Source organism: Phaseolus vulgaris, chromosome 11 (genome assembly GCF_051622355.1).
Source record: "Phaseolus vulgaris cultivar YP4 chromosome 11, ASM5162235v1, whole genome shotgun sequence".
Taxonomy (NCBI): Eukaryota; Viridiplantae; Streptophyta; class Magnoliopsida; order Fabales; family Fabaceae; genus Phaseolus; species Phaseolus vulgaris.
Genome location: NC_143508.1, coordinates 7,161,870 through 7,233,777, shown reverse-complemented (window position 1 = coordinate 7,233,777; position 71,908 = coordinate 7,161,870). Strand labels below are relative to the sequence as shown.

General features: G+C 31.6%; 7 protein-coding genes across 12 annotated transcripts; 2 read left to right on the top strand and 5 right to left on the bottom strand.

Annotated features, from left to right (window-relative positions):
- Positions 1-2,650: 2,650 nt before the first annotated feature.
- Positions 2,651-8,487, bottom strand: LOC137819208 (zinc finger (CCCH-type) family protein). Of its 4 annotated transcripts, none has more exons than XR_016517274.1 (14): positions 7,770-8,487; positions 7,556-7,648; positions 7,180-7,473; positions 7,017-7,089; positions 6,648-6,780; positions 6,421-6,574; positions 6,218-6,298; positions 5,778-5,903; positions 5,328-5,501; positions 5,113-5,247; positions 4,771-4,866; positions 4,077-4,592; positions 3,212-3,255; positions 2,651-3,127 (listed from the first exon to the last, which is right to left on the bottom strand). XR_016517274.1 is itself a non-coding variant. In XM_068622988.1 (14 exons), the coding sequence occupies exons 1-14, from the start codon at positions 8,280-8,282 to the stop codon at positions 2,881-2,883; spliced, it is 2,673 nt and encodes an 890-aa protein (XP_068479089.1). In that variant the 5' UTR covers positions 8,283-8,487; the 3' UTR covers positions 2,651-2,880. The 4 variants fall into 4 exon arrangements, 1 of the variants encoding a protein (XP_068479089.1); XR_016517276.1 differs by having other exon boundaries at positions 5,118-5,247; XR_016517275.1 differs by having other exon boundaries at positions 4,077-4,586; positions 5,118-5,247.
- A 10,278-nt stretch (positions 8,488-18,765) lies between these two features.
- LOC137809006 (putative F-box protein At1g57690) lies at positions 18,766-20,887 on the top strand. The gene is made up of 3 exons (XM_068610165.2): positions 18,766-19,686; positions 19,780-19,917; positions 20,455-20,887. The coding sequence occupies exons 1-3, from the start codon at positions 18,766-18,768 to the stop codon at positions 20,764-20,766; spliced, it is 1,371 nt and encodes a 456-aa protein (XP_068466266.2). The 3' UTR covers positions 20,767-20,887.
- Positions 20,888-22,412: 1,525 nt separating this feature from the next.
- LOC137808821 (F-box/kelch-repeat protein At5g60570) lies at positions 22,413-24,872 on the bottom strand. 2 transcript variants are annotated; one of them, XM_068610118.2, is made up of 3 exons: positions 24,463-24,872; positions 24,194-24,246; positions 22,413-24,111 (listed from the first exon to the last, which is right to left on the bottom strand). In XM_068610118.2, exon 3 carries the CDS (start codon positions 23,899-23,901, stop codon positions 22,708-22,710), a length of 1,194 nt encoding a protein of 397 aa, XP_068466219.1. In that variant the 5' UTR covers positions 23,902-24,111; positions 24,194-24,246; positions 24,463-24,872; the 3' UTR covers positions 22,413-22,707. The 2 variants fall into 2 exon arrangements, with proteins under 2 accessions (XP_068466219.1, XP_068466222.1); XM_068610121.2 differs by having other exon boundaries at positions 22,413-24,048; positions 24,463-24,672.
- A 10,413-nt stretch (positions 24,873-35,285) lies between these two features.
- LOC137818835 (serine/threonine-protein kinase GRIK1) lies at positions 35,286-41,353 on the bottom strand. Its single transcript, XM_068622465.2, has 13 exons — positions 40,911-41,353; positions 40,605-40,786; positions 40,120-40,497; positions 39,424-39,498; positions 39,293-39,337; positions 39,090-39,164; positions 38,616-38,703; positions 38,361-38,485; positions 38,046-38,141; positions 36,273-36,339; positions 36,064-36,179; positions 35,785-35,863; positions 35,286-35,702 (listed from the first exon to the last, which is right to left on the bottom strand). The coding sequence occupies exons 3-13, from the start codon at positions 40,447-40,449 to the stop codon at positions 35,560-35,562; spliced, it is 1,239 nt and encodes a 412-aa protein (XP_068478566.1). The 5' UTR covers positions 40,450-40,497; positions 40,605-40,786; positions 40,911-41,353; the 3' UTR covers positions 35,286-35,559.
- A 10,955-nt stretch (positions 41,354-52,308) lies between these two features.
- On the top strand, positions 52,309-53,911 carry LOC137832463 (uncharacterized). Its single transcript, XM_068640640.2, has 2 exons — positions 52,309-52,848; positions 52,992-53,911. The coding sequence occupies exons 1-2, from the start codon at positions 52,404-52,406 to the stop codon at positions 53,732-53,734; spliced, it is 1,188 nt and encodes a 395-aa protein (XP_068496741.2). The 5' UTR covers positions 52,309-52,403; the 3' UTR covers positions 53,735-53,911.
- A 3,252-nt stretch (positions 53,912-57,163) lies between these two features.
- On the bottom strand, positions 57,164-58,247 carry LOC137824380 (fasciclin-like arabinogalactan protein 11). The gene has a single exon (XM_068630052.2). It carries the CDS (start codon positions 58,245-58,247, stop codon positions 57,375-57,377), a length of 873 nt encoding a protein of 290 aa, XP_068486153.1. The 3' UTR covers positions 57,164-57,374.
- BGAL8 (beta-galactosidase 8) lies at positions 57,164-66,927 on the bottom strand. 2 transcript variants are annotated; one of them, XR_016517730.1, is made up of 20 exons: positions 66,171-66,922; positions 65,967-66,062; positions 65,539-65,651; positions 65,398-65,464; positions 65,225-65,317; positions 64,910-65,053; positions 64,659-64,747; positions 64,414-64,519; positions 64,233-64,320; positions 63,951-64,069; positions 63,337-63,495; positions 63,002-63,192; positions 62,821-62,915; positions 62,678-62,730; positions 61,954-62,063; positions 61,687-61,800; positions 61,418-61,519; positions 60,947-61,158; positions 60,508-60,832; positions 60,117-60,407 (listed from the first exon to the last, which is right to left on the bottom strand). XR_016517730.1 is itself a non-coding variant. In XM_068629933.2 (19 exons), the coding sequence occupies exons 1-19, from the start codon at positions 66,333-66,335 to the stop codon at positions 60,300-60,302; spliced, it is 2,496 nt and encodes an 831-aa protein (XP_068486034.1). In that variant the 5' UTR covers positions 66,336-66,927; the 3' UTR covers positions 57,164-60,299. The 2 variants fall into 2 exon arrangements, 1 of the variants encoding a protein (XP_068486034.1); XM_068629933.2 differs by lacking the exon at positions 62,678-62,730 and having other exon boundaries at positions 57,164-60,407; positions 66,171-66,927.
- Between the last annotated feature and the right edge of the window lie 4,981 nt (positions 66,928-71,908).

Sequence of the window (71,908 nt, the reverse complement as noted above, 5' to 3'; positions counted from 1 at the left end):
TCATTAATGGAAGCTAAATATGTATAAGATATTAGCAAAAAGTTTCTATTAGAAAATGATATTAATAGTTTTACTCTTGTTACGATTTCCTTTGCTTTATTAGAGTGATTTAAATAAAAATATTATTTATTGCATTATTTACTAATACTTTTAGGGCACTGCTATAAAATATAAGTATATTCTATATATTCAATTCAATTAAGTAAAGTCAACAATTGTAGTGGAGAAGGAGACATTATCTCCATTATCAAATTGCATACCAATTCAGACCAGTCAAAAAGAAACGCCAAAGAAGGGAAAATATTTCTAATAAAATAAGAAAATAATTAAATCACAGAAACTTGAATATATTTTAATATTTTTAATGAGAATGAATGTAGGCACGATACTATAGTATCCAACCCATGCATATAATAACTTACTTATGTAAATAAATATTTTATATAATTTTTTAAAATATTATATTAAAGAATTATATTTTTAATATTTTCAATTGTGACTTATACATCTTTTTTACAATATTATTTAGTTATGATTTGTGTTTAAATGATGAATAAAGAATATGTTTATTTGTTTATTATTTTAGGTTTAATAATTTTTTATGTTATGTTTAAATACTTTTTAATGTTATTTATAAATATTTGAAAGTAAAATTTCAATTTATTAAAGAATTTTATTTATTTATTTTAGTGCATTATCATATCTAAACCTAAGATTAGATCTTGACAAAGATATTTTTAATATAGAAATTAACATTTGACAAGTGATACACCAATTAATAGAAAAAAAATGTTGAATCTTATACGTCCTCATTATATCTAAAAAATATGTACTATATTTATACATCTATTTCTTTAAAATATAAGACAAACTATTATATATACATATTTTAATAGTTATTCTTCTATGTTTTTAATAATATTAAGCAACATAAAAAAATAATTGTATCTTGGCATATAAAAATGAAATTTATAATAATATTTTATTAAATTATTAAATATTGCCCATTATACAGAGTATATTTGCTTATAATTTATTAAATATTTCTCACAATTTTTTAAATTACTTTCTTATAATAAATGTATAAGATTTTTTAATTTATTTCATTGAGTATTTTATTTATTTTATTTTTATTAACTAAAATATACACAATAAATGATTTTTTTTATAAAGTCCTGTGAAACTAGTAGTATAGGATGTCAATTTCTCTTTGTCTTATTCTTCTTTCAAAAAGATTTCTTAAAAAGAATAATCTTTCTTCACATTTTTATGAAAAGTATTGATTTATCTTTCTTTTTTATTTTAAAGAGATTAAATTAGTCTTTTAAAAATAATGTTTTTTATAACTTTGTAAGATAGCTTAAAAAAATTCATTTCCAAAGATAGTGAAAAACCTACTCATACAATGCACGTGCAATGTTAGGGTAAACCTTCGTAAAATTGATTTGCATTGATTTATTCCAAAATAAATTAGTAATAAAAATCGGTATGATTGTTTATGCAATGCAAAAAAACTACGTTAACTCAATTCAAAATCAATAGTGTACCCAAAATTAATTTCTCAGTATAAAATAAAACAAAATAAAAAATGAAGTGAAAATTAAATTGATATTTTAACATAATTACAAATATTATAAGGAAACCAAATACGCACTGAAACGTTTAATTATTGAAAGTGGCCTCTTGTAAAATTAGTGAGTGAATAGGTATTGTGTTATGATGATGAGACAAAATTGATAGTGACACCACTAAACAGATCAAGAAGGAAATAATTAATGTAAGCATTTGGTATGCAACGTGGAAACCAAACATCTCAATTAATATTATCAGCATTTGTCCAACAGTTCTAGGACACTCTCAAAGGGGGAGGACCCTCAACCACTCTTTTTATCATCTTTTAACACATTAAATAAATGTTTCCCACTAATTGAAGTTGGGTTAAGCAACTACATGGCCTCATTTGTCTTCACAAACTATTATTCATGTTTCATGTTTTCCCTGCTTCTTTCTTAACCACTAGCTTTAGTCCTAACTCTTTCCTGCGTGAACTACCCATGCCCAACACACAAACTTTATGGAGTTATTAAACAATTCTTAGTTATGTGTTGTAGCCTAATGAACCTTTCCTCAACAAACGAAATTCAATATGAGTGAAAGTACACATCCTAAATTTTATAGTAGTGTCAATGGTCGCACAGTTTAGCTTTCCACATATCACACGTTACGCGTCAAAATTTGATTATAGGTAAGACTTTTTTACTCCCAAAAACCTATGCAGTTTTAATTATCATAAATTATGCTTAACAATTACACCACCAGAGATAGCATATTCATTCACAGAGCAATCTTATAAACAGAGTTGGTGTCTACGAACCAGTCCGTGTTTATCCAAGGAAAAGGCCCCTTTTTTATGCGAAATGGATAACTCAGCGAGTCTTCCTTAAAAACAACACCCTAAAAACTGAATTTTCAGCGCTTTTCTTTTTACGAAAAGAACTGTCTCCAATAATACTCACGCGTAAACAAAGTGAGTCCAACATGACTGCTAAAGAATTGGAGATCTTGGAGTGTTGCCGTTCAGTGATGCTCTAAGAGCATGCGATAATTTGTGACCACCAGGTACCACAATGAAATCAAAAGAATGGCCAAATGAAAAAGACAAGACACATAATGCTTCATGATAAATGCAACGAAAAAACATAACGTAACAGCTGAATATCCAAGGTCATGCCTGAACAGAATTTACTATTTTCAAGTCAGAATCAGCACTAATTCCACCGCCACTTCCAGCACCGCCAAAAAAAAGGTATATAAAATGAATTTGTGAGCCTAGAAAGTGAAAATTAAACGAGACTCTGGTGTCAGGTCCACACCTATGGTCTACCTCTCAAGAAGCATAACCAATTCACAGTGTGGAGTATGTGGAAAAAGATCAACAGCCATAGCCTTTACGGGATGGAAGGCCTCTGAGATGGGCATAGACTTGGCCCTGTGCCGTGCTAAGCCAGCACTGCTCATGTTTCTCCATCCTCTATTGTCTTTATTGCCTTTCTCAATTTTTAGGGGAGATGGCGTACAAAGCTCAATAGCATTTGCCACCAGACTTTCAGGATTGCAGGATATGTAACTGCATTTAACCGCGCAAAATTAGATAGAGTGCATAGAAAATAAAAATTGAAGAGTTATATTATAATAGTTCAGAACAACTAACACAAGCCTCCGCAAGCGTGGATGAGTTCTCAAAGCCTTGATCACCTGTGATTTCATAATTCAAAAATCAGATATTTAAATTTAAGAGAAAAAAACATTAAATAAGTCTTACTTAAAATTCAACACCAAGAAGACCAACATATATTCTACTGTATTCTGCAATCACATAGAATAAGAAAATTCACATAGAATAAGAAAAATATTGCAATAAAAAGACATGTTGGACCAGTGGCAAGTAAAGAAAGTTCCTATATAATGATAATCTACAGAACTGTGGAACAGGACCATACAAAACCAGATAGTGAATGACGGGTGGAATCACAATAATACATGGTCAAACGTGAACCTGATTTATTTTATTTTTTTTATTTTTGGTCCTAGAGAGGAAGGTCTTTTAGCACCGAATCGGGGGAATGGGCATGACGGGAACCATCATCACATAACCGTAATTTCAGCTGTGCTCAAATTGAACTTGACCTATGTGGATAAACTTATTTATGACCACTTACACTTAGAAAGAAAAAAAAATAATTTAGCTTCTCCAATAAAAATAATCTTTAACTTGTGCATAAACTACTTTTGTTTATGGAGTAAGTTAATTCACTTTTCTTTTTTTATTTTCTTATGGAGAAACCTATTTAAACATGACCTGATCTTAGAATCTTCTATTACTCCAACACCTTAGAAAGTACTTCAAACAAAGACAAATGACATTGTTCTCTACATAGTTTTTCAAAATGGGATATGTATCTACACAAGAGAACAAAACGAAAATTTCCTGGGAATTAATGCCATGTTTTGGACCCTATGTTATATTAGTTACAGTTGGAATCGCTTGCATAAAGTATATGGTTTTCAGTTCTTACAGTTGGATGAAGTCCAGCACGTGGAGGATCAACAATGGCAACAATATTTTTGAACTGTTGCATGGATGTGTTCCCATTTTCAGAAGAATTACCCTTCTGAACCTCACTTCCAACTTCTGCATTGTTATTTTCTGAACGAGATGTCATTTCACTGGTTTCAGGCCCTGGGCAGGTACTATCCCCAGGAATGTCATTGCCACTTCCACAGACATTTGGATCATCACTTTGTTCCTTAGGCACATTTACATCATCCCTTAACTGAGATCCTGTCACGTTCTCTGCCTGTTCAGATATCCCATCAACTTGTTCGGAAGTGCTATCCTTCTGAACCTCACTTCCAACTTCTGCATTGTTATTTTCTGGACAATGAGATGCCATTTCACCATTTTCAGCCTCTGGGCAGGCATTATCCTCAGGAATGTCATTGCCACTTTTAGGGGTGTTAGAATCATCTTCTTTCTTAGTCATATTGAGGTATTCCCTTAACAGAGATCCCATCACGTCCTCTGCCTGTTACTTCACGTAAGAGCATCCAAAAGTGCAATGTTACAAGTCAACAATTAAATTGAAAGGGAAATATTTTCACGAGATAAAATTCAGTTTCAAACATGTGACATCAACTAAAATTCCAGTAATCCAGTCTTTCTAGGAAGCAGCCATTAAATAATTCAACCAGAATATAAAATTATCTCACCTTTGAACATATAAACCTAATGTTTTTTATGCCATTAATCTCAGCATTCTTATGGGCATCAGATACTGCAGAAGCATTCATTTCAATTCCAATCACCTGGAGAAAACAAAACAAACATGTCTTAACCAACTTTTTTAAAATTCACAGGAATTTTAAAAAATAAACTCTTCATTGGCAGAGGAAATAAAGTGCAGTCTGAAAAGTCCATTTAACCTCTGCAAAAGTAATCATCACATCATATATTATTATTTTCCAAATGGACACATTAAAGAGTCAATGCCCCAGAGACAATTCCTAAACTGCAAACCAGAAAAAAGATGGATCGTAAATGATGATTATTACCATACCAACTCGATGTGCTAATGTCAGGCCAATTGTTCCTGTCCCACAGCATATATCAAAAAGTAGTGTATCAGGACCTAAGCATGCCCAATCTCCAGCAAGTGAGTATAACTTCTCAGCAGCAAGAGTGTTAACCTACAGCAGAAGTAGATTCAAAACTCCCATATACAAGGGAAAGAATGCCCTTGGGAATAGTTAAAAAAATGATTGTGAACCTGGAAAAATGCGGTTGGAGATATAGAGAACTGGAGATTGTTGATATAATCATGGATTCTTACATCCATGGCATTATTGTTTTCACCGATCTCAGGATCCCCACCTGCTTTAGGAAGTGTAAGCAAATGCAGTGGTGCATCAGCGGGTGCCACATTGGATATTCCTTGGTGATCCTAAATTAAAACCAGCTACCAAATCAGAAATTGTTTTTAGAAAATTAAATAAAATCATATCACTCTATTAAATTTGATATACGTTAAGCAAAATGAAGATATTTTATATACATGGGAATGTTACAGATTTTTCTTAAAGGAACCTAACCTATTGATGCTGGGAGAGGGAGAGAGATAATAACATAGCTACTATCTAGCAAACAATGGAACTGAAACATCATTATCCTTCCAATTTATATTTAAACAGATATGCTTAAGTATAACAGCTGCTGCTACCTGAACAATCAGAGCCGTTAGGGGTAATGTTGGACACTGCGAAGTAGCTCCACCAGCAACAAATGCCTGAGCAAGCCTCTTAAATTCAGCAGCTACTAATGCATCATCAAAGTTTGCAGTAGAAACCTACAATCAAGACCAAAGGCAAGGCATTATAAACAACATTAATCAAAGAAGTTATACAAATCATATGCTTCAAGTAATCATGAATCTTGTCTTGTCTCCCTCTATAAATCATACAAGTTTACAATGTTTGAACGATAATACAAATACAAATTAATTTGGCTTGTCAGAGAATTCACTCTAAATGTTCACAGTCACAGTGAGCCTTAAAGATTACAGACAAAGAAACCATCAAAGCTTTCACCACCCTGAAGGATGTTACCAACACCATTTTTTAACCTGTACATTTAGCAAGTATTTCTTTTTATAAAAATTACCTGCACAATAAGCATGACCTCTGCAATGCCACCAAAAGTTACAGCAGGATCAGTATTCCCACTTGTTCTCCCTTCTCGGACCTTACAAGAGAAATATAAATTTCTTCAAAAAGGGTAAGAAGTATACAATAAAATGAAAATAATCAGCTAACATACTCAAATGTAATCTAGATTTTCAACACCAAGTCCAGCAAAAATTATACCGTCAATTGACGCCAAAATCCAGTATTTTTAAATCGGTTCCAAACTGGTAAGTCACTGTCCTGCAGAAATTCCTGAAAGATTGTAGCATATTTGCAAGCAATATTTGAAACATTTGGGCATTCGATTGGTTCCCCAACTGCTGTTACACCTTCCCTGCAATAATGTTTTAGTATACAACTAAAACTTACAAGAAATGCATTCTAGAAACCGAGAAGATGCAGACTACCTGAAGTTTCCCATCATGAAACCTACAGTCACTTTGCCTTCCAGAGAATATCCAACAGAGAATTCGCACTTGTTACGGTATCCATTTACAATAGGAGATGCAATAATACCTTCTAATTTGCACGGAAGACCACCTGCAGAAGTATGAGAAAGAAATAGTAAAAGAACTGCATAGGCCATTAAAAATCTTATTATGTTTCCACGTAAACAAGCTCTCGATAAGAGAACATACGGGGTACACTAAATCATGAAGACAACTGAATGAGTTATTTCCAAGATAACACCTTCAACCAGTGCTAAAACTCAGAACTACAAATAAAACCATTCTTGAAGATTTGAAGGAGTTTGCAGATATAAAACAACACACTACCTATTTCCCTGGACTTGAGAATCCAGTCAGGAAGAGAAACGCCATTTGGACAAGCTTTGCGAGCATTTCTAGTCTGCCAGAAAAAAAAATCAATTTTCTTTATAAAAGGAACGTGTATAATAGACAAAACTACAATGACTATTTAGAAACAATCATGACTGACAAGCTTTTTGAGAATCTGCATGAGAGAGGTTTTTTTCTGCTCCAACTGATCAGCATAGGGAATGTGAGCCAGAGGAGTCACTACATCACGCAAACTTCTTGACTTAGACACAGAACCATCAACAGCCAACTTATCATTATTTTCAGCATCCAAAGCTCCACTCGAAGGAACATCAACCCCCTCATCCAATTCTTGATGGGAAGCAACACTGGGGTTACTTTTCTTTTCAAATGACCGAGGAATGACATCAGCAACCTTTACCGTTTTGTTGCCAATTGTTTTTCCCTCTAAATCCTATAAATTGGAAACTATAAACCATCAATTGCCAATTTCCAGTGAAAACACGAAGTAAATGGATCACAGTCATAGAAAATACCTTTGATGAACTCTTCAATTGTTCTTCATCTTCAAAAGTAACAAAACCAATCATCATACCTTTCTTTTTCTTAGCATGCTTAAAAGCTATACCCTGCAAAAGGGGGGAAAACACAAGTATTAAATTGAAAATGTCAACTGAAGTGAATTAAGAATGTCAACTTAAGTGAACTGGAGATGAAAAACTCCAAAACAAAATAACCAAACAGGCTTGCCTGTTCGTTGAGAAAATTCCTCAAATTCTCGGAACTCCACTTCCGCGGCAAATGCACCAAGCATTTGCTAAGCGCGTGATTGGAACCGTAATCGTCATCGTCGACAACAGCCTCCGTCATCATCACGTCCTCCGATACGGCGCACTTTTCGCCCGTCTCGGTCTTCAATGCCTTCTTCGCGCGCTCGGAGGTCGGGTCCCACGTGTTATCGGGGCGAGGGCGGAGTTCCTCCTCGCCATGCGCGTAGCGGCACGTGTCGCCGTGGTTGCATGTGTTGTTGTGGCTCCTGTAGAAGGAGCAGAGGCTGGTCTTCCACATGGGATGAAGCGAACTTTCCTCGCCGTCGTTGTCTTCCCTATTCCGTTTCCCGGTCGGAACGACGACGTCGTTTTCTTGATTGAGTTGAGCATCTTGTGAAAGCGTTTGATTCGGTTCAACAATAGAATCATGACCGTTGATTGAACCTAGGGTTTTAGAGGGAGAGAGTTGGATGTTGGTGACAGGTTCCGCCATAACACACTGCACTGTCTTTGCTGCGATAACTGCTTGTTCTCGAATTACAACTACCTGCGTTTTCGTAACACGTATCTATTGGGCCGGTTCGTATATTGGCCCAAAGTATATCCTCTGGCCCATCAACTTTCAACCGCAATCAGAGGTTGGGTGTTTCTTCCTTCATCCCCTACAGTTTTTTCCTGCACCCCTACACTACTGTGTCAGGTAACCCTCCAAGATTAACTTTACAAAATTTAAAACTACAGATAGTTTTAAACTGTTTCCAAAATTCGTTTTAGTTCAGGATCATTTGTTTAAAAAAATTCTGGCATGTTAAATTTTTTAAAAATATATATAGTAATGATAAGATGAATGATAATAAACTTAACCAGAATAATAATGATAACTGACAGTTCTAATTATAGCAATAATCACAATCAAGTAAAATTAATAGTAATATTAATGATGATAATAGTAGTAATAATTATAATAATATTGTTAGTAATTTTAGTAATAATAAAAAATTATTAACTAAAATATATTGGTGTCCAAGATCGAACAAACAAATAAAATATTTCATTTCAATTTTTTTAACAAGTTCTAATATATTTTTATCAAGTTTATTGTAACCTTACTAATAGCGGTATAAGAATAGTTATTAAGAATACAATCTAATAACTTTCTTTGCGTTCCTTAACGTTCAAACTGTTTTGGTTGCTGAATTTTATGGAGTTATATATGTTTTGGAAGAAGCTCAAAAGTTGGGTTTTACTAAATGTCTGGCTGAAATGTGACTCTGCCTTGATTTGTGCTGCGTTTACTGTTAGGACAAATGTTCCTTCGATGCTTCGTAATCGATGGAATGCTTGTGTCTTAATTACTGTGAAAAAATCAGGTTTAGGGTTACTCATATTTTTCGTGAAGGGAATGCATGTGCTGATAAGTTGGCTAATTTAGGATTTATTCATAGAGAATCATTTCATTGGTATAATAGACTTCCATCTAGTCTGTTCTTAGAATTCTTTATTAATAGATATAGTCTACCTATGTATCGTTTTTGTTAACATATGAGTTTTGGTCTAATCCCCCCATATTTTTGTATTTTCTTTCTTTTTCTTTTTTTAATAATATTTTTTTCATGTGATGACAAATGATTGTTGTTACTTGAGGTGTCAATTTAGCTGAGATGTCAAGTAGCATAGTGATTCCTAACATGAAAGCTTTTTATAATAAAAAAAAAAATACAATCTAATTCTTATTTTTGTTAAGCATGTTTCTTACCTAAATAACTTTTGTCACATTCTATTACAAATAAAAATACATGTATTTTTTATTATAATTTCGAACAATTTTACATTTATTTATTTATTTATAAAAAATTTAAACTTTAAATAAGATTATGCTTTAAATCTCGCTTGTCACATTTTGTTGAGTTACATTCTAATATTAGAAGGTGATTCAAGATGTCTTTCCTATTTTTATCCGTTAATAATAAATAAATAATTTCTTTTTTAATATATTATAGATAAATATTTTCTCAATACTTATTTTTCTTTATATACTTTCTTAAATCACATTAGAAATGTAATTATCACATCGTATTGAACTAGTTGTTTTAGTTTATACAATCATTGTCTAGTGTTTTGGTAATTGTATGATGTTTTGAACTAAGTCAGACGTTGACCATCTATGCTAAACAACATTTGACCGTCTATAAATCACATTTTTTATTTAGTGGTGCAACAAGAACGACATTTGACTAGCAACATGAGTATACTTCATGATGTTAAGCCTATGATCAATGTGTTAGACAAGTATAATAGTTGGAATAGTGAAAAACAACATATATGGAAGCCTCAAGGAAGAGGATGTGGTTGGAAAAATCATAGTAGAGGAAGAGGATGATTCACCACATAAGTTAAATAATGTACCTTTTGTAATAAAACTAATCATATTGTTGATTAATGCTACGTCAAACATGGTTATCCCCCTTAGTATAAGAAACAATATTTATCTACTAGTGATACTCATAAAAGAAATGAACAATTGTGCAATATTTCTATACAAAATAATAAGGAAGATCTTGGAAATGACAATGATTTAAACTTAAGATAAAGTAGTAATCCTTTTACTCCCAAGCAAGTTCAGAAGATATTGAGTCTTCTACAAGATCACTACAAGAAATAATGATGGTAGAGTACCCAAAATAAAAAGAGCGACGTTACATGGGGCTAGTGTGGACTTGGCCCCAATAGAAATGAAAGCTAATCTTTGGTCGCTATGCATTAGAGACGATCTCCAATGGGACACAAATTTACAAGGTAGTGTTGCCTAAGCCTATATAAAGAAAAATATATTATTTAACTATAATGCATGTTTAGGGGACACTAAAATATATATAAAATTAAATAATTATTAAGAAGTGGACTTTAAGCCTAACTCAACTTCATAAAACCGACTTATAAGGTGAGGTTTGCACCTACTATAAAATGTCTTAATCTATAATCGATGTAGGATCTCCAACACACCCCCCTCACACCGAGGTTACCAACTCGTGCGTGAAACTATATATTATGAGTAACGGCCCGATAGCGAGTGACTTGATAAACCCAAAAAACAATCGCTAGGATAGGCTCGAAATGGCTCTGATACCTTATTAAGATTTGGACTTTAAGCCTAACTCAACCTCATAAAACCGGCTTATAAGGTGAGGTTTGCACCCACTTATATACTACGAAATGTCCTAATCTCTAGTTGATGTGGGATTTTCAACAATAATTAAACTTAGCGTCGTCGTTGGGGACACTACGTGAGAAAACAAATGTGAGTAAATTGTCGTCATTGGGAATACTACTTGGGAAATAAATATAAGTAAAATGCCCTTAAGGAGAGCGAAATGGCCACGAAGACAAAAACGAAAAATAACTTAGCGTGGGCTAAGGTGATAATAAACGTCCACATCACTTAGTGTCGCCTAGACCTACTCTAAATGTAATAAAATATTAACTTATCCCTATTCTCTGACTCAATATCATTTTGCAACTTATTTTTTGATTGCATCTACTTTGTGTCTCCATTTTGGACACTAACTTATTATTATTATTATTAATTTTTAACTTGCATTCACTTTGTGTCCCCATTCTATACTCGATATTATTCTGTCACTTAATTTTATTCATTGCATCTACTTTGTCCTCATTCTAGACACTAACTTATTATTATTATTTTAATAATTTTTAGTGTGAGTTAAAGGTTTCCATTGTGGACACAATATTTGACATTTATTTTTGTGTCCAACTTGAGTAGACTTCACCCATGGTAGTGGCTTTTTTTTATAGCCCCCGCTTTTTGTTGGTAGCTAAAATGATTTTTTTTTTTTTGTAATGGATAAAGGGCTATATTACTTAACATGTTTTACTTTCAACCAGTCATATATAAAGAACGTTAACAAATGTAAAGATTCTAAACTAGATATTTGGCATTGTAGGCTCGAACACCCCTGTGATAGAATTATTGAACAATTGTGCAAATATTTTCCTTATATCAAAATATCTTCTAAAATAGTTTGTGATGCTCGTCATTTTTCAAAACAACATAAGCTTCATTTTTATTTTAACAATTCTTTTACTGCTAATGCCTTTAGTCTTATACATGTTGATATATGGGGTCTCTTTTTGTTACTTCTGTACATGGTTGTAAATATTTCCTCATATAGTAGATGGCTTTACTAAACATACTTGGATTTATTTAATGAAATCTAAGGCTGAAACCATATCTCTTATATATAAGTTTGTTAATCGTAGCTTGTTATTTTGTTGTGGATAGAAAACATCAACATATATTAAATGTTACTTGTAGCTTGTTATTCACGTATGATTTTTCTAGATTATATTGGTCTTATGCAGTTGGTCATGCTATGCATATCATTAATTATCTACCTTCTCATACTCTAAGTGGTAAATTACTTTACGAAGTGTTATATGATGAACCCCCTACATATTTGAATCTTAAGGTTTGTGGATCTCTTTGTTATGCTTATACTCTTGGAAATAATAGAAGCAAACTTGATCCTCGAGCTAGAAAATGTGTCTTTCTTGGTTACAAGAATGTGATAAAGGGATACATTCTTTTTTATATCACCAATTGGGAAATTTTTTTCAATAGAAATGTTGTTTTCTATGAATATATTTTCTCTTACAGAGACAACGAGGAATCATCTAGTTATAATCTATTGAAAAATAGACTCCATTCAACAAAGTTTTGATTTTTTGCTAGAACTTGTCCGAAACAACAGTAATGATCAAAGGCAACTAAGAGATGATATTTTTAGGAGTAATAATGATTTACAAAGACCTAGAGAAGAGTCATATTGTAACGGTAATACAAAGGTTCTTCAAAGGGACGATAGAGATGATATTAGATGGTCTAATAGATAAATTTTACACTAAAAAGATACAAATGATATTAGACGATCTAACAAAGACGCTATTAGATGATCTAACAAAGATGATATTAGACGCTCTAAAAGAGTTAAAAGGATTCCGAGATTTCTGGAAGATTATCATTACAACATTAACAATTTAGTTAAATCTTAAGGTAATATTAAATATCCTATCTCATCGATTTTATCTTATGATTCATTATTTGATAAACAATTACAACTCATTATGGTTATATCCATGAATACTGAACCCCAAACATATGAGGAAGCATGCAAACATCCTAAATGGATTACTACAATGCAAAGAGAGATAGAAGCGCTTCAAGCCAATAACACCTAGAAACTAACAACGTTGTCATATAACAAGATTCTCGTTGGATCCAAGTGGGTGTATAAGATCAAATACAAATATGATGGAACCATTAAAAGGTATAAGGCTCATCTAGTAGCAAAGGGTTATTACTCAGGTTGAAGGTATAAACTATATCTAGATTCTTTTTCATATGTTGCAAAATTAACTATTGTGAGATTACTTTTAGCGCTAGCATGGCATTCTGCACCAGTTAGACATTGATAATTTATTTTTACATGGAGACCTTATAAAAGAAGTTTATATAGTTTCACCTCCTGGACTCAAACTATCTCAACCAAATCAGGTTTGTCTTTTAACAAAGTCTTTGTACGGTCTTAAGCAAGCCAACAAACAATTTTTGCCAAATTATCTTACTTCCTTATATCAACTGGTTTTATTCAGTCAAAGTTTGATCATTCTCTCTTTATAAAAAACACACATGTTGCTTTCATTGTTTTACTTATTTATGTATACAATATCATTCTTGTTGGAAATTCCTTAGCAACCATTGAAGAAATAAATTAAACTCTCAATAACACCTTCAAAATTAAGAACTAAGGAGAGCTTAAATATTTTCTCAAGTTTAAAGTTGCTAGATCCAAGAAGGGTATACATCTTTGTCAAAGAAAACAAGCGTTGGATATCTTAGCAGATTCGAGAATGATGGTTAGCAAGCCTTATCCATCTCCTTTATCCAAAAATATCAAACTTGTCTTCACCTCTGATGCTTCTTTCATAATGATGAATCTTACAGACGCCCTATAGAACAACTTTTGTATTTAAGCAACACGCGTCCTAGAGTTAGTTTTCTTGTTCATTTGCTAAGTCAGTTTGTTCAAAATTCTATTGTGTGTCATCATCAACCCGCTTAGAATGTCCTCTGATATATCAAATCCAAACTTGCACAAGGTTTTTTCTTCTCTTCAAATACAAAATTCAAAGGGTATAGCATTAAACGATCGACAAATGGATATTGCATCTTTTTAGGGACTTCTCTAATCTTGTGGAAATAAAATAAAATAAAACAATGTATTGTCTCTCGCTCTTTTACACAAGCGAAATATAGTGCCCTAGCCACCACAAAACGTGAGTTGTTGTGGCTAAGTTACCTCCTTAATTATCTTCATATCAGACCAAATGCTACTACAATTTTATATTATGACAATCAATTCGCCTCACCATATTACTCACAAATCTACTTTCCATTGACATTTAGATATTGATTGTCATGTGGTTCGTGAAAATATTCTAGAGAATCTTCTCCACCTTCTCCCCATATAAACTAACAATCATCTTGCAAATATTTTCACCAAAGTTCTTCACAATTCCTCGTTCCAGAATATTGTATCCAAGTTGGGAATAATGAGTATACACTATCTAGCTTGAGGGGAAGATGTTGAACTAGTTTTCTAGTATAGACGATCATCGTCTAGTGTTCCGATAACTATCTAATGCTTCGAACTAAGTTAGACATTGACCGTCTATGCTAAACAATGATCGTCTATATATATATATGACCAAATTGTTCACCTTTAGAATGTTTTAGAGAATACTCTTTTGTACCCTGTTTTCCTGAAATAAAGTATTAGTTTACAATTCAACATTTATAGGCGATATTTTCTTGATCTTTCTTGTTGGTTTTCTTTCATCCAGTATAAGAAACCATATTCAATACATCAAACTTTCAACAAATAATCTCTTTCTTAGTGTATTATGATTATTTTGATACATTATATTTACATTAGTTTCACAACAATCACTCTTACCATAAAATTACTTCATTTAGTAATTTTTTTCTTCAATAATTTTATATCTAACACAGTCAATATATATATATATATATATATATATATAAATCATATTGTTAACGTATAGAATCGGTAGGGTCTTCTTTTGCTCTTAGGTATTCTCCAACTTCTATTCTGACACCTTTCAAGTTCTTGGTATTTGTACATGTCTTCGATAGAAAATGAGAAATGAACCTACAAAAGGTTCTACAACGCTTAAGTAAGTGTTCAATATTTAGAGTAATAATTATTGAGAAATGAAAAATGTGCCTTTGACCAGATGATGACTACTTATTTATAAAAACCATTGAGAGCATCGATCATGCTGTACCTGAATTATCTCATCTTTTTAGATTAATTATCGATAATAATTTGATTAAATCTACTAATAAGGTTCTTGAATTTTATGATTAATTGCCCTTTTAGTCCTTATATTAAGGACTAAATATCAATTTCATCCCCAGATATTAAAAAGTTTAATATCACCCCAGCTCTTTTTAAAAAATTCAATTTGGTTTCAACTTTTTTAAACAAGTTCAATGTAGTCTCAACTTTGTTTAAAAAGATTCAATGTGGTAATAACACATATAATTCAATGCACAGTGGCTGAATCATTAAGATGAATACGTTTTAACAAGAACAATCTAATCGCAAGAACCACATTTAATCGTTTTAAAACACTAAAAAAAATATTAAATAGAAACCAATTTTAGAAACAAAAATAATTAGTTACTATATTGACTAAATTAGATACTATTTTAGATAATAAAAAAATTATTGGTATATAAAGTAGTTTCTATATTAATATATAGTTTATAATTGATATCTAAGATACCAATAATATTTTTAGTTTCTAAAATAGTATGTAATTTAGTTAATATAGTAACTAATTATTTTATGATTTTAAAATTAGTTTTTACTTAATAATTATTTTTTAGTAAAACTTTTTAAAAATCTTGTAACTGGTTGACCCTAATAAATCTAAAGTTTCTTATGATATCAGCCGAATGTATCTATACCAAGTAAGTCTCGGTTATACTTATACTTATCGATTGACATAAGAACACATTTGATCATATCTCAATCCCAAAAACATCATCAATTATCTGTTTCTTAACAAGTAAAATAATTTAATTTATTTAACTCTTTTTCTCTTTCAACGTAAATGTTTCATTAATAACAATTATAATTATGTGAGTTTGAGTCATTAGTAAATGTTTCATCAACAACAACTAGAATTATGCGAGGTTGAGTCATTAAGTTGACCGAGAATATCTCTAATAAAAACCATAAAATGAATATAAATTTAATTACAAAACTTAATTTTAGTTTAATTTTGTTCAAATTTTATATAAAATAAAATAAAATTATGTTTGATTTGATTTGGATGAATTTTAATAAAATTAAAAAAAAACAGAAAAGTAATTAACACTCTTTTTAAGAAGTACAAAGAGGTTAAATTTCAATAAATATTAATATCCAGACAAAAATTAATTTATTTTTGAAATGATTAAAAACATATAATAAATAATATTTGTAATAAGTATAGTTAAGACTACAACTTTTAAAAAAATATATAATTTTACAAATAATAATATATCCTAACATTTTTAATGGTTGAATTAAAAAAAATGACTAACCAACAAATTTTCAACAATATACATCATTGAAGGTTGAAAACTAAGGTTCAACTTCTCATTAAAAGAGAAATTCACTTTAGTATTTGACTGTGTTTAAAACAAGAATGTCTTTGAAGAAAAACACATGAGAAAAAAACAGATAAAAATGTATATATATTATATTAAAAACATTAAATTAAACACCAATTTGGAAGGTTTATACAAAATAACGCTATTTTTTGTTCAAAATTGCAGTTAAATATATTTTCAATTCATTGAATTATTTCCTCTCAGCGAGAAATTTACAAATTTGCAATACAATAATTAAATTTTAAATTAAATAATTATGCAAAAATAATTAATTAGCAGGTCAAATATAAACAGTTGGATCTGTGTCTTGTTATCAACCTGTTCTGTAATAAAAAAGACAGAGCTTCTTTATTCTTGTACAATTCAATTTTCTCCTACATTTTTGTTAAGAGTCAAAGAACTTCAATCATTAGTCCAATTTTCTTCTTCGCAGGTATGTTTTCTCTAATGCATTCCTTAGTTTTTATAAAACTTATCACTGATTTTTCTTTAAAATAATTTGTTATTGTATGGATCTGGATGAATGTGTCTTTTTTTTCTGTGTCCTCCTCGATCTTCACGTATCGACTTCTAATAGAGTTCGATCGTCGGTTTTTTATTAGAGTGATAAGGTTATTCATTACTCAAATTTGTGTTCAGTATTTGGTGATTGAGGATATTAAATACCTACATTAGATTGATGTTGGTCAACATATTTATAGAGATGTACTGGAACTTTGTGGTTATGTACCTATATTAGTACGAACAGTTCATTCCTACATTAATATGATATTTTGTACAATTTTCTGAAAAACCTGTTTACGAGATTCTTGCTCGAGATTACCGATTTGATATGCATTCGGATGTAGTTGTTGAAAGACCTCTTGAATAAATATCTTAGAACATATCGGCCGACTATAATGTTTTCGGCCGCGTGGAACATAATTAATGGAGAGAAAAAAGAAAAAGGAAAATACAACTTTATTCTAGCAAAACAATTTTCTTAAAATGGAGTTCATAAGCCACCTATCGATTAACCTGCCAAAAAATGTAACAAGTGTAAAGTTAACATTAATTATTTTTTTTATATGAGATGAATTGAGAATTTTCATAAATGTTATTTTTTTCTTGTTTTTTCACATATTTTTAAGTAGCTAGAAAACATGCGGGGGAGAAGGGTGAGGAAAAAACATCTCTTTTTTTCTTCAATTTGGAAGATGAACATGATTTTAGCACACTAAAACTATTGCTTGATCATTTATTCCATCAAGGTAATTCAAGTAAAATTTAACTCACATTTTATTAAGTAAAATCTTGAATTTGAATTTTATGATTTAGATGAAAAAGGAAACCTTGTTAAAAGTGTTGTTAAACTAAATTTGTATGATAGAGATTAACTATTAGTAAAATTAATAAATATTTTACTCTATAAAACAATCTAAAAACATAATATTTAGTTTATTATTTATTTATGTGTTTTGTCAGCTATTGTTTAGTTTATGTATAGTATTTTTTATGAGAAATAAATAAATAAATATAAAGTATTTTAGGAATCATCCAACCCTATCACAAGGGAAGTTACCTCCATCTTGCATACATATGTTAACATTTTATAAAATCTATGCCTCTACACAATTACTATATTTTTTTATTGACTAATGATGCAAAGACACTTTTAATTTTAAACACCTAATGAGCATTATAAATTATTTATAAATTATTTGTATCTCTTCCTTTCTATCACATCATAGTACCTACAAAATCTCTTTCTAAGCCTCATTTAAAATTTTTTTAAATTTTACCAATTTTAGTAATTAACCCATAAAATTACCCTTGATAAAATAAACCTCAAAATTCAGTTAAGTTTTTAATCCATTTCACTACGGAAGAACATCAATTTTTAAAACATTCCAATATTCTTTCGTTTTTGTGTCTCTCACTAGGTATTGAGTATTGAATAGAATTTGAGGGGTGTGTTGGAGATCTCACATCAACTAGAGATTAAGACATTTCATTGTATATAAGTGGGGACAAACCGCCGGTTTTATAGAGTTGAGTTAGACTTAAAGTCTACTTTGTAATATACATAAAAAAAATCACTTTTGTATTTCAAAACTAATTACATGTTTATTATAGTTTGATTATAGAAATCTCATACTGTTATTTTTTGGCAAGTTTCTTATAAGTACTAAGAAAATCTTGGGCCACTATTTTCACTTTTGTCAGGGAGAAAATGGCACAGGGGAAGATAATTGCACAAGAAGTATCAAGAAGAATCGTGACATGGAACAGAATTGAGAAGAGGGACATCATAAGCACCATGCCAAATGAGATCATTGCAAATGTTTTATCACGGTTGACATTGAAAGAAGCTGCTAGGACTAGCGTGTTGTCAACTACATGGAGATATCAATGGACCTATTTCTCTGGGGACGTGGACTTTGATCATTCACTTAGGACTCTTCTCTTGCGTCATGAGAATGTTGGAGTTTTGACCAAGTGCGATGTTTTTGTTCGTGATTGGGAGAGGTTCATGAGCCGTTTGCAACACGTGCTGAAATCGCTGAAATGTCACTCCATGCAAGGACTCAGAATCTGCATGGATATGGGTAACCCTTGGAAGGTGGCTGAATGGGTGAAGTTTGCTGCTCAGAAGAATGTTGAAACGTTGGACCTGGATTTTTCATACAATTTCATGGAACCATTCTTTGAAATGAGTGAGAACATTCGTAATGTGTTATCAAGGAGTTTTGAGATGAGGGCACTGAAAGTCCTGCGTTTGGCTTCTGTTGATGTGAGTGGTGAGATCATTGAGAGTTTTCTAGCATCTTGTCCAGTGCTTGAAACATTATGTATCAGAGGATCAAAAAGCCTTGAGAGCTTGAAAGTTCAGGGTGAAGGACTGAGGTTGAAGCATTTGGAGTTGGTTGAATGTCATATTTTGTGTCTTGATATCTGTGCTGAAAATCTTATGACATTCACGTACACTGGAGATTATGGAAAGTTGAACTTTGAAGCTGTTCCAAGCCTGGTGGAAGCCTCCTTTGGAGGAAAATATTGTAATTACCTGCTATCGAACATGAACGATGTTGAACTTTATGGAGTACTTTCGCAGGTTCATGTTCTGAAATTGGAACTGTTTATACTTTATGGGGTCAGTGAGATTAAGTAGATTGCATTTTTTACTTTCTTTCTTTTGATGCTTTTTCTTCTAGTGAATATGTTTCATGACATGATCCACTTTCAGGAAATTCTTGAAGACCTGCCTGTGTTAGGTAATGTGAGGCAGCTGGAACTGCGAATTCGTCACAGGTGTGGAGGGCAGCTTGATCGTACTGTTTCATTACTAAGTTCTTTCCCTTCAATATCTGTGCTTAAGATTAAGGTAAAGAATGACAAAATCTCTCTCTCAATAAGTACCATTTACATTTTTCTCTTGCGTTTCTTAAGACCTTCTCCTAACATGTTCAAACAATTTTAATTGTCTACGGTTCCTGTACCAGACAAAGAAAACAATTTTGTTAGACCTTGGAACAAATACATCTTGTTTGTGTGCTATTGTCCCTGTCACAAAATTACAACTCACACAAGCACATTCTAAGGTTTTAATTAAGTGTGTTCGGGTTAATGATAGTTAAGAACTTATTCAATAAAAGCTTGTCATAAGTGCTTGATCGACAAGTTTATTTCGATCAGCTCTAACATGAAATTTAGAGAAACAAACTTACAAACGCAGCACTTTCACAACATCAACTAAACAATTCCAAATTTAAACCAAAGTGCGTATATTAACCAAACTTGCAAGATCTACAACAGGTTCATCCATCTTGTTGCTGTAGCATCTATTTGTATGCTTATCTCAGCATATTATATGTTGATCTCAATCACAGTTAGACATGTGTTTGTATCTGTGATTTGGCAGTTCATGAGGACCACTATCTGGGAAGTGGATGAGGAGTGGAAGGCCAATCTGAAGCACGAGTATGCAAACCTGAGGGAGCTGGAAGTGTCCGGGTACAGAAGAGACTCCTGTCAAATTGAGTTGCTGATCAGCATATTTAAAAAGGCACCTAATCTCAACAGGATTGTTGTGGATCCCTTGGCTTCAATGCATGTGCAAAGGTCAGCTGATGTTAAGGCCAGCATTAGAGAAAGGCAACGTGATATGACCATATGGTATGTTGATGCTCTCAAACCACATGTTTCTCCTTCAACTCAGTTGACTGTGCTCTAATTCCAAGAGCAGTTACCTATGGAATGGAGGCTTCTTTGGGGGTTTATGATGCTATGTCAGTTTAAAATTTTCAGCAGACCTTTTAGTTGCTGCTCTGGTCAAAACATTTTTGCATGAACAAAGAGTGATACTTTTCGTGTTTTTTACTCTTCAAATTTAATTTGATTGAATAATTTGACCCCATTCCATATTTGTTCTTCTATATTTTGAAATATCTGCAGAAACTGATATTTCCTTCTTTCTGAGTATGTTTGGAACTTAAATTTGTTTTGGTTGCGGTGCATCATATAGATATGTTACATGGTTGATAATTTCATTTTTATTGAAATCCCCTCCTCTGTGCTGCCAGAGTTGTACAAGATACTATTTTCTTTTGGAAAAGTTGAACTGTGAATGAAATCTAGTTTTCAACTGCCAACATGTATTTTTTAACTAAAGTGATGGTGATGAAAAATATCGGTTGACTCTGATACTCACGTGACTTTTATGGGAAAAATCTCCACTGGAAAAGAAACAAACAACAAAAGAAATGGTCATTACAAAGTAGCAGTGGTTCTACTCCATCTTCAAGCAAAAAAAGGATTATATTTTAAACATGCTACTATGAATTTTCTTCACGTTGGTGTTTTCTTTGAAACTAGTAACGTTCTACATTTTCTTGTCACCGTTTTATCGGAATTTCAAGCAAAAGGAAATGAATCAGAATTTCAAGACGTTTTACAGACATACAGCAGGTTAAAGAACCATGTAAAAACAAGAATTAACCATTTAAAATAGTTAAACTAAAATTGTAAAAATGATTTATTCTCCTTCACAATTGTTTTTGATTTGAAGTCCGAGAAAATTGAAAGATTGTTGTCCAATCCCCTTTCACCTAATTGGTAGAAATATAATTGTAGTTTCCAAGGAATATATGCACCGACATGTAGTACAAAACGATTCCGAAATCACTTGTTGGGAACAGACACCAATGTATTCCCAACAACATGGCTAACACAATTCGCTAAGTTCAAGGAAATAAAAATTGGAAAAGTATGAGCACAAAGCAGGCATACATCTAACCGATAATCACTTACTGTGATCAGAAATAGTGAATATAATATAATTAGGAGGTATTTATAAAAACTTTTCCCTTTCGTGAGGGAACAAGGGGGGTATATCTTTGACTGCATGGCCCAGGTATGAGTAAACTATAAATTATTATTCAATGAATAGTCCCAACATTTCACTGAGCCTTCTCCCTTGAATTTTAATTTAGTCAATCAAGGTAATAAAGGGTGGTGGTCCCAGTCTCCCACTTAAACCGTCTTATTAATGAGGAGAATCATTTGTAGTTCAAGTTGTATAACTAAACAAATAAAGGAAGAAGAAAACAGTATCTCAATGGAGCAAGTACAGCTGGAACTGTCGACAATGTGTAAAATGACATCATAGAACTGAGGGGACCTCTTTTTCTTTTGGCGGCTATCTAATATTATTGGCCTAATATGAGATGCAGTCTTCATCGTTCAACTTAGTGCATTGGTTACGGTCCACAACCCATGGAAACTTGGTTTCACACTCTAGAGTACCTTCTTCAAACACTATTCCACTCACAGGACATAAATTTTGACAGATATAGCAATACACCATACAAAGAATAAGCATTGAAGCATTAAAAAATAAAACTATTGCTTTATTGGTTTACATAGTTGGAACTTGGATAAGATAAGGATACCAGAACATATCTGTGTAAGCCTACTAAGTAATGTTGAAAGCAAATAAAAATTGTGGATCGTGAAAGTGAGAAACGCATCCAAATATGATGTCAAAAGTAGAAACTCGAATTCTCATCAACCAGAAGTTATCCCAGACAATTAACTTAGTAAATGAGATGAATCAACTAGGAAACACTCCTCAAAGCTAAGTCAGATTGTAGATACCAGCAAATCTTCTGCTGAGTCAATCTAGAAGCATCTCACCAGACCATCCCATAACAGCACAATTGTAAACAAACACCCCAACGTGCTCCTTCACACCAAGTACTTGCCAGTCTATGGTTCCACTCCTGACCCCCGTCCTAGGACACCATGAATTCAGTACAACAGCTTCACCTTCTGGACCCCTTTGTCCACCCACAACCAGAAGTTTCTCTCCACAAGCCTTGAAAGCCAGGCCCCATCCATTTGAAGAATCCGCCCGTACTGGAAGCCTTCCCAATTCGCTCCAGGTGTTATCTTCCTTGTCATATTTCTTTACCATGTTGGTAAGATGCTCAACTGCATACAACTCATTATCCACAACTGCCACAAGCGGAGGAGCCTGAGCAGCCCCATTAACATATGGATACATACCCTCTATTTTCCGCCAATTTCTTGTCTTAAGATCATACTCCTCCCCACAAGTCAATGAAACAGTAGGACTTGACATGCCACCAATCACATAGAATTTTCCATCCATGAAAAAACCAGAGCACAATCTACGTGGTGTGTGCATGTTCGGCAACAGTGCCCATATACCTGAAGAAGAGTCATACAACTCAGCCGATTCAAGAACATTTCCAAATTTATCACTTCCACCAGCAACAATAGCAATTGAACCAAGACTGCCAGATCCGAACAAGCACCGGGGTCGATTCATCTCCTGACACTTCACCCAACCACGGCAAATCAAGCTGTACTTCCAAATGGCAAAATCCATCAATTCCCGACCAAAAACCAACAATTCACTCCCCACAGCCAAGGACTCCTTGTCTGCATGATTAAAACACTCATCACAAGGTATTTTAGGTAATGTTATCCATCTATTTCTCTTGGGGTCAAATGCCTCCCACCCTCTTGGATCACAAACCAAATAAACCAAATGCTCTAGCTCCACAATCCCCAACTTCTTCCTCAACCCGGACAGATACCCACTCCTAATCAACAAGTTGTACCGTCTATTTATACATGCGAGTGAAGCATAATCAGATCTACTAACCCAAGCAAGACAATTTAGCGCAACATCATCAAAAAGACCAGGGAGAAGCGAATCATTTGGTCCAATTCTAGGAAAACCATCATTCACTCCCTCCCTTGTATCTAAATCCACAAAGCTATTATTCCCTTTCCCTTCATCCTCCTGCAAGGAACAAGCCAAACGTATTTTCTTTGTCATGTCAACAAACCTTCAGCGAACCCCAACAAAAATCTTCACAGTCCCTTCATAGCCAACCCACACCCACAAAGTACATCCCAACAAGTACATGCCACCAAACTCCATCTCTGTAGTCTTTCCATCAACTCTATGAACTTCAATTAAAATCTGTAACCACCTTATAATAAATAATCATCCCTTTACGGGTCTTAAACCCATTTGGTACATTAACTGGAAAACCATAACCTCATGTAAAAAGAGAGAAAACAGTAAATAGAGTTATGGCAACAAATATTTGAAATTCTCGCAATACCAGACAATCAGCAATTCTCGTTATCTGTTTTCCGGCTTCATAGACAGAATCATCTGCAAATTCACAATGAACAAATGAAAAATGGAACAAACTTGCATGCAGAGGCAAAACACCAACCCCCATAGAGAAAAATCAATTTTTGAGATAAAAGGTATGCTCTGATCCAATTCAAGCAGGAACCGCATTCGGATCCAAAACAAAAGAAGAAAGAAAAAAAAAAGGATGAATTCTAAAGTGGGAATGAAAGAGAAAACATAAAGGGGGTGTACCTGCAAGTGCGGAGAAGGACCGGATCTCGAGTACGCCGCATGATTCGACGGAATTCATGCCCGTCAAAACATGTTTTGCCGGAAACCGGCGACAGGAAGAAAGGGTGAAAGCGGTGTTTTTAGATAACTTACAAGTTGGGACACGAACAGAGAGTGCTACTAACACTAACCATATAATATGGGACCCTGTTACCAATCAAATCTCCTCAATTGCTGTTTTCTTTGCTGCATTTACCCATAAATCATTATTACATTTTTTTCATATTTGTTCTTTTTGGTCAATTTTAATATGACATATAATTTATATTTTTTAGATATTTATAAAAAAAGTGAAAACGAAAATAAGTTGGACCCGAATTACTATATAGCAATAATAACTTTTCCTATATTTCAGTGTATGTTGTATTTTCTCTCTTCTGTTGGGTTGGGGTCAGTTTATAGTCTCACTGAAATGCATTTTTCTTATTAAATTAGTTATTGTACAGCGTACCAGTTTTGAGAATCAAAATAATGGATTTATTAATAAACACTGAAAGATATTTCGAGATATCAATTCAATTTTGGAATTACCAAACATTTATTTAAACCTAAAATAAATAACTAGTTTGAAGCACAATTTGTAGTGGATTTGTGTGTGAGTAGTAAAAGAGTTCTTTTATGATAATAACTATTTATTTCTTTAGGAAAATATATAATTGAATATTTTGTATAAATTTATATAAAATGGATTTGTGAGGAAAATTTATTGAGATTTGTGAGTAATGTCATGGTTGTAAACAATTTTTTTAAATGTTAAAATTATAAATTTACAAATTTACTTTTGTCTTAAATAAAATGAAGTGTGTTCAACTGTGCGAAAAAACAAGGACAACAAGATAAATGCATTGTAATATAAGTATATATCATCTTATCTTTACATCTATTCAAATTAGTTTATCAAATGAAACTTGTATTTCTCTAAACATCTAGACAAATGGAACCAAAATTAGTGTAAATAAAAATAATAATGTTAGGGAGAATATGTGTATTCAGGTTTTTTTTTTTAATTTTAATATTTTCAAATATCTAAATGATAATGTAACGGTTGGACATGAATGAACCATATCATCCGGTATGAGGCCGCCTAACCGTATAAAATTGATGTGCAAGGTAAAATAAGAAGATACGCGACAAATCAAGTAATGTCATTTTAGCAAATATATACATTAAAATAAATATAATTCATAAATGAGATAGCATATTACAAACATTATAAATAAACATGATTATACAATAATAAGATACATTTTTTTATCAATAAATTACTCACTCTAATACATAACACGATCATCACATAACCTCTTAGAGAATTACTTCCAAATACTAAGAAACAATGCAAAAAGAAGATTATAAAAAAAAATTATATCTCAAAAAAGAAAATTACTCTTGAATCCAAAAACAACTATGATAGTAGGTCTGGTTTCCTATTTTGAAAAGGAAATATTATTAAAATATATTTTAGTTAAATAATTCTTAAATAAATAAAATTTAATATATATTTGTTTTTTTATGTAAATAGAGAAATGGTTCGGAAATAATTTTGACCGACAAATACTATAAATCATTTATATGTTTTTTTTTAATTTCTCTTCCTTAAAAAAACATAAATTTACTTTTTTTATTCATCATTTTCTAAATAAGTATTTTTTTAGAAATAAGGATGAAGTCACATAATTATGATAGAGAGGACATGATGTGTAATACTGAATCCTCTAAATTAAGATTTTTATATCTTGTAATTAAAACAAAATCATTTTACACTTTGTTTTGTGTTACCTTTTCTTTTTCTTATTTATCTTATTTTAGACTTTGATGATGTTGTGCATTTAATAATAATAATAACAATAATAGTAAAATAAATAATATACTAATTGATAATAAAAATAAAAATAAAATTAATAGTAATAGAATATTTATAACAATGGAAGAATAGTTTAGGTATTGTGAAAGATTTATTATTGTAGGTGTTGTTTAAGATTTACGCATATAAACAAAGAATTAAAATAAAAAATTATTTGCATCAATCAATACTATAATAAATAGATTAAAGTTAACTAATCTTATAAAATTAATTTATAAAATAATATAAAAAACTTTTAATAAAGTATTTTTATTTTTAATCAATATTTTTAATTTATATAAAATCTTTAATACACACCAATTTTAAATCTTACTCAATTTTATAAAATTTACTCATTAAATTTACATTATTTTATATTTTATACAGAGTTTATCTCTAATATGGATCTCCAACAAAAAAAAATAACAAAGAATATGAATTAGGTTATTTTTTTGTTTCTGATTTTCCCTCTCATCCATGTCAAATGATTATCTGCACTCATTCCAAGACACCAGGATAAGCCATACTACGTCACAGTACCTATTGTCTGCAACCATTTTACTTCCAATTTTTTTTATTAATATGCATAATATATATATATATATAAATATATTTATCTCATTGTTTGTAGTGGGAAGCTGTGAATAACTGAGAAATAAACTGCTTCTGATTTTCAGTTCTACTGGCGTCTCCAAGTTTTCTAAAATTCTCTGCGTATAGTGGGAATTAAATTATAAGGATTTTTAATTTATTTTTATAATACATTTAATTTTAATAAATATTAACATAGAAAATTAAATATGATAAAAATAAAAGAAAAAGGCTGATTACATTTATAGGAGAAGAAAGTTAAGATATTTTTGTATTCGGTTTCCTCATATATTTAGTTCATTCTTTTTTTTATAATAAAATACATCATTACATAAAACATCAAAAGCTTAAAAAAAAAAAAAACTTTATCATCTTTATTTTGATGTATCATAACCTCCAAGTCATTTGCAACACATCACATATTTTTAAAAAGAACACCACCAATAAATAAAAACATTGTAAGCTAGTGATTACATTCGATACAAATTTAGATTTAATCATTCAATTCCAATCATATGAATCATCATACTTTATTTATTTCAAGTACAATAAAAAAATTAAATGTTTGTAAATTTTTGATATACGGTGATTACGGGTCTTCTAGTTTATAGTTTTAATTTGTATAAATGGTCTGTTTCTCTTCTTAAGCAAGTTGAGCAGTGATGTCAAAATTTTATTTGGACTGGTGATATTTTGAAAAAAGGTATAACTACTGTTAATTGGGATACGATTTGTTCTCCCCTTGAGAATGGAGGTTTGAAAATTATTAACCTTCACCATGAAAATAATGCATATCTTCTTAAGCTTGCTTGGAACTTTGCTTATAGCAACAAGCCTTGGTCTTTACTCTTGAAAGCCAGGGTCCTTAAATCAAAATACGAGTTTCGAATGGTTTATAGATCGTCATCTCTTTGGCATGGAATTAAGCAGTTTTATTCTACTATACTTGATTATACTTCTTGGACTGTTGGTACAGGTTCTCTTATTAATTTCTGGAATGATAAATGGTGTGCTACTATTTCTTTAGCAAATATTGCAGGATTATCTAATGGTGCTAGTAGTTCGAATACAGTCTCTCAGTTTTGGACAGGTGGTGATTGGAATATTCCATTGTCTTTACAGCATATGCCTCATCTTTTTAGTCATATCATGGTTAGGGCAGTACAGGATATTCCTAATTGGATTCTAGATGAGTCTGGTCGTCTCACTCTTAAATCAGCTAGGACTTTTTTCTTGGATCCAGGGGTTTCCTGTGGTTGGGGTAAATTTATTTGGTCTTCATATATTCCGCCTTCCAAAACTCTTGTCCTTTGAAAAGTTTTTCATGGACGGCTTCCTACAGATCATCATATTCAAAATAAAGGTTTGCATATTTGTTCTATGTGTACGCTTTGTGAAAAATACGAGGAATCTATTCAACATTTATTTTTTGAATGTGCTAATGCTTTGCGTATTTGGAGATGGGTTCAACACATTTTTCCTACTTATCATTTCTCTAATAAGGATGATCTTCTTTCTTTTATTAAGAGTGATGGTAGTCCGTTGGTTAAATTGATTAAGCTAGCTGTGATAACTTTTTCTATTTGGATGATATGGCGTATGAGGAATTATACTCGTTTTCAGGATAAGATTGAGGTTTCTAGGGCTATTTTGGTTATTAAAGATTTAACTTGTCTAGTGGGTAATTCGTCTAAAGCTTCAATGAAGAATGATATGTTCGATTTCAATGTGCTCAAGTTTTTTGGTATTAACACTCGTACTGGTAAAGTTTTACGTCCTCTTCCTTTTAGATGGGAGTTTCCTTCACCAGGCTGGGTTAAAATTAACACTGATGGGGCTGCTAGGGGGTATTCTGGTCTTGCTACTTGCGGAGGTATTTTTCGTGGGAGTATGAGGGAATTTATTGGAGCTTTTTCTGCATTTCTTGAAGTTCAGACTGCTCTAGTTGCTGAGTTTTATGGGGTTATACATGCTATGGAGGAAACTCAAAAGATGGGGCTTACTAATGTCTGGTTGGAATGTGATTCTGCTTTGGTTTGTGCTGCGTTTACTGCTAGGACAACTGTTCCTTGGATGCTTCGTAATCGATGGAATGCTTATCTTAATTACTGTGGGAAAATTAGGTTTATGGTTACTCATATTTTTCGTGAAGGAAATGCGTGTGCTGATAAGTTGGCTAATTTAGGATTTTTTCATAGAGAGCCTTTTCTTTGGTATAATAGGCTTCCACCTTGTCTATTCTTAGAATTCTTTATGAATAGGTATAGTCTACCTATGTATCATTTTTGTTAACATATGGGTTTTGGTCTAGTCCCCCCGTATTTTTGTATTTTTTTTCTTTTTTTTTTTCTTTTGTTCAATAATATTTTTTTCATGTGATGCTAAATGATTGTTGTAACTTGAGGTGTCAGCCTAGCTGAGATCTTAAGTTGCATAGTGATACCTAACATGGAAGCTTTTATTTAAAAAAAAAAAAATTATGTTCCACATCACTCATGCAAAAATTCACTGACATCTACACACATGCACTTACTCTACTTCTAGAAGACTCGTGCATTAATTCAAACTTAGAGATATGCATTTGTCATATTATCTTGCTATGAAATTCACACAGTTATGCATATAAGAATATCAGTATCAAATCACATCATATGACATGGTTAATTCACATGACATGTCAGACCAGATTATTTTTCAAACCATAGACAAAGTCATATGAACCTCCTTCGACTCTCATCACCTAAATATCTTTATCCATATGATTCTAATATATTAGTAGAGTCATGATTTCTTCTTCTAGACGAATATCTAACCAATGCACATTCTAACAAATCTCAACACAATATTTTCTTTCCTAAAAATATTATGTCTTGATCACATTCCACATGATTCATATTTCATTTAACTCATCCACATATGATTCAATCACACAAAAACCTATACTTTTAAAACTGATTTAAAATATAAACAATATTCACATAACATAAAAAATTTCACAAATCAATTGAGTAAATTGTTTTAAACACTTATGTTATATAAATTTGATCAAGTATAGGCCTTGGAAATTTGTATTCACTTCCAATTTACAAAATGATAAAATTTTAAAAGATTTAATTCAATTTTGTGACCTATAGAAAAGAAAACAAAAGATATATATAGGCAAAATAACAAATCTTGTTAAAATGGTTTTAGCCACTTAAGATTGACTTGAGCCCAGAAAAAATTGTATGAGCACATAAATTTGGCTGAGCGAATTTGAGACAATAAACACAAAAAAAAATTGCATCTCAAATCCGCTCAGCGCATGGAATTTGGCTAAGCGGGTTTCAAACCGAGAGCACCTCAAAACTGCAACTCAAATTCGCTCAGCACAGAGAAATTTCGCTTAAGTGCAGGGAAAAGTGCTTAGTGGATTTCGGGCTGAGAGTACCCCAAATCTACATGTCCAAATTCGCTTAGCACAGGGCAGTTTTAATGAGCGGATTTGAGACAGAAAGCAAATACACATCCTTTTAAAAACCCAATTTGTCAAGTAAAAATCAAGATTAAAATTCATAATTCGTACCATAATCAATTTAAATCATCAATAACTTGTTCAGTTGTTTAAAACTTTCAATCCTTTTCATAATTTAACATTTATTTCAATAAAAAATTCACACCTTGCAATAGAATTTTAGAACTTGTGACCACGTCACCTTCACATTGAAATCTTCTAACCTAAATTTCTATTGAAAGAGAATATTAGTTTCCCTTACCTAAAATTCCTTATCTCCAAAGCAACCTTCCAAAATCTAAGTCAAAAAGGTTATACAAAAACCTGAGGATCTGAAGCAATTCATCCAAACATCACCAAATTTCAGTGTAAGGTTAATCAGGTTGAAAGGAATATTTTTCTCAATTGACCACACCCATATTGATGACAAAATCATGGAGAAAAGCATATAACAATAAATCTATATAGTAAAAACGAACTTACTCCATTTGAAATTTTGATCGGATACGATTGATCCCTAGTTTCATACCTATTACGAGGTATGATCAGATTCTGAAATAGATAAAGTTTGGAAGAAAAAATGTTAAAGAAAAAGAAGAAAAAATAAGAAAGAGATGAAGGTTGTGGTGGGAAAGGAGGACTTGTGCTTTGGGATTACATAACTTTGTTTTCAGGGGATTACAACTATAAGTTATTTATCATACATGTTTCTCTTGATAATTACGTTTCATAATATTTTAATTATTGATAAGTTCAAAAAAAGTTTAAAAAAAAGAATTATCTTTTAAATATGTGTATTTTTTATAATTATAATTATATTAAAATATTTTTTACTATATCAATAACAATAATAATATATATAAATTTTGATATTATTTAACTTTCAAAATTATAGATCCACAAATGTTAGTGTAGATGGTAATCAAAACAAAAGTAATGTCAACGATACAATCTAGCAAGAGAAACAATTCTTTACACCTTTTTCATAGACAAATGTTTATTTCCTAAAGAATACCTTTAGAAAAAAATGCCTTTCATTAAGTTAAAAGAACATGTAATGAGTTAACATTCAAACTATTTGAGAGATTAAATAAGATTAAGAACTGAAAATAATCAAAGTCACCAGACAAATTCAAATATTATGAATGAAAAACATAAGCACCTCTTAACCTAAAAAAAAATATGAGTGCCATTTTTTATTATTCATAATACTTTTTGAATTATTTGAAGAAAAATGAGATAACACTAAAAAAAAATACAATTACCAATAAATAACAATAAAAAAATCATAAGTAAAACAGTATATTACCTACATATTACTTACAAATAAAAATCCATAAAGAAATTGGGTGTAAATAAAATCTCATACACATTTTTAAACATTATTTATAAATAAGTTACAAAAAAAGTTGGTTAAGGTAGAAAAAAATTGGCAGTGAAGTGGGTGAAGGGATCCACATGGAAGTAATTAATAGCAGTGGCATTGCAGTGAATGAAAGGAAAGGTTTTATCTTTATTGGGTAGTTGATGTGATTGAATGAACAATAATTTATGAAGGTGATATTTGGGAGAGGTGTGCTTCTTTTCTTTCTTCATTTCTTTCTTCTTTTCTTCCTTCTTTTCTAAATTCTCTCTCATTCTGTGTCTATGCACATTTCAGACTGTAATCTTCTTCTTCTTCTTCTTCACTCACTCACGTGGTCCCTTTTCACCTAACGCACCCATCCCATGCCACCTATGTATAATCAAAACTTTCATTCATCAAAACAAATAATACCACTCCTACTTATTTTTACTGTATCACAAATATTGGTATGTTGGTAATTCATTTTTACTTCAAAAACATAATTAATCTGTTCTAATGGAGTCTGAATTTTCGTTAAGTTTGATTCATCCACTAGAAATAAATATTTTATAATATATAAATAGATAAATATTTTATAGTATATAATTATATATAAATTTTATTTTATAAGTTGTTTTTATAAAATTGAATTAAATTTAAATTTAATTTTTAATATGGTATCAAAGTCATTTAGAGTTTATAGGTTTGATTAAGTTTAAAGTCTACTTTCTAATAATAATAAATCTTAAATTAATAGAGATGAAACTTTATAAATAGAAATTTTAAGTTTATTTTTTATTTTCTTCTTAAATTTTTAGTTTCTTTATAATTTTTCAGTACATTCTTTTCACAACAAGTGAAGTTATGATTGTGAAAATTTTACCAAATTAAGATTATGAATAGCTGGAAAGATATAATTTCATTTTTTAAGTTTGGATTTGGTAAGTATAAGCAATACTTTTTGATTTTTATTTCTCTTCTTTTTCTTCTTCTTTTAAGTGAATGATTAGGGAAAAATATTGTCTATGGTTGATTTTTTAGGGTTTACCTAAATTGTTTGAATGGTTGAAATGATCTAGAAGAGATTATTGGATAAAGTATGTTTGAATGCATATAAGGGTTACAATGTGATGATTAATTTGATATAGGTAATATATGGAATTTGAAGATATATGAATTCATGAATAGGATTGTTGGTCTATGTTGATGTTGTTATTATTATATATATAAGAACATCAGGAATGATGAGCCTAAGAGTTATAGAATTCTTGTAGATGTTGAAAACTTTTGATGAATGATGTGTTATGACTGTTTGGTACAACTCTTGGATCAAATATCGTTTAAGTAACAAGTTGTTGCTCAGAAGAGATTCAAGTGATGTGCAATAATTGTACTTACCACGTTGTTTAAGTGATGCAAAGTCGTTTAAGCGAAGATGCGTATAATTCTAACGATGACTTATAGCTTGAATAAGAGAGAAACCAATGTGATTCTCTCTCCTTTGAAAGCATACCGGTCAAAAATTATACAAGACGCTCAAGTGATATGACTTAAAGACTTAAGTGTTGTTTTAAATGTTTAAGTGTGGTAGAGACAATGTACATACTTCTTGAACACTCGGACTCTGGTTGGATGTTGAAGCGTCCAATGGCAGTGAAGGTGACTAAAGAACTTATTGAAATATTTTTCACAAATGGTTGACACTCAAGCATTAACGAAAATGCTCAAGTGGCAAGATGGTCATTTAAATTAGGAGAACTCGAAGGGTATGTTGCTATCAAGTTGCATTTCACTCAAACAACAAGAGTATTGCTCAATCAAAATGGTCGATGCTTGCTTATGACAAAGTAGAGAGGTTGCTCAAGCAAGAGAAACTCACTCAAGCAATGATGTGTTGAAAAGTGATGATTTTATTTGGTATTGTATGCTTTTATAATGATGTATAAAATGTATAACTCTCTGTATATGCTATGAAAGTATCTAATTAATTATAAGATGTATGACATGACGTATGCATGATATATATGCTTATTTTGGGTGACAATAATAAATGACACTTATGTTTCATGTAAATTGGATTTCAGGAGATGAAAGACTGAAATATACAATTGACTTAAGTATATGATTGTATCACCCTGACATTAGGAGCATAGATCGACTAAAGGCAAATTCAAAATATATCAAGTATTAATCTTTAGTGAAACTTGTTTATTATGGTTAGAATATTTTGAAAGATATCTTGCATTAGCGGCTAAATATACATTTATTAATATTGAGAATGATGATAATGTTTTTTCTTGTATGTTAAGTGTGATGACATACCTTTTACGAAAACATTTAGCTAAAGACTTTTCACTAATAAAATATTTATATTAACATATGTAATATGTAATCTAAATTTTCATTTGAATTAATATTATATATATTTATATATATATATTATAGGAATGTTACATTTTGTGTCATTTAAAAATTGAAATTATAGACAACTTATTAATCTTTTTCTCCTTTAATTCATTTGAAACATTTCTTGTAACAAAATTACTAAACATTAAAGTGTACAATATTTAATGTAATAATCTTAATAAGGATAACAGAATTAAGATTGGAATAAATATATATTTCAGCAAAAATAATTTCAAAATATTCGACCTCAAAGAAATATATTTAAAATAATCCATTTATACATGTAAATATTAGTGTTACTTTAAAGGTGAAAAATGTTTTTATTTGAATAAATTATAGTTTATTGTAACAAGTTTACACTTTTAAATGTGCAAGAATAAAATCAGAATTCCCAGTTTTTTCCTACAAACATACATGAAAAATAGATGATGAAGCTAAAGAAAGGAAACTCATTATATTCTGGGGAAATTTCCATCATAATACCAAAATAGTCTTTTGCCTTTCCATTTAAGATCAAACTTTACTTCAGAAACAATTTTCTCTGCCTTTTCCACTTATAGTACGACTTTCTAGCATGCACAGGCTGGGGCCAGACAGAAAAAAAATTGATTGATTATATAAAATAAAATTGATGCTAGTCATTGTATGAAATTGGTTGAGTGCGTCCTAGATGTATGAGATATCTCCAATAAGAAAGCCTGAAGCAAAATACAAGTATAAAAAAACAATGATCCAGCAAACTGATTATGATATAAAACCAAATTGTATCCCTCATTTGTCTGTTTCTGTGGTATAAAAATGAGGCACATGCAGAGGAAGGAAAAGTCTAGATAATAATAACAACGATGGCAACAAATGCTTCTTTGGGTTGGTGCTTTTCACCCTTTATCATTAAAAGCACATAGAATAAGAACATGATAGCTGCTTTATTCCACGTGACATTAGAATCAGAATTTATAAAGTTGCTCCAGCTCATTACGATGATTGATAGTATGTTGTCAGAACAAGTATTTTACATGCATCTTTGAAGCACAAAATTACTTGGACTTTAGAAACCGTGGAAATTATTTGGGTGGCACTTTCCTTAATTGGTAGCCATTATGCAAAAATGGACCTAAAAAGCCATATGCTTGTTGATGATCAATGTATACAAAGATAAACATAAGTAAGTTTCTACTTCTGGACATCAAATTCTTTCACCAAAAAATAAATAAACATTTTTTATCCTCTGCTACTTATCATGCCTAGATAAGCCACATATTCTTAAAAGTTTGAGATTCCTTCAAGACTGCTTCTATATAATCATAAAATACCAAGAGTCTAAGGGGAAAAAATCAGGGCTTTTCAATTTCAACTGTACATAAATGCAAGCTAAAAATAATTTTAGTTGGTTTTGCTCTCATCATGGTCTTCAATACCCAAGCTCTTCCTTTTGCACCAACAAAGGTACTCGGGAATTGGTCCATCATCTCCAATAATCCAACTATCTTCCGCAACATCACCCAAAGTCATCCTTAGTCTTGGGTCTGCAGATTTCAAATGTACTCGATCATTAACAAGGAAAATATAGTCACGTGACATGACAAAAATACAGAACGTTATGCATACCTTTGGAAAGTAAGCCTTCTATCAAGTTCTTCAATGGCGGATTCAAATCATTGGGGAGTACCAAAGGATTATTGACTATCTGGATTAAAAAGAACAGCCAGTTAAGATCGTGATATTGGCACCAGTAAACATGAACGTCATATGCAATATCAGGTGTAAAAGTTATGTAGTTTTGTAAAGGAAAGGTGAGAAGTTGAATAAAGTGTCATTTTTGTTGTGATTATAATAAAAACTTGTGTCTTTCTTGCTTTGTCATATATGTCTGTGTGTAATTCTTACTTTGTCGTATGTATCTTGAAGTGTGTCTCCAAGAAAAGGGTATTCACCCAATATCATACAGTATAAAGTAACTCCTACTGCCCACGTGTCTGCAGCTTTACCACCATAGGTCAGACCTATAAACATAACCAGACATAACAGCAGTGAGAACCTGTACTTCAACTACTACATATCAACAGAATCTTGCAGGCTTGAAAAGTAAAAGCAACCTAAAATACACTCTGGTGCAGTGAAAACAGGAGTGCCAGGTGATCGACGAAGCTCATCCTTATTATCCTGCAAAATGAAACTCAGTTTGTTGTAAAAAAAGTTAGGAAGAATAGAATGAACTAGGACGAGATGTGAATGATCCAATTGAGAACAGATTTATAGTTTTAGTCCTCTATACTACTTTTTTTTCTCCTTTGTATTTTCCTTAGTTATAGCAGTTCGCTGGTTTTTGCCTAACCAACTCTGCCTCTGTAGGGTAGCATTACTATTTGAGTTAGGGGAAAAGGCATTATTTTTTCTCTACATATGCTAATCATTAGTGGGATATGGCAACAGACTAGGGGATGCAGCCTCCAACCAAAACGATGTTTGCTTCACTTTTCAATGTGATGGGAAGTTAGAAAAGCATGGCCGCCAAAATCATTTTTGTTATTCTACACCGCAAAATTTCAGAGACAATGTCACTTAATGGGATAAGAAATTGTATTTCTACACTGGAAAATACCCTTTTTTACCCTGTGCTTTATTTAATTTGTTATATGCATATGGATATTTTTGTGATTCCCTCCTTTAACACACAAAAGAGCACATAGGTATTTGCTTCACGTCATTTCTTTAACTTCTGCGAATGTGAAGATTAGAATAAACATTCTCATGTTTGTTAGGAGGTTATGAAAATATATCCCCAGATATCTTTATTCCCGGGAAAATTGCACTCTTGCGTTTTAAATTGTTTCCTTCCTCTAATTATCCAAGCCCCAACTAACTAATGTGACAGATTGACAACAAACAGCTATCTTAACACTCCTGCTCCCCTAAAGGTTTACCTTGTCCTCAAGAATGGCTTGTGCCAGCTAAAATGAAGTTTTGTACTTACTCTGGAAGATCCCGTGGCTCTATAGCAAAATGAACTACTGCACATGGCTGTATCAAGACCCCCCACCTTATTGTGTTTGTGTGGTGGGTTCATGGCACTGCAAAACTCAATCTCCATTGTTGTCATCAGTTAAAATCTTAGGGATAGTGGTTATCCCCACTATAGGGTTTATGTGATCAGCCCCTTTGCCTTGGATTCGAAGATTGATAACTATGTCCCAAGATTACAGAAACCATTACAAGTTCCATATAAGCTTCTAGGACTTCCCAAATCCTAACCTGTTCAATGTTACCAACATCTCTAACAAGGTGTGTGCCTGACATGTGATGTGTAAAAAGAATGAGAAAAAAAGCCAGTTGGTTAATTAGGGAGCTATTGTTGGTTTGGATTTTATTACTATAAAATGTTGGGTTCTGTTCTGTCTTACAAAAAAAGCATGGCTGTTGCACATTTTAGACAAACTGAAACAATAACAAGGGCAGTGTGGTGCACAACTCTTTGATCTCTCTCTTTCTGTCTCTCCCGCCTAGTTCTATATCATCTCAACTCAGTAGGCCAGAATCAACTGTATGATTGATGATCGACTAATCACCTATAGGGGAAATCACGAGTTCATATGCCTTGACACTAACAAACTTCTTTGTTACAATTTGTGATAAAGTTGTTTGATGAAGTCATTACTTTAATCACAACTATTGATAAGTACATTAATCAAATTTCATACTTTCCTGTATTCACATTTAAAACTCCACACATGTGCAATCATATTTCAGTTTCACCTAAAAGAAAAGTTTCCCATGTTGCATTTGAAGAAACATTAATGCCCTGTAAACTCTACAGCTTTGGTATTATTTTAAGTAATCAAATTTACATTTGGGCTCAGGAATAACATTACCTCAACAGCCTGGCTGACACTGAAATCCCCTATCTTCACAGTACCATGATGAGTGATCAACAGATTATCCGGTTTAATATCCCCGTGTACTATGTTCTGCTTTTCCAGAAAAAAAAACACTAAATTGATCAAACTATTTAAACATATTTGTAAATAAAAGTATGAACATCTAACATAAATGATGTCATGTTATAATTTCTTTTCTTTGTTTAACATGAAGATCATCAGATATTGAAATTCATATGCAAAAACTGTGAGAAAGAGAGACTAAATCAGTATGACCACAAAATGATAGATAGAGAGAAATAATATTACATGAGCATGAAGATATGTTAATCCAGAAACAATATCACGCAAGTATCTCCTAGCAGTCTCTTCACCTAAGCCACATGCGGGACCTGAACCCTCACAAACCCATTTGCCTTCTACGTATTCAAGTACTGTATAAGAAAAATCAGCAGTCAGGCATAGGACTTTAAAAGTATTATTATTCTTCACTTCAACTCAAATACACATAAATTTTAGTAAATCATTAAATAAGAAAACCAAGAAGAAACTAGTCATCAGTACCCATGTAGAAGTTATCCGATTCTGGGTCATCAATCACCTCAATGAGATTGACTATATTAGGATGTTCCACCATTTTCATAATGAAAACCTGGAAAAAGCAAAATGACATTGGTCTTTTAACATACTATAGGGACATCAACAGCTAAAGCAGATAAATTTAGAAAACATAGTCTATCGTAAATACCAAACCAGGAAGCATAATAAGCTGAAAAACATGCAACATAATTTTTCAGAAAATGGGAGGTACAAATTTTGTCAAAGAAAGAATGTGGGTACTTTCTATAAGTAAATAAATGGACACCACAGTATAAACAGAATCACAAATAAAAACAGATGGCACATAAGGTGTAACCATTTAGAGGCAGATATGAGGGAATTATATAATGTATTTACCAAAATTTAACATATTCATGTTTTAAACATATTTCCACTTCAGATTTCAGACTGAAAACCAAAAGATATGAAGAAATATACCTCTCGTAGTACATCAGTCATGGCAGTTTCTGAGGGTGCAACTCGAAGCTTCAGTAAATGAGATTTATGAAAGGCCTTCAATTGAAAAGATTTAGGCTCAACAAACGACATAAAACACCATTATCTTGATAATTATTGGAAAAATTAATCCTTGTTAAAGCCCAGTATTAAAAAACTATGTCCATATGGTCATTTTTCCTTACCTTGATTGCATAATGCTTTCCATCGACAGAGCTTCGATAAAGAGCCTGTAATGTATGTAAGAAAGTGGTTCAGGAAAATTGTCATCATTGGGACTGGACAGGTAATTAGGTACCATGAATACTACACTCACCACTTTTCCATAGCTACCAGAACCAATCTTATACTCACGAATATACTCATTTATCATCTTGTTCCCATTTTCATCCTGAAAGGGAAATAAAAGTTCAATATGACTTCCAAGTTCTGAGAGAAAAGATATTCACAACAACAGAGAAGTGTTTTGTCAATAATAATAAATCTTCAAATAGCATTATAGCAATAGGCATCTAACTGGATTGTGAGTGAAAGATACAAAGATCATTGCAAGATTAATATGAACCAGGAACTTATGGGTACAAGTGAAGAAGCAGATAACACAATAACTGAGAAGACAAAACAATGACCCAAGACATTTAAATATTAGCCACAACTTCATGTCTAACACTGAAAATGGTGTGTGTGTAATATAAAAATTAAACTCAAACTTCCTTTGACATGTAGCATTTCATTAAAAATCTATAATAGTTCATTTTCTAGTTAAATTAAGTAAATATAATAATAAATTTATATTGCAGCTCATAATAAACACACCACATTATAAAAGAGATGAAGTAACTGAAAACCATAAACCACTTAATACAGTGAGTTCAATTTTCACCCAAATATAATCAAGATCAACCAACATATCAAATACTACTAGCTCACCTAGTCTTGGTATCTGACTATACAAAAAAAAATCACCATTGGTGCAAAAACCATAATAATGCTACTCCCACACAACAATTACCTCCATGCGAACAACTTTGTGAGTATCTTTAACAGGAAACTGCCTACAAACCATGCCATTCTCTACCCTGAAGTTCAAAATATCTTCTGATCGCTTGGGACGAGTTTCTTCGTCGGCATCATCTCCACTAGAGTTACTAACCTCATCGTTATACAAATCCTCGCCCTCTTCATCTTCAATGTCGTCATCAACATCCAACAGAGGCTCCTGGGAGAGATTATTGTTAATGGCAGGCTTAGACCTTTGTCTTTGACGGTTAGGTGTCCTGATGAACCCAAAACAACTACAGCACCCCATCACACAGGCAAAAGAAAGAATCTTTTCGAACATGTGGAGCTTGGACCCAAAAGATGATTATCAGCCTAAAAAATTAAATATCTACAACAACAACAACAACAAAACAGTTAAGTTCACTATGCCAACAACAATAAAGTATGACATCTTCAAATCAATCTTTTTACCAAAGAAACACTTGAAGTTCTTACTTATTTAAGAAGGAAGAAAAGAGGGCTTCAAGGCTCACGCCCTACTCAACGTTGCGGTTCCAATGGGTGCCATTCAGCTAGGTGGAGAATACGAGTTGCGATATAAAACTCACTACTACGATTCACATCCAACATTATGTTGATAACTCCAGTTTATAACAATCGTGGGAGATTTCGTTGACCTTTGGCATGAAAAACAAACGGGTAAAATTTTAACAACAGAAAAAACATAAATAAAATTCAACCATCAATAAAAAAAAAGACAAATGAGTAACGATTGGAGAAAACAAAAATTGATAAACTTACTTAGAACCTTGGGTAATGACGAAAACGACATATGCATTCCAATGTTCATAAAGTTACCTCCTTTCGATGCGCGAGAATAACAAAGTGCAATAGCCCTGAACGTCACCCCGGCTACAAAGCAGACCTAGATTTGTAGCGCGAATCGAGGGACTCAGAGACCCTTAAACCCTAATTCGTAAATTCAATAGGAAAAAAGAAGAGAAGCGAATCGTAATTCAAAATAGTAATCGGAAAACCCAAATGGAAGAAACTAATTGAATTAAAAAGGGGAAAAATTAAGATAAGTGATGAAGAGGGAGAGTGAAGTGGAAGTGAAGGAGGGAGAGAAGTGAAGAAAAACAGAAAGAAACAAAAAAGGAATATTTTGGAACCGCCTCAGAGGAAGAAATTGCGTATATTGTCTTTATCATTTTAAATTCAATAATATAGTAATACTCGATTTAAGCCTTTCATCGTACTTTGAAGTACTTATTCTAAAACTAAAATTTCTTTTTTTTTCCTAAATTGACTAATTATTGGTTGAATTTATTTATTTGACTAGATTTTGGCTTTATCATCTTTTATCGTTTAAAGGGATAATATTTCTTCTATATTTTAAAAAAAGGAGTGGTGATGTTTACAATTTAGAATTGAAATTATTGATAGTTCAAATATATTAACGAATTTAACATATTAAATATAATGTATAATCACATGAAAAATAATATAAAATAAAATAAAAATGAAAAAATTATATTAAATTTATGGAAAAAAATTTAAAAAAATTAAAAAGACATGTTATAACAATCATTAACATAAAAAAATATTATTAAAATTTATATTGAAATTATAAAAAATATTATAAAACTAAATATTTTTTTATTTTTTATGATATTAATTATTATTTTTCATATATAGTTATTTTAAAAATAATAAAATGTCATAGATAAAATTTATAAATAATAAAATTAATAAAATGAGTTGTGCTAATAAAAATAAAATCATTCATAAAATATAAAAAAACTGATATAAAAAAAAATCTTTTATATATAATTATAAGCAGTTTTCTTTATAAATAATAAATTCAATAATATGGTACTCGAGATCTCAATTCAGGTAGGGTCCAGATAGGGGTTAAGGAAAAAAGTAATTATTAAGATGAAAGATAAAGAGTTTATCTGTTGTGTTATTATTCAGAAGATGAAAGATATAATTGTTATTGTTTAAATCTATTATCATATTATTCTGAAGATAAAGAGATATTTTATCTCTTGTGATAATATGCAAATTAGTAGTTATATATATTTTATCTATTGTGATATTATTCTGAAGATGAAAGATATAATTGTTATTGTTTAAATATGTTATCATATTATTCTGAAGATAAAAAGATATTTTGTCTCTTGAGATAATATACAAGTTAGTTATATATATTTTATATGTTGTGATATTATTATGAAGATGAAATATATAATTGTTATTGTTTAAATCTTGTATCATATTATTACGAAGATAAAAATATATTTTAATTTAATACATGTTAGTTACATGTTAATTTAATAGTTATTAAAAATGAAAAAATAATAATGCACATGTTAAATATAATGTTTTTCTATTGTTAACACGTGTCAGAGAAGTCTACACAAAAACCTATTACATCAATAGATACACTACAAGAAAATCATGAAATAGAAACCAATTTTTACATACCAAAATAATTAGTTACAATAGAAACTAAAATAGAGACCATTTTAGAAACTAAAAAAAAATTATTATTTTCTATTATTGTTAAATAGTTTCTAAATTGGTATCTAATTAGCAACCAAGGTTTTTGCTACCAATTTAGAAATTATTTAACAATAATAGAAAATAATAGAAACTAATTTAGAAACCAAATTTCTTTTTAGTTTCTAAAATGGTCTCTAATTTAGTTACTATTGCAACTAATTATTTTGGTTTCTACAAATTAGTTTCTATTTCATGATTTTCTTGTAGTGATATGAATGTTTACATCTTTAAATACTGATAAATTTAATACAATATAAATGTTTAATAATATATATTTGTTGTAAGAATTTAGAAAATAGTTTCAGAATTAAAAAATTAGTTAGTTTTCAAAATTAAAATAATCATTATTTCTATAAATATATATATATATATATATATATTTGCTTCCTTCTAGAAATTTGACTTTATTCTTCGTGAGATTGATGATTAGATGTCACTTTTAGACTTTTGGTAGTGACTCAAATAAAATTGTTCAATCATAATTTTATTTAGAATAAGTTTCTTTCTTGTATTTTTTTTTCTTTGAGTCGATTTTGAGTTTGTTTGTTTGTTTAATTGGGTAGACATGATTTGCATGTAGTGTTTATGACTTTAGTATGAGTTTTTGTTAGTTTGGGAACCTAGTGGTGTGTTCAGATCATTGATCAAAATTGTGTGGTGCATGTTAGGTTATCTTTGTTTTTTTAGAAGTTGGAGTTCTTTGTGAGTACTCGTACTTCTAATCTCGTAAGGAAAGTTAGTTTTATTTTTCAATAGAACTTTAGGTTTGTTTGTTGAGTAAAATAGATGTTGATTAATAAAAAATATTTGAAGCTTAACCAATTGGAAAAGTAGTTGATTGATTGTGAGTTGAATTTGAAGTTTAATGTCTTTGATGAATTGTGATTTTAATGATAATACATGTTATATTTAATCATTTTAAAACCATAAAAGTCCTTTGATTATCCAAAAGTTGCAAAATTTTATATTAATGTAGAGTAATGACTTTGAATTTTGTTTTAGGATTATGTGAGTCTATTGAACGAGACATAAATTCTTATATTTTTCCGTCAAACTAAAATAGAATAGAAATCAAAATCTTAGTCTCAATCTTATTTTCGCTCAAGCGAAGGAATTTTCATTCAAACGATGGATTTTTCGCTCAAGTAGAGAAATTTTTGTTCAAGCAAAAATATTATTTCAACTAAGCTTAGTCTCAACCCAATTTTCACTCAAGCGAAGAAATTTTTGTTGAAGTGAAAATTGTACTACAACTAAAAATATTAGAGACAAAATATAATTAGTTGTTATAGTGACTAAATTAGAGACCCTAAAAAAAATTTGGTTTCTAAATTAGTTTCTATTATTGATAAATAGTTTCTAAATTGATATCTAATTAGCTACCAAAGTTTTTAAAAAAAAAATTAGGATCTATATAATTTATAGTTAAAACCATATAATTTCTTTTTTACTTTAGTAATCTAGGTATTCTATTTATAATATAATAGTACTCATTTAGTTATTTTAAGCTTATTTATATTTTGGTCGAGAAAACATTCTAAAATTATGCTAAAATAATTGTACAGGGTAAGAAGAAACTTTTAAAAAAATCTTAAGAAAGTCAATTTAAGTACACTACAAGAAAATCATCAAATAGAAACTAAATTTTAAATACCAAAATAATTAGTTGCAATAGTAACTAAATTAGAAATCATTTTAGAAACTAAAAAAAAATTAGTTTTTAAATTAGTTTCTATTATTGTTAAATAGTTTCTAAATTGGTATTTAATTAGCTACCAATGTTTTAACTACCAATTATTTAGATTCTAAATTTGGTAACAAAAACTTTAGTTGTTAATTAGATACCAATTTAGAAACCATTTAACAATAATAGAAATTAATTTAGAAACCAAAAATTTATTTAGTTCCTAAAATGGTCTCTAATTTAGTCACTATATCAACTAATTATTTTTGTTTATAAATTTAGTTTATATTTCATGATGTAACCATACACATAAGAGAATAAGAAACATCTCTTCTTCTTACCATTTTTTTTTATCATTTTCTTATATTGTATTAGAGCACCGATCTTGGTGCCCTGACAGCCTCTCCATTTTTATCCCTTAAATAAAAGATCGTCTGGCAAAAAAGGCATCAATAACGAGTCTGATAGAAACCTCGTACAAGGCTTCAGTGCCGAGCAAATTCAACAATTGGCAAAGACTATTTAAAAGTGACACGTTTGTTAGCTCTGCAGGTCTGCTTTTACGAAACCATGGATTTTGGATAGTGGAGCAACCAATCACAATTTTGGATAGTGGAGCAATCATCTGATTCACAATTTTTCACACACACTTCATCAACATTTATTTCAAATGTTAATCTGCCCATAGGCTCAACTGCACCCATTTCATCTATGGACACAATTAAATTCAATGGCAAAGTCACTCTAAAAAATGTTCTTTGTGTTCTTTCTTTTAATTTAAATCTCATGTCTGTTAGTAAGATAACCAGTTCACTAAATTGTTGTGCACAGGTTGCATTTTGCAGGACTTGACTACGGGGAGGATGATTGACTCGGGTAAACAACACACAGACTTATATTACATGTCCCTCTTCCAAACCAAGTCCACGCATCTCAAATATCGACCGACCCTGATTTATGGCACAAGCGCCTTGGACATCCTTCTCCGGCGTGTCTACAACTTGCATCATTCCCATTCAAAATAATTGTACTATTTATCCCAAAGCTAAACAGACAAGGCTACCCTTTCCTTTAAGCACAATAAAATCTCATCATTTAATCTATTGCATGGTGACACTTGGTCCTTATAAAACCCCAACTCATTTTGGGAAAACGTTTTTTTCTCACTATGTTGATGACTATACTAGATGTACTTGATTATTTCTTATGAATCACAAGTCTGAAACCCAACATCTCTCAGATTCATTCATTACTTTTGCACAAAATCAATTTCAGGCATCTGTTAAAACCATCCGTGTTGACAACGGATTGAAATTTATTTCTATGTGTAATTTTTTTCTCAAAAAAGGTATTGAATGTCTACACTCCTCAACAAAATGGAGTAGTAGAACGCAAACATAGACACATTTTTAACACAGCACCAGTCCTCTTATTTCAGTCCCATTTACCATTAGAATTTTGGGGAATACATTTTAACCGCCACATATATCATTAATCGCTTGCCAACACCTTTACTAAAAAATAAATCACCTTTTCAGATGTTATGCAACTTTTGGTTCACCTAAGCAAAAATTTGATCCGCGCGCTTGACAATGCATCTTCATTGGTTATCCTCTCAATAAAAAAGCATACAAATTATTTGATATAGATGCAAACACTTTTTTTACAAGTCGAGATGTCATCTTCCATGAAAGTGTTTTCCCATTCTGCCAACAGTCACAGACACAATCCTCACCTCCATCACAAGGTATTTTGCCCACTATTGACATTGACTTACCCACTTCTGTCCAACATTCACTCGATCAACCTTCTTCTCTTACTCATCACAATGCACCTGAACCTCCATCAAACCAACCTTCTTCTCCTACTCGTCATAATACACCTGAACCTCCAGTAGACCAACCTTTTACTCCCATGCCAAGAAGTCTAACACCCATTACCAAACCTTCTCAAACCGACCTTCCTGTTCGACGATCCAGTCGCACATCAACCCCACCTTCCTGGCTTCAAAACTACATAACGGATCCCAAGCCAATCATTTGACCACTGCCCAAGATCAACTGAATGGAACCAGGTATCCTATGCATCATTTTCTTTCTAATTCACGATTTTCTTCTACACATAGTGCATATCTTGCTAACATCACAGCCACCAAAGAACCTCACACTTATGCTCAAGCTATCCTTGATCCAAATTGGCAAAAAACAATGGACGAAGAGCTTTCTGCCTTGCAGCTAAATCGGACCTTGACACCGTTACCCGTTGGGCAGAAACCCATCGGATGCAAATGGGTCTATAAAATAAAGTGCAACTCAGATGGTAACATCGACAGATATAAGGCGCGCCTTGTCGCAAAGGGTACACTCATATTGAAGGTGTCAATTATTCTGAAACTTTTTCACCAACAACAAAATTAACAACTTTAAGGTGTCTCCTCACCATTGCAGCAGCCAACAATTAATTTATTCACCAGCTAGATGTGCAAAATGCCTTCTTACATGGCACATTGCATGAAATTATTTACATGGACTTGCCACCGGGCATCATCGACAGAGGGAGAACATTGTATGTCGACTCAACAAATCCTTTATGGTCTCAAACAAGCATCTCGGACATGGTTTTCAACATTTTCTCATGGGATTAAATCTATAGGATTTCAAGAGTCAGATTACTCTCTATTCACAAGACAAAATAACTCATTATTTACTGCCCTTTTGATTTATGTGGATGATATTCTTTTGACATACAATGATTTGACAGAAATTCAGATTGTTTATTACAACAATTTCGCATTAAAGATCTTGAAGACCTAAAATATTTTCTAGGGATTGAATTTTTCCGTTCCAAAGTTGGTATTTACATGTCCCAAAGAAAATATGCGCTTGATATTTTGTAGGATACGAGACTCACAGGTGCTCGTCTAGACAAATTTCCAAACAATACCTAAAACTCACACCTGTGGAGAATTATTAAAGGATCCAGTCAAATACAGGCAACTCGTGGGACGACTGATATACCTCACAGTTACTCGGCCTGACATAGTATTTTCGGTTCAGACCCTAAGTCAATATATACAAGATCCACGAAAACCTCATTGGGATGCCGCAATTCGAGTCCTAAAGTACATCAAAGGATCACCAGGATAAGGATGGTTATTGCTATCCAAAAACAATCTGACATTGACAACTTATTGCGACTCAGACTGGGGAAGACAAACGTATCAAGATCATCAGCGAAAGCAGAATACCGCGCGATGGCCAATACTTGTTTGGAGATAGTTTGATTGCGATATCTATTGGATTTAAAGGTGTCATGTAACTTGTCAGCTCAACTTTTTTGTGACAATCAAGCGGCATTACATATAGCAACAAATCCAGTATTTCATGAACGCACAAAATACATTGAGATATACTGCCACATTGTGCGAGAAAAATTACAAGCTGTGATAATCAGTCCTTCATATGTATCGACACAGTATCAACTCGCATATATTTTTATGAAGACACTGAGCAAGGAATGGTTTTTGACGTTACGACACAAGTTGGGGTTCATTATCTTCCCCTGCCAACTTGACGGAATATTAAGAAAATAATAATAATTAAATTATATGCAATTATTGTATATAATATTGTACCCAATTATATGCAATTAATTTAATAATGATAGAATCTCATAATTAGTATCCTACCAGGGAGAATTTTATGCCAACTTTCATTGAATTTGTTTTTGGATAAATTTAAAGTCTTTTCCTTTTTAAGAATATATAAGGGTATTGTATCTAAATTTATAAGTTGTTAATATATAACAAATTTTTAAAAAATTGAATGCTTAATACATCAAACATATTTAAGGTTTTAAATAAAATATTTATTTTGATTTAAGCTTTTGATTTTTTTTTATATTTTGATTTTATTTTATCAACACAACCAATACATTTTTGTTAATCTCATGAAACCTAATAATATGATCAAGGTTCAAAATTTATAAGTTGTGTGACACGTGAAATAAACTAATAAGTATTAAATTAATTGAGACAGAAAACATAAAATAGTTAAATTAAAATATTTAATTTATTAGATACCCAATTTTAAAAAATCATTAAATAATTTGAAAAAAATATAGCTAACATCTAAATCAAAAGTTATTTATGGATTCTTCAGCATGGCTTTGTTTAACTAAATTTTGTGATTAAATCATCCATCTTTTCCTAGTTCTAAATCAAATAAACTAAACTTCGACAATTTGAAAAATTAGTATTAAAAATAAGTTGTGGATGAGAGCGAGTGAAATAATTGTCGAAGGATCAAAGTGAAATGCAAAAATTAAATTCAGGCCTAATAAATTACAGAAATAAACTTGGACTATTTGTGTTTTTGACTAATGTTATTATGTTAACAAGATGGAAATTTTGGCATGTTATTGTATTACGAAATATAAAATATAATTTTAATTTTTAAAATTCAAAATATAAAATATGATTCTAAATTAAGTAATTCATAATAAAATTATGGATTATAAAATTCTTAATATAATTATAAATTAAGTAAATTTAGAATTCAAAACATGGTTATAAATTACATAAAATATATTCTAGATTTTATAATATACCTTCAGATGTAGTTTCAGATTGTCTATTTTAAAATATAGCTTGAAAAAAGTTGTTTCAAAATATCTAATTCATAAACCATCATTAAAACAATAATTTCAAACTTCCATAAACAACAAATCTAGAATGTATTCTCAAGTACATTGTTCCATAATTTATATTTGACGTATTTTGAAATTAGTGAAGTTTTTTCATTAAATAATAAACTTGAATATTTTATTCAATATATCATAGCTATGGGCCAAATTTATATATAGATGACTATCCTTTAAACCAAAAATAATAAATACATTATAAAATTATTTCAGAGCGTTAACATTTAACTATTATAAATATTAGGTAATTGAAAAAATTACTCATGAAATTAATATACCAAAGCATGTTTTACATAAAAGTTTCAAATGTAAATATTAAGTAATTGAAAAAATAATCATCAAATTAATAAACCAATGCACGTTATACATAAATTTTTCAAAATGTGAATGTAGATGCAACTTTTCATTAATGAAAATACAAATACAACATTTTATATCTTATGCATATTTATACAATCTTAAACACTTTTTTTTTCTCCCTACCAGAAATAAGGATGATAGAGTCTCTAAAAGAACAACACAAAGAGAAAAAGAAAGACGTTACTTGGAACTAGTGCGGGTTTAGTGTCCCAATAGAAATGAAAGTTAATCTTTTGGTAATCATGCATTAGAAACGGCCTTTAATGGGACACAAATTTACAATGTACTGTTGGCTAAGCCTACATAAAAAATATATTATTTAACTACAGCGTAGGTTTGAGAGACACTAAAATAGATATAAAATTAAATAATTATTAAGAAGTGAACTTTATGCCTAACTCAACCTCATAAAACCAGTTTATAAGATATGAGATCTCCAACACACCCCTTACGCCGAGGCTAGCAACTCGTGTGTGACTATATAATATGGGTGGTCTGATAATGACCCGATAGCGGGTGACTTGATAAACCAAGCCTAACAAACAATAAGGAGAGCGAAATGACCACGAAGGAGACGTAGGAATTTTGGGATTATGAGTTTTAATAGTAAGACAAAAGAGCGAAATTGAAAATGTGAGAAAATGAAAATGAGACAAAAATGTTTTAATGTTTTTTTTCTCTCATTAAATAACTTAGTGTGGGCTAAGGTGACAATAAACGTCCACGTCACCTTAGTGTTGTCTAGATCTACTATAAATGTAATAAAATACTAACTTGCATTCACTTTGTGTTCCATGTATCATTTTGCAACTTATTTTTTTTATTGCATATAATTTTTGTCTTCATTCTAAACGCTAACTTATTATTATTCTTATTATAATTTTTAACTTGCATCCACTTTGTTTTCCCATTCCAGACACTAAATTATTTTAATAATTTTTAGTGTGAGTTAAAGGTCTCCATATTGGACACAATATTTGACATTTATTTTTGTGTCCAACTTGACGGCAATGCGAGTTGGCCCGCCCCGCATTTGGCCTGCAAAATGCGGTATGGGTTGACTCATCCCGTGTAGTGAATGCAGACTAATTTCTCTACACTGCCCCGCATAAGGGTCAGCCCACAGGTTTGCGGGTCAACCCGCATACAATATTTTTTTAAGAAATACAATAAAAATGTTTATTTATGAAAAATTGAATATAAAAGAATTTAATCAAAATATTTTTTACTTTTTGCATGGCTATTGAAAAATTATAAAAAATATTGAATATAAATTGATTATAATTGAATAAAAAATTGAACCTGTGTTTGCAAATTAAGATCTTGTCAAAAAATATAGAATAAACATATAATTAAAATTAATGGTTCAACTATGGTTATAGTACAAAATAAATTATCATCATACAAAAGAAAATATGATTATACTCCCGCAATAAACCTAGAACATAAAGACAGAGAAACAAAAATGATGGTTAAACTACTTTAGTCCAATTTGAAGAAACATTATTGTCATTTTTTTCTTTCTAAACATAGGTGATTGACATAAGTAAACAATTTTGTTCCTTTTTTTTTTGTACGGGTTAGCGGGTCAACTCGACCCATCCCATTATTGGCCCGCGCGAATTACAAGTTATGTGAGACGGGCTTAAGCGGGTCGACATGTTGAATTACTGAGTCCTCCCACACTTTTTACTAACGGGTTGCGGACTGACCCACATAGCTCGCTCCGCATTGCCATCCATTGTCCAACTTGAGTAGACCACACCCTTACTTCTTTTTTTATAACTCCCACTTTTTTATTGGCCACTAAAATAATTTTTTCTTGCAATGTATATGAAGTAACAATATAAACTAAAAAAGAAATTAATAATTTTTCTTATAAATATTTACTTTCAGAAGTTTTGAGATGGTTATAGTATTACATCACAATTTCATGTTGAAAAGACAACTAAATGGTTAAAAGAATAACATTTAAAAACTATTTTAAATAAAGTGAGACTTTTAACATAAGGAAATAAATTGTCTAGTTGTGACTAAAGAACTAGAGCGTTGACAATTGAGATTTCTCAAATGTTATTTGTTTTGCATTTTTTTACCTTGCTTGTAGTATTGGTTAAAATTTAGTTGTGTGAAAGAAAATTTAGTGTGGACTCACAATCTTAGTCATAGTTTATTTGTTTCTTGAGTCAAATTAAGAGTTTCATAGTTGTCCAATTTAAGTTTCATATACTTTGATCTATTTATGACGGCTACAAGATCCAATAATTCTTATGTTTAAACAGAAGAATTAAGGTGGCAAAGGCAACTTGCATATAAATAGTGGCAGCTGATGCTGTTCTAACTCAATGCCATCAATAGAAGCTGCTTCTTCTCAACTCGATCGAAACCCATGTTACTACAGCTAATGCTCTACTCTTAAGTCACCATCTGTCTTTAGTTTCATGACACAAACGTAACCATAACGTTTACGTGTAGCTTAGTATTGAAGCTGATCATTTGAAAATAGAATAAAATAAGACAAAAGTTATGTTGATGCATGGCGTTATGCATGCTTTCGTTCATACCTAGGTTCTCAATTCTTGTGTCTATAGTACTATAGGTCTATCATCTTCAAGGGTCTTCTGTAGATCCTACACAAGTCTTTTTTTTTATCTTTGGCAAAAAAGAACGTGCTACTCAACCCTATTAATCATGCATGCGTTGCGTTTACGTGGTCAATAAGTAACTTTTGAACTTTAAAAATTCATACGTATTACACTACTAAGCAACTACAAGCTTTTGAAGAGTTTAGAATAAGGATCGTAGCAAAGCTTAAGGCCGTACTTCAGGGCTAATTTTCAACCCAATTCCTCTCTCTATATATTCTCTTTCAATGCATGCTCTCTTCAACATCCTCTGAGTCATTCAAGAAGTACTTGAAGATCATCATATCATAGCAGAGGACAAAAAACAAAAAGAAAGGTGCATTGTAGATCACGAAGATGGGTGGAAAAAAGTGGAGCATCTTGGTGGCCATCTTCATCTTACTTATTGCCATGGAAGCTGCCATAGCTCAAGGTCAAGGTAATGGCAATGACAAAGGTAAAGGAAATGAGAATGGAAAGGGGAAGGGTAGTGATAATGGAAAGGGGAAGGGTGAGGGTAGTGATGATGGAAAGGGGAAGAAAAATAAAAAGGATGATGGAAAGGACAAGAAGCCAAAAGAGAAAAAGCCAAAAAAGCAACGTGATGAAGCCTCAGATTATGACAAGATGTCAGCACTGCCATCAGGTCAAGAACGAGGGTTCTGCAGAACAAACACCACCTGTGAGTTCAAGACCATTGTTTGTCCATCCGAGTGCGCAGAAAGGAAGCCCAAGAAGAACAAGAAGAAGAAGGCATGTTTCATTGACTGTAGCAGCAGCACATGTGAAGCCACCTGCAAGGGTAAGTTCCAAGGAACCTGAACTTTTGTTTAAAAAATTTATATTGGTATATATAAAAGAGTAAAATAGTCCATGTACTCAATCATCACCAAACAAACCTAAGAATTGAAATTGGAACTTATGTTGAGTTTGCTTGTTTGACAGTCAGGAAAGCTAACTGTGATGGGTATGGATCTCTGTGCTATGATCCTCGCTTTGTGGGAGGTGATGGTGTGATGTTCTACTTCCACGGTGCCAAAGGAGGAAATTTTGCCATTGTTTCTGATGAGGAGTTCCAAATCAATGCTCACTTTATTGGGTCTCGACCACAAGGAAGGACTCGTGACTACACATGGGTGCAAGCACTTGGTGTCATGTTTGACTCACACACTCTTGTTATTGCAGCCAATAGAGTGTCTCATTGGAATGACAAGGTTGATTCTCTCACAGTGAAGTGGGATGGTGAAGTGATCAATGTTCCAACTGATGGGGAGGCTGAATGGAGGGGCAATGGAGATGAAAGAGAAGTGGTTGTGGAGAGAACCGATGAGACCAACAGTGTGAGAGTGACGGTTTCAGGTTTGGTTGAGATGGACATAAGTGTGAAGCCTATTGGAGAGCAAGAAAACAAGGTTCACAACTACCAACTGCCACAAAATGATGCTTTTGCTCATTTGGAGACACAATTCAGATTCAAGAAAAGCACAGATAAATTTGAAGGAGTTTTGGGTCAGACTTACAGGCCAGGGTATGTTAGCCCTGTGAAGAGAGGGGTTGCTATGCCAATGATGGGTGGGGAGAACAAGTACCAGACTCTCTCTCTCTTTTCAACATCATGCAAACGGTGCATGTTCCAGAGGCCATCCACCATAGCAAGCACTGAAGAAGGACTTGTTGCTCAGTACTGATATCATGCTTCATCAAACATATAAGATTTTCTTAGTAATCAAATATTTAACATCTTGCATTTGGTTTGTTTCAATTGTATTAAAAAAATAAGGGCCTGAAGTGTTGCCCATGATCATCATTAAATTATAGTGATTGATGAGTATTAAAGATATGAAGAAGTGTAGTCTTCCAATGCATCAGTTTCTCGATAACGTACCCCAAATTGAAATTGTTTAGACATTTGAAGGAATCATATAAAACTCCAACATGGTTTTTCAATGGCGTGTGTCAAACACTTTGCTATAGTGTCAAATTAATAAAAAGAAATTGCGGCTCCCACACACTTCAAATATGGTCCGACACAAGTTGATCGAAGGTACAATTATTTTTTGGCTTAATCAAATTTATTTTTTCTCATAAATTTTGAGTATTTTTAATTAAATCCTTACTATTATTAGGGTTTTTAATTGACTTTTACAATAATAAAAATTTAATATATATACGGAAATAATTTTGGATGAGTTGAAAAGTAAAAATGAAGTGGAGTACAAAGAATGATTGAAAATGAATGTTATTTTGTTTGATATGTCAGAGTATGTTTTTTTTTTATGTGATTAACTTAAAATAAAAAATTAAGAGAAAAAGTAGGAAAGTCATATAAAAACGTATATTAATATTAATTTAAAAAATTAAAAAATAGTTTTATTTTTTAAGTAATTAATATAAAATAACAAAATATTTAATTGTATTAATAAAATAAGATATAAGGTAAAATCGAAAATAAATTGTATAAAAAAAATGGTAACAGATGGAAAATCCCGATAGATTAAAAAAATTTAACTTGTGTTTAATGTTTATTTGTTTTTGTTAAGTGTGTGACATGACAGTTATTAAGTACACAAATTTCCAGATGTTTCTGTACCTAGTATTACTAGACATTTTAGAGAGGAAGAAAGGAATAAAATATTAAAAAAATATTAAATAAAAACTAATTTTAAAGATTAGTTACTATATTTATTAAATTAGATATTATTTTAGAGATTAAAAAAATTATTAATTTAAAATTTATTTTTTATTATTGATAAATAGTTTTTAAATTAATATTTAATTAATTACCAAATTTAGAATTTAAATAATTGATAGTTAAAACTTTAGTAGCTAATTAGATATCAATTTAGAAAATATTTATCTATACTAAAAATTAATTTAAAAATTAATAATATTTTTAGTGTTTAAAATAATATTTACTTTAATTATAATAATTTTCTAGTAATGAAACTAAGTATTTGAGATAAGTTGCGGGGTTAGAGTTATAAGCAAGCCCTCTATGTAATAAAATGTTTCTGCAAACTTTTTTGCAGTTTTATTTAACATAACTACACGTGGATCATGTTCTTAAATTTCAATATATTATTAAGACTACCCTGTACCAAGTTTAGGTTTAATTCTTAGGTAAGGTAGATAGTGAACTCCATGGTCCTAGATATTAGGAAAATTCAGGTTTTTTTTTGTTTTTTTTATGTAGATACAAGATGAACACTTTTGAAAACAATAAGCAAATAATAGAAAATAGAGCAAAAATAGAATAACGAGATAAATAAAACCTTCTCAATTTGAGAAATAAAAATTCACCGGACCTAGTTTAAAAAATGCCTTCACTATAAAAGTAGAATTACAATATTTGTTTTTCTTATTATATGAGGATAACACTCAATCTTATCCAACAAGAAAAGAATACAAAATTTCTAAGTCTTTCACTAGAATTTTTAATCTCACACTATGGTGGATATCTCTTCTCTCTATGTTGCTCTTCTTACTTGCTTCTATTTTTCTCTTCCTTAGAAGTTTCCTTTTACAGATAATGAGAGAAAGACTTCTTCGTGAAAAAATTAATGCTCTTTACTTTTTAAGAGAGTTACAATTTCCAAAAATCTTTTTAATGACTATCATTGAATATATTCAATGGATTGATTACTAATATTAATTGGTCATAATCTCCCATTAAATTAAGGAGGGATTTCCAATAATTCTCTCCTTAGTTGACTTAATTGAGGGTATCAATAATTTAACTCCCCACAATAGTGTTACCAATATTCATTGGTCATAATCTCCCAATAAAATTAAGGAGGGATCCCCTAACATTATATAGGCTTATGTCTTCACCTTTTAAGGTTAGACTAAGACACGGACAATAAAGTTGATAAGGAAAACCTTTTAGGTTGTTCTAGATGTGAAAGTGTGGAACTGTTTTGCTTTAACACAGCAATTCGCATGTTATTATCAAACAATAGTTGGATGCATGTATCTATGCAAATGTTACTTAAGAGGTGCAAGGTGATTATACAGGTCGAGTACTCACATCAAATAGAAATGATTTGGCCTAAACATTTTTCTTTGGGCCATTCTGCTTACTCTGATATTTATAGCAGATCTATAACTGATTGAAGTCTCATTAAAATAAAAAATGTTTTTTTATCCACAAATAATAAATAAATTAATATGGAACACTTGAAGGATATTCTAATACTATTACAAAAGAACCTCCAACCAAATCTAAGAATTACAAACTTTTGTATCCCAAAACCAACATCCTCCAAAATCCTGTTCACTAATAACTACATGAACAACAAGTTGCTAAGAAGTCTTACTAGAATAAGAAATGTGTGGTCAAAGTCATTTTGTTTTACTTTTGCAACAGGTAGAAAAGTTATTCTCCTTTAATTGGTTTGTAACATTTACAATGGTTATTATTATTTGATGATTTCCTGCCTGGAAAATCAATTTTGATAACAGAGGGAACATATATACTGTTAGGATGGCTTAGGAAGGTCCAAAATTACCTTAAAACCTAAATGGTTAAAAACTTTAAAGATGAAATGTTAGTTTTTATTTTAATTGACAGTTGTAGGGTCTTTCTTACCAACTAATAATCAAAAACTCTAAAATAGATTTAATGGTAGTCTACACTGTGTTCTTTAGCTTCCTAATGGTGTACCATATTCTTATTCATAAAAATATCATACTCTCGACAGCAGAATTATATTCAGTACCACGTGAGCTATTAACTCTTTACAAAACCAATCAAAATTTGGTGTAAAAGCTTATTAGCTTGCTAAAAGCATGTCTTTAAAAGCTACTTCAAGCATATGGCTAACTAATGACTGGGGTTTATATTTAAGGTTTGTCCCGAGGGAAACAAACAAGTAATGTCTTTCTGCAAAGTGAAACCTTTTTGTTTTGCAATGCAACCTATTCTTTTGCTTAAATTAGCCTAATACTTTTTTCCTGCCTCCTTTCATGACCCAAAAGGTTTATAACTAGTGAGTGTTAAAACTCAAAAAACATTGAAGCATGACCTGAAATACACCTAACAAATTAGAGATTTTAATTATTGAATTTGAGACAGTAGTCATGATTTATTTTTCTTGACATTAGAAACATAGAAAATATTGAAGCAACCTTTGTTAAGTTTACATAAATAATATACTGAAACAAGCATAGCATATCTCAATAAAATCAGAGGGATATAACAATCTCAGATCCCTAATCCACTCTGATAAATTCACCACCAATAGTACTCAATACTCACTCCTCTCACGCAATCATAGCACTCTTGAATATTAACTGCATGGTATATAATGGATTAGAATCTATTTTGGTTTATGATGAGAAAACAGTCATGAGAACTACTCCAAGAACAAGGGACAGCCACTTTCCGTACACATTGATTTTCACAGTGCCAGAGTTATCCTTTGTGGAATTAATCTGAGATGAGTCTGAGGAGTCTGGGGACAGTGAATTCTCTTTATCCGCTTTAGGAGCCTTTGCAGATGGTTCTGGTGCCAAAGAGGGTGATTTTGCAGGTGCTTTGGCCACTGCAAAGAAGTCCATAGGAAGAAGCACCTTTCCTACCTTATAAATAGCAAGATGCTTATCTGTGTATACAATGCCTGTGATAGTGGTGTTAACCTCCCCTGTTGAGATGTTCACACTCCCTCCGTAACTTATCACATTCAGTTCCACCTTTCCAGGTTTAGCTCCTGCAAGTGTTCTCACAGGGTTGGTTAGAGTATCAAAGTTGGAGCTCGACACATAGTCTGAAAGAACATGGAACTGTAAGAGCTCGAGCTTTTGGCCATCAGAAAGAGAGTTGAGGAAGCCTGCTTTGAGTTCAGAGAAGGAACTGTCATCAGGTGCAAGAATGGTGATGCCACCTGATTTAGTAGTGAGGAGCTGTGCATTGAGTTGGTTGATCAATTGGGTGGTCTTCATGAGGCGGATAAGGATGTTGAATGACTTGGCCTGCCTCAGGATTCCAACAATGTCAACAGCTGCGGTGTCAGGAGTGGCATCACTTGGTGACTCTGGCAACGAGGGAACCAAAGGTTTAGGGGCTGCAGCTGGTGGTGTAGGAATAGGTTGGGGTGGTTTTAGAGGAGAAGTAGCTGGTGATAATTGGGCTAAAGTGGTGGTGAAATACAGAAATGAAACTAGCTGTACTAGTGAGAAGGAAAAGAGATATTGCTTTTGCATCGTGATTTTAGTTCTGATGTATGAAGGCTCAGGTGCTTTTGGAAAACAAATCAAATGTAGGATTTGTATTAGCAACGAGCACTTGATGCATTGATGATATGGCAGAGATGGATTTTATAGAGCAAATCTGGGAATGTGAGACAATGATAGTTAGGTGAAAGGCTTTGTTTTAAAACATTAAATTGTGATTTCTGAACATACACACAGTTGCTAGCTGGTAAGGATATTGAGATGTTGCATCAATGATGATAAATGGATGAAATCATGGAGCAGTGTTGTTTTTATGATTGAAGGCCACACCAATCTCCAATCGCTATCAATTGATTTTGTGAACTGTAGTGTCTTTTGCCGAAACCATTCTAACCAAGCACTATCTTTTTTCTGCAGTGAAGATAGGTGAAGGAAAGAGTAGTTTATCCATCATCATGAGCAGGCAAAACAATTTCCATAACCAATTCTCATGGAACCCGCTTCTGCGATATGTTCATGGGCCCCAAAAGCAACAGCCCCTCACGCTCCCAAACAAGAACGATCCTTCGCACAGGTTCTCTCTGTTTCATAGGACTTCCCCTCAAGCCAGTTACTCAAGCCTTGCATCAAACGCAATTGTGTCTCCATAAAGATCACGAAAGAAGAATACAGAAAAGGGCTTCTCAATTGCAAGAACAATCTTCACGGAAGGTTAATCTTGGCCAAAGGAACCCAGAACCTCCAACCAGGTCTCCTTCGTTTGTCCCAATGGGGCAAGGATTCTAGCCCCAACAACTTCCGGGAAGAACAAAAGCTTCTTCATTCAACAGAATCATGCTGGCCCTTGGAGTTTCATAGGTGATTTTAACTGTCGGAATTTTTAAGAGATTGGTTCCCGTTTATCCTTCATGATGTTAAAAACATGGTCATCCCCATACAACTAACTAATGACGAATTAGTTTGGGAACACTCATCTTTAAAACTTTCTTTTAAATTGGGAAGCAACTTAAAAATCAGAGACATCCCAAGGAAGGCTAATTGTACTTTATCGGTCTTTTGGAACCCTCCTTTGCATGGTTAAACTAAGTGCAAGACGAATGGTTCATCCCGTGGCAATCACAGGGCGAGTATCTTGGGGGCTTCTAGCTTAACTTGGGTGTCTCTGCATGCTTTTTTGCAAAGCTTAATGAATTTATTATAGCCATTGTAACAAAGCAGAAAGGATGGAACCATTTTTCAAGAACTCAAACTTGGTCCCTGGAGACTTAGAAGTAGGTGTTAAGTGTATTGATATAACCAAGAGCATGAAACTTGTCGGTCATATATACCAGAGTAATACTTGTGCAGTTCACTCCGTAAATGGGTTTTGTTGGTGGAATTCTCTCCCTCAGTTCATAGCTACTAATAGGAGTAGATATTTGTTTGTGTTGGGGTTTGGTTTCTCCTCCCCTTGCCTTTTTGTTGTCACTCATTTTGGTTTAATGATATTTCTTGGCTTGCTGTCCCTGCAGAGTATCGTAGGGGATGCAAATCTAGTTGGGTCCCCTTCGGGCTCTCCTTTGCACCAGCTTGCCTCTTCTAATTGAAAAAAAGGGTTTTGGCAGAGTCTAGTAATGCTCTAGTTTTGATACAGAGGTTTACTACTAACGAAGAACATGGTGAGTGTTGATATCCTCAATATTCATGATAAAGTTTCCCGAACCAATTACTGACAAATAAAGGCCAAACATGTTCGTAATGAAACAGTGATTATATGTACTGCGTATATGATTTATTAATCTAACTTATCTTATCAGAAAATAGCCGTACTGTTCATCAAGAGATCAATTTCTTGTATGGCTTGTTAGAAACCTTCCTTTCAAGTTTCAAGTAAAATATACCACTATCACACATCATGCATGAGCAAGACCTTCCTTCTATATTAAGTAAATATACACTGTTTTCCCGGTTTACTACCAGAATTGCATTTTACACATTGGCTTATCCAAGATCATCTTCAATAAAGAGTACAAGACACTTGGAGTGCGGAATGCTTTTCTGCTGTGTCTGAGCTAGGAAGTGGGAAGGTTTGAAGCGAAATATCTATGCACAAGAAGCTTCAACTGCTAAACTCTTTGCTACTCCTTTACATGGATCTCCAAATGTATCAAGTGATAGTCCAACGCTACAACTGTTTGATCCAATGCAGGCCTGTTAATTAATACGAGTCAGTATAATCCAAGTGAAAAAAAAGTAAAATTGACTACACAAAAGGCATATATGAACTTTTCAAGAGGACTCGGGACAACACCTTCTGAACAATGGATAGAGCCTTATTACTTCTGCACCGTCCATGTTTGAAGTTCCCACAAGTTCCATAAGGCGTTCCAAAACTTGCAAATTGAATGGAAGAGATCGCCTGATTAGGATAAGGACACTCCAGTGACAGTACAGGCCCTGCTTTTGTATCTGAATTCCACAAGTCTACAGGTGGAGGGTGAGATTCAGATACATGTGAACACACGCTTCCTATCTGTTTTGTAGCAAAAGAGATTTGCGTAGGGTCACCTCCACTTTCCTCAAACAATACAAGTGTATTGCTATCTGGTTGTAACCATGATCGTGGTACGTGGTATCTGCATGATTAGTTACTCAATTAGTACCTAACAGGATTGCCTTCACTTCCTTCAAACAATTCAGGATTAATTTCAAGTTTCAACTTCTCTAATGCAAAATATTTAACTACTTACAATGTCTGTGATGGTTTCCCACAGTTCTTGAGACATTTGGATGAACTATAGGCCCCTCTATAATTGCAGGAGTCAGCACAACCGCCATTTGGAGAGACATATGTAGGCCAGTATCGCCCAATGCTCTGTCCATTCACCCAAGCCTCACCTTTTCCCATCCCCGTGAAGTCAATAGCAACTGGGTTACTTCCCGAGGGAGCAACAAAGTTTGTCTAATACAACATGTATTACCATTAGTTAGCAGTAAAATCATCTGTCTTAATAGTACCATTCCCTTAGTTTTCTTTAAAGTATGTGTGATTGTGAAGATATCAGATGCAAAAACATGGTTGAATAACCATGGCTTTGGACAGTACATAAACCAAGGAAACCAAATAGGTTCAACGATACTCTATTATGCAGTTATAACAATGAGAATAATTTAGAAAAACTCGAAAATTTCAATGGACGCTATATTCGTATAAAGATTACCTTGTACCAAGTCAAGGGTTGATTTGTAGGTAAATCAGATTGAGAGTTCCACTGTCCAGAGCTTCCACTTGATGGACCTAAATCTTCACCTTTAAGGCCAACCTGAATTTACAAAAATACAGATGGTGTATTCTGTCTGTGCATGACTTCAATAAAAAGAGGACAACCGAAATCCAATTTACTAGTTCAGTTGTATCTGTCCAGTTAAATGAGTAAACAATACTCAAAATGGGAAAAAAATAACTGGCTTTAGTTAAGCTGAGACTAACCTGATATGTCCACTGTTGGGAGGAGAGATCAACAGTGCTTCCATTCTTCAAACCTTTCAATATCACTGGACCAGTGATCCCCGCACCCCATGTGTCAAAAAAAGCTCCATAGTTCTGAAGCACGTAAGGTTTGCATTAGTTGATGTAGTAAGAGAACAGGTTTGATGATAAAGTGAAAGGATATTAGGAGGGAAAGCCAATGCATATATAAACCAAAATTGCCTCAGCCTTACATTCTTATATACAACATAAGAAGTAAAGACAAACCTGAAGTCCCACGGTTAAACTCAGGAGATCAATCATGTTCTTCCCAGCCACTAGTTTGATGGGGATGTCTACTTCGACCTTAGCTTTGTTACTGTTTCCCGTTCCACTCCCTGAAAAAGTTGTACATAATGTCGCAGATAAGTATTATTGGATAAATCGCAGAATATTCCGTAGAAATAAAGAAAAGGTTGAACATTTTAGGAAGAAACAAGGACAAACAGCTGATCTTACTCTGTTAATCTTGTTTTTATTTCACTACATCTTTAAAGGGATTAAATTTTGGGATGATGTTACTCATACATCAATTTATACAATGAAGTTTACAATTTGAAGAGAGACATGACATGGGACTAAAAAAGACAGAAGTGTGAGATACGAATGGAGATAGAATGTAAAAAGTATATGCATCATTACTCTAAATTTTTGTTGCCAAGGATGCACAAAATTAAAATTATGTTCATAATTCCTCTTTTATGCATTTAATGTACCTAGGATTTGGTAACATATTTTACATTGCTCCTGATAAAACTGGTAAGTACTAAGATTTTTGCTTGATGTTAGTTATATGATCTATATATTATACGTTTAAATATTTAAGATTGCAAACTAGCTTGAAAGCTTTTGGATCTGCAGCCAAGAATATTGTGTTCTTGATAATCAGGCTAAGGATCTATCATGTGTGGCCTGTGGCCAAGCATAGTTGGAAGATAGAGACACGGTATACCTTTGTTATTTATCTTCTGACTGTGGCATAGTGTTTCCCCACCAGTGTCAGGCCTTAAAATATAGCCAAGTAATTTAAAAAAGGCATGGAGGCACTAAACCAAACATTATCATCAGATGTCGTTGCTTTTAATTTTATTTTACCTGCAAGCTTCCCATTTATGAAAGCATGAAGGGCATGACCAAGGGACTCAATGTGAAGGACAGTTTGAGAATCAGCATCATCTTCAAGATCAATACTGCAGAAAAATATTGAAGTGTTACGTGGGGTAGTGAAAGGCAAGTCTGAAGAATGATTCCTCAACCTTGAAGGCACACTATATACCTTGACGAGTACCACAAATAATCACTTTTATCAGCAGTTGTATTTATTTGCTCCAGTAATCCAAATTTTGAGAATGAATCTGCCTTCGAAATACCGACGGGTTCACTAATCCAATTCCATCCTGAGCCAGAACCAACCTCTTCTTTTAAGGACTCAGTTCTGAAGCTTGAAATCATAGATGCAGAATTAATCTGCCATACCGGAATATAACTGTAGGTTATACTATTTCTTGAACTAGAAAATATCTAAAGTGTAGATAGATTAAGCACAGCATATTGAAAGTAAGTTGATTCAATTTAACCATCTATTTTTATTGGAAAGTTGATGAGGCAAACCTTTGCAGTATTAAGCACTACATTCTTGCAGTCTGGTAAGATGCTCACAGACCATGCAGGCAAGTGATATGAATTTCCATTAAAGGTCACTGTTGCATCAGATGTGGCAATGTTGGCAAGGAAGGCTGCACATGCAGATCCTGTCTTGTAAACTGCAGCCTGGATTTGAAAAGTAAATGTTAAAGGAGGTAACTAAACAATTCATCACATCTCATCTCACTCAACAGCTTAAGCCTTTGGGATAATTAGATTTAACTCTTAGTTTGTTGCCGCTAAGGCACCAACCATTTATGTTCCTTTCTCCAGCATTTAAGCTCATGGGATGGTTCACAAAACAGCATACATTATACAGAAAAGAGACTAAACCTTTATAAAGCATATAAAACAACTATACCCAGAAAATAATAGATTAGCACTAGCAGACAATTTTCTGCAATCAATAGAAGGTACCACTCACAAAGTTGGGAAGGCGACAGTAATCAGAGAAATCTATGACAAAATGACAAAGATCCATGGATCTTCACACTTTTCAAGGGATATTTCAGATTAAAATTTGAAAATATGAAACATTTAAGGTTCCAAAAGATAATCCAGAGATCCTGCCCGCTTATCACCTCTATATTTGGTCCAGGAGTTGTAATGGTTGGATCAGTCGCTATCAGTGCTTCTTCACAAAGCTTTATGGCCTTATGCACATCTTTAAGGTGGCCCCACTTAGGCTGCCTAACAATTCCTGCATCATGCACTTCAGACAGTTTAAAAAAGAAAACATATATTTTCACTGTGATAATGTTTGCGTATCTTCTTGACTTCATATAGAATCAAACTTGACCAGTTTATATAATTCTACAGAATCAACAATTAATATGAGATACAAAGGTTGAAAGACTCCATACCATACTCGTCAATTGGAGCATCATAATCATAACTAGTAGAAATGAAAGGTCCACCAGAGCTTCGGCCAAAATTAGTCCCTCCATGGTACTGTTTCCCAGCAAGGAACAGAAAAAGTTGTAGCATCAGCTCTTTTCCTATCTTGAATAGTTTAAATCCTTAAACAATATTAAGTTGCATTACCATATAGTAATTCTGAAAAGTTCCACCTCGCTGGTAAAAGCGTGCCACAGCAAAAGCAATATCTTCCACTGGTCTGTAAGGCACAGCACCGCCAAATGAAAGAAACCTGCAGTTTCACAGAATTCAAAAGGTTACAACAAAAAGAAAAGTGCAGTTGAATGAGAAAGGTGATACACAAACAATCAGATCATATTTTGAGTATGACATTCAAATAACTAAATGATTTATATAGAAAAGGAACTAACCATCCAGTCCAGTTCTCAGTCCAAATTTTTGGTTTTGAGTTAGAGTTTGGATTGAATTGATCGCAGTAAAATCCATTGCATGCGTTAATCTGAGTGTAGTTAAGATTACAAATTATGAAATAAACAATCAAGTAGGATAATTGTAGACAGCAGCATAGTAAGATTGCTCTATTCAGGAATCAGGGAAATAGACAATGTAGCAAATGAACTACATGACAGTTTATGTTGATGGCTAAAAGGAGAAAACTTACAATTGGGTCAGGAGCATCTGCCTGTTGGCACATTACCCAAGGAACCCCTGTATCAAGAGATGTTGCCATTGATGCTGCCCATTTGATGTAAGATTTAGCAGCAGGACCATAGGCCGCATCAATGTTTCCATACTCATTTTCGACCTGGCATTAGAAAGTATACATACTAGTATTACATAACTTTTTCATATAAAAAAATATGCAGTAGGCCATTTAGAATTCGAGACTCTCTGTCTATACTACTCTTCCACCAGTGGATGCCACAATTTCTTATAAAAGAAAATAGACATGTATTTAATGAAGTTTAAGAAAAACCTGAGACAAAATAATAGGTCCTCCCTGTGATGCATAGAGGTTTTCTTGCTTCATCATATCCACAATCTTAGCGGTGAACCGCTTCATTTCGGCCTGAACACAAATCAATTTCTCATGATTGAAGGAAGCAGATGCAGCAAGATGAGACACGGAGAAAGAAAAGGAATAATTACCTCGAACGGTTTGTTATCAGTTCGGAACTGAACTCCCGGAATAAAATGTAGCCAAAGAGGGAAACCACTGCTCAGAAAAGTTTGGTCATGATCAGATAAGAAAGCCCTTGTAAAAAGAAACATATAAAGATCATATTTTACCCGTAGTTCCATTCAGCACATGCGTATGGACCAATCCGGAGATGCACGTATAGACCTGCTGCTGCTACAGCCTTCACAAATTTAACCAAATCTGCCCTACCTTCAAAATTATACTGCCAAGCCAAAGTATACAATCCATCATTGAGTAGATCACAAGACCCCAACTTTATAAGTTGTTTTTAATTGACACTGAAGAATTCTCCACCCAAATTCAAGCTTTTATGAACAGTAAAAAAATATTTTCAAACAATGATAATTTATTTTCCTAAGCTGCAGAATTTTACTTTTGGTTTTGATTTGGACCCTCTATACACTTTTTACTAGCTTGAAAAATAAGAAAACACATCCACAAACTCAATAGAATGCAAGACACAGTGAAGGACTGAAACAACACAAAAATGGTAATAGTAACATTAACAGAACAGAACCTGGCCTCGAACTGGTTCGTGTAAGTTCCAGAAAACATAAGTCTCAATCACATCAAGTCCTCCATCTTTGGCTTTCTGAATGAGGTCTGGCCACATCTGCAACAGCAAAAATCATCCCTTTTAAGTCCAGACTTCAAGGACACATGCAAAAAAAGGCGAACGTGTAACATTGAACAGACACATAAAGAGGGTAATGAGCAGAACCTCTGGAGTGCTACGAGGATAATGAATAGAACCAGAGACCAACACTCGGCGCTTGCCGTCAATGACCAATGCTCTATGGTCATACGTGACATTTGCGCAAAACGCAGCAGGGGAATAAACGCAGAAGAACCAAAGAAAAACAAACAGAACACGTGTCGCTCTCATTGCCTTTTGGGAAAAGAACCAACAAAACAACAAGGGAAAGATACCCTCTTTGTTTTCACTTCTTATATATTTAAAGACACAGGCTTTCTTAAAAAATTTGTCTTGAAGCAAATACTAAATCTGGCTTTAGGATATAGTTAAAAAGAGAGAGAGAAAACTTAAATGGGGTTGGCTTTCTAAGACAAGCAAATCAAACTTGCACTCTTGAAGCACTTCATGTATCACAGTTTCTTTCTTATGTCCTTTTTCCACATGCATGCGTGTGAGTGCAAGACGTTGTTGCTTGGCCGTTTTGTGAAGAGACAAGAGTGAGAGTTAGAGGAAGTTATGACTTTGAAATTTGATAAACTTGGAGGGTGGGAAGAGAATCAAGTTACATGGGAGAAAAAAAGTGAAGAACAACTTTGTTAATGGGTTGTATTTATTGCAGGCATTGAAGGGCACGACACGCATGCAAATAGTATTATAGTATTTAAAAGGTTGTCAATGTCGTGATCATCTTCTTCAGGTAATGTTCTCTGCTTCTGAGCTCACTCTGCCGCAGCTTTTGGTTTTAGCATGTCTTCGTTTCTGTTTGGATTTGTACTGTGTTAACTTCATCATGAACCATAACTGAAGCACCTTGTTTTCATTACGACCGATTTTAAATTATTAAATCAATTAAGACCATCACTCAGAGATTATCATGACAGCAAAAGCAAATAAACTTAGATTATCACATAATTATGGTTTCAAACAAATCGATTGGAAAATACGAAATTATTTTCTACTGCAAAAGTATAACTTAATTTTTCATCAAGACGTGGTTAAAATTAATTTAATAATAAAATTTTGTTAAAATTTACGTTTATTTATTATGAAAATAGTATGAGAGTTGTTGCGCGTGGTATTTTTCATCTTGCGTCAGCCACTGTAATGATGACATCATGTTTTGGCATCTCCATTGCACGTCCTTAACTAGATTCTGAGAATAAAAATTTAGATTTTATTTAAATTTTACATTGAAAATATGACTTGGTTGTGAATAATTTATTTTTCTCAAAACATTTTGGTAAAGAAAAAGCTCACAATTTGTATAACAAAAAATTGTAAAAACAAATAGAAAATAAATGTATAACAAATGGCTCACAAAAAATAACATAAACAACTCAAAAATAAATTTTGCGATTAAATATGAAAGGGAATGTCGCACGACAGTAACGTAGTACACGGTCACATCACAACCGTTTATTTTATTCATATGGCAATATAATAATACTTATTATTATATGCATATTTTTAAATTTATTTATATATATCGTAATCTCTTGTAGATTTGTAAATATAACAACACTCTTATCAATTAAAAAATATTGAATGACTAGATATTGAAATGTATTAGTTTATAACTATGAGGTAGTATAATACATTTTTTAAATTATTTTATTTTAATAAAAAGTTACTTTTTTTATTTTCTTACAATTAAGCTGGTGATGTATTATTTTTTATATATATTTAATAAAGATATAAAATCAATATTACTAATATATTTTAAATATATTTTATTTTATTTTTCTCACGTGCTATACGCACATTACTGTTAATTGAAATATATTTATATATTTAATTTATTTTCTCATTATTTTAAGTAAGTTTATTTTATATGAAATTAAATCAATCTATATTTTTAAATCAGAATAAAATATTATATAATAAAGCTATATAGAAGTGAGAATCCATCTTTCTACTCTAAAAAATAGGAGAATTTGTCACATAGAGAAACATTTCTAGTTATAAATATATTTGGATTATTATTTTATTTATAGAAAGTCCCAAAGAGAGAGAAAAATAATTAAGAAGCTAAAATTAATTTATTATAAATTTAAATTTAAATTTTTATAAAATTATATAAACCAATTAGTTTTATATAAACTAATTTTAATTTATGGAAAAAAATCAAATTCTTTTCTTAAAAATCCTTAAAAAAGTCCATCCAAAATAAACATTAATATTTTTTATAATTTATATTTATATATAAAGGGAATTTTTTTCTTTAATAATTTTTTTATTTTATTTTATTCTTATATTAATATTTGATGATTTTATTTCATTATCATAACATTGTGTCATTTTCTATTTTTTTTTAATATTTAATATATGTGGAAGAATAGTTTTGAATTGAAAGAGAGATGTAGAATTTTTTTAAATATTTCAGTCATTTTTTATTTGTTAAATATTTACTAAATAACTAAATATTCTTATAATTAATTAAAACTGTTTTTAGAAAAAACAAATATACTGTTTTAAATTTTAATTGTAAAGTAGTTTGTTGTCAAAAGTGAAACAACAACACCGTTTATTAAGACTATTTATTAGACGTGAAACAGTTCTTACAACTTGAAAACATTTTTTTTTTTTCATATCACATCTCTCTTAAAAATTAAATTTGTTATCTTATTATTTAATTTAATTAATATTTTTTATTTAATTTTTAATATTAAATATAATTATATAAATATAATAAAATATAAATACACAAACGTTATTTTAATTTAATTAACACCTTTTATTTAATTTTTAATATTAAACATAAATGATAAAAATAAAAAAAACAAATTCACATAATAATCAATAGCGTTAAAAAATGAATGGCATTGGTAATCACATTTCTAATTTAGACTATCGAAGTAACAGTATGTCTGCATAAAACAAAGTAAAATAATTCAAACATATAATTATTATTATTAAATAATTTCCAAAATTCGTGACTCGTGAGTTTATTTTGTCATTATTGAATCTTTAATATAAATAATAATATATCTTGATTTTCCACACTTATTTTTGTATAATAGCTGTACTGGTGTCGGATTTTGGCATCTAATTAAATTGCAATTTGCTATTATTTTTTATCAATGTAATTTGCTAAATTTAATTCCTATATATTGGTTGGTATTATTTTGAGTGAAATAAGTGTTTATTTTTAAGCATTTTTCCCATAACTTAACAAAATTAAATTATTTTCTTACAATAAATTACGATAATTGTGTCATTACAATGGGGTAATCAGATTCACCTCCATTAAATATTAATTATTTCACTTTTTGGTTTTTTGTTATCTATATATTCAGAATTTTTAAAATATTAATCTATTTTTTTGTCTGAAGTGCTTGATGTGTGGCACAAAGACAGAGAAAAACCCGATTAAGGCCAGTTAGCCAATTGAAGATCACAATCTTGTTGACCATGTTCAATGCTTTTAAACATTATTTTACTTAGGATTATTATCCATTGCACTTTAAAAAATGCCATTCATTTATAAACAAATATTAAATGTTGATTAGCATGTTTTTGGTATTATAATATTTTTATTACATTTAAATTACTGGTATAATAATATTATAAATCTATTTTGGCAAAATAATATATTGTCTTATTTTTAACATATTAATCATATGTTTATCTTTACATCAAAAAAATATTTAATAATATTATGTATTATTTTATTAATATAATTTCATCATGCTTCATTAAAATTTATTTTATTTAATAAAATATATTTTAATGTTAATTACTAGTTTTTTTCACTGTTGCTAATCACTTTCTTCCCCACATCTTTTTTATACTAGATTACATTTTACATTTAACTTGTTTATGTCAAAAAAATTTGATAGATTCTTATCACGATAACATTTATTAATATGACTCGATATATATATATATATATATATATATATATATATATATATATATATATAATTATCTAATACTTCTTAGTTTAACAAATCTAAAATCATACTCAAGAAATAATACACAACCATCTTCATACAACCTAAATCACAACAACTCAATTTTAAATAAACAAGTAATTTTGGATTAATTGCCCTCATCTAAAGATTGTTTGTCCATCAAGCAATAATAAATAAAATTAAAGTTAAAAGTACATAAAAGAAACTCCATAAATATAAGAAGATATCACCTAATCAACAAAAACACTTATCAGAAGTTGAATAAGTTGAAATAGTAACTTTCTCATCTTGTTTATGGAACATGTAAACTTTAAAACATTCAAATAATATAACTATAGAAAGACAAGACAGAAAAACTTTAGAATAAAAACTGAATTTACTTTGAAAAAAAAATTATGATCATTCAGGAATTATTATAATTACTCACATTCTAATAGATAGAATATGTTCAAATAAAGGATGAGAAAATCGTGAGAAATTAGAGAAAAAAAGAAAAAGAAAAAGAGAACATAAGGAGATAAAGAAAAATTATTCTTTTTTTTTAAATGAAAAAGGAAGAAGAGCTTAAACATGTTGGAATGATTTGTATAAATAAATATTGTGAATATCTCACGTAAATTTGCATTTATAAATTTACGTAGACAATTTAAATATTTAATAATGAAGACTTAAAATATTTTTGAGTTATACGGATATAAATAAATTAACTACAATTCTAATATTTACCTAGACAAAATAAACAAAAAAATTATAATTTTTCAAAAAGAAAACTTACTCTAATATACAAAACAATTGATGATAAAATATTAAAATATTCAAAATTAAATTTTATAAACCAATTCAATAGTATTCAAAACTCTTTCTTTCAACAAGTTCATAGTTTACTCAAATGCTAATTATTTAGTAAAAGAGTCTAAACCTCAATATCAAAACTAATTTCTTAGTTAATTTTGTTTCAAGCCAATAAGTTATTGGGAAAATTAACAAAGATATACTTTCCGCAATAACTGAAGTTATAGTGAACCTATCACACAATAAATTATTACATCCAGAAAAGTTATTAATTTCAAAAGGTTAAGTCTTCTATATGATCATCATTATTGTATTAACAACAATGATTGTAAAGGTTAAGTTGGTATAAATAACAACACCTATGACAAAACAATATATGTCGGTGTGTCAACGTGAATTATGAAAAAATATCCAACCATCATAACCTTAAATTTTAAATTTCATGAACTTAATAATGCAATTAAATTCTATATTATTATATTAAAAGTTAATAAAAAGAATTATAATATATTCACTCATATTAACATATTTTGATATAAGATAACTTGTTATACATAATTTTTACGTAAGTGACATGTTATACTATATAAAGAGTAAAATAATTGTGTTTTCGGTCCAATAACATAAGAACAAACTTAAAAGTGTAAATAACTCTTCAAACAGGTAAACTTAAGAACTCAGTACATGTTTACATTAAATTAGTTTGTAAGCAAATATTTTTTTTTTTTAAATATCACTCAAATAAATTCTCAAGTTTGACTACGTAAAAATTAGAAAAGGGCAAGTGTGGTGGAGGTGGGACCACACGGTAAGAATGATCACAACAATTCAATGGAATATGCCTTTTGAACGACCCAGATTAAAATTGATGGAGTGAGAATCGAGGACTACCAAATCACAATCACTTGATCGCACATTCTTCATCCAATGGCTATAAAGTAGTCTCGTAAGTAAATGATAAAGTGTTCGCGAGACACACAATAAAATTAGAGAGAGGAAATGAGGAGTGTAGAGATTATTAGGGCAAAAGTGATACCCTAAATCCAATGGTCTAAA

Excerpts from the sequence above, each read along its gene's own strand:
- LOC137808821 (XM_068610118.2), bottom strand. The coding sequence starts at position 23,901 with ATGACAAAGAAAATACGTTTGGCTTGTTCCTTGCAGGAGGATGAAGGG.
- LOC137819208 (XM_068622988.1), bottom strand. The coding sequence starts at position 8,282 with ATGGCGGAACCTGTCACCAACATCCAACTCTCTCCCTCTAAAACCCTA. Across the intron at positions 6,575-6,647 it reads TTCATGATGGGAAACTTCAG|GGAAGGTGTAACAGCAGTTG; the intron begins GTAGTCTGCATC and ends ACATTATTGCAG. Across the intron at positions 5,502-5,777 it reads TAACGGCTCTGATTGTTCAG|GATCACCAAGGAATATCCAA; the intron begins GTAGCAGCAGCT and ends GTTTTAATTTAG.
- LOC137824380 (XM_068630052.2), bottom strand. The coding sequence starts at position 58,247 with ATGCAAAAGCAATATCTCTTTTCCTTCTCACTAGTACAGCTAGTTTCA.
- LOC137832463 (XM_068640640.2), top strand. The coding sequence starts at position 52,404 with ATGGGTGGAAAAAAGTGGAGCATCTTGGTGGCCATCTTCATCTTACTT. Across the intron at positions 52,849-52,991 it reads ATGTGAAGCCACCTGCAAGG|TCAGGAAAGCTAACTGTGAT; the intron begins GTAAGTTCCAAG and ends CTTGTTTGACAG.
- LOC137809006 (XM_068610165.2), top strand. The coding sequence starts at position 18,766 with ATGGCACAGGGGAAGATAATTGCACAAGAAGTATCAAGAAGAATCGTG. Across the intron at positions 19,687-19,779 it reads AACTGTTTATACTTTATGGG|GAAATTCTTGAAGACCTGCC; the intron begins GTCAGTGAGATT and ends ATCCACTTTCAG. Across the intron at positions 19,918-20,454 it reads TATCTGTGCTTAAGATTAAG|TTCATGAGGACCACTATCTG; the intron begins GTAAAGAATGAC and ends GTGATTTGGCAG.
- BGAL8 (XM_068629933.2), bottom strand. The coding sequence starts at position 66,335 with ATGAGAGCGACACGTGTTCTGTTTGTTTTTCTTTGGTTCTTCTGCGTT. Across the intron at positions 65,054-65,224 it reads GACCTATTATTTTGTCTCAG|GTCGAAAATGAGTATGGAAA; the intron begins GTTTTTCTTAAA and ends TTCTAATGCCAG. Across the intron at positions 63,193-63,336 it reads TAGTGCTTAATACTGCAAAG|ATTAATTCTGCATCTATGAT; the intron begins GTTTGCCTCATC and ends CCGGTATGGCAG.
- LOC137818835 (XM_068622465.2), bottom strand. The coding sequence starts at position 40,449 with ATGTTCGAAAAGATTCTTTCTTTTGCCTGTGTGATGGGGTGCTGTAGT. Across the intron at positions 36,340-38,045 it reads GTGTCAGCCAGGCTGTTGAG|GATAATAAGGATGAGCTTCG; the intron begins GTAATGTTATTC and ends TTCATTTTGCAG. Across the intron at positions 35,864-36,063 it reads TTCAAGATACATACGACAAA|ATAGTCAATAATCCTTTGGT; the intron begins GTAAGAATTACA and ends TTTTTAATCCAG.